General features: G+C 38.0%; 1 protein-coding gene across 1 annotated transcript; it reads left to right on the forward strand.

Annotated features, from left to right (window-relative positions):
* Positions 1–10,591: 10,591 nt before the first annotated feature.
* Positions 10,592–32,113, forward strand: MATN1 (matrilin 1). The gene is made up of 8 exons (XM_053705370.1): positions 10,592–10,748; positions 23,830–24,176; positions 25,599–25,821; positions 26,022–26,147; positions 26,318–26,722; positions 27,687–27,839; positions 28,042–28,122; positions 31,780–32,113. Exons 1-8 carry the CDS (start codon positions 10,592–10,594, stop codon positions 31,830–31,832), a joined length of 1,545 nt encoding a protein of 514 aa, XP_053561345.1. The 3' UTR covers positions 31,833–32,113.
* The last annotated feature ends 39,976 nt before the right edge of the window (positions 32,114–72,089 follow it).

Raw genomic sequence — 72,089 nt, forward strand, 5'->3', positions numbered from 1 at the left:
ATTGCTTGCATGCTAACCAGACAGGAGTTTCACATTCCAATATTCTTCACTTACAGAACAATGCCATTTTTATTGTAAATACATATTTCTATATATATTTGTATACACTTATATCTCTATATCTATTCCTATATATATATTTATGTATAGATATCTATTTTACATTAACATTATCATATATATATATATATATATATATATATATATATATATATATAAAACACTAAAAACCCAGCACTCACTAGCAGATTCACAGCAATGTTTAAAAGCAAAACTGGGGGAAGTCAGTTACATTTGGCGCCAAAGGATCAAGCCCAGGACCACGACAAGGTCTCCCCCTTCCTGGGTCCCTAACCAGCACCCACACAATGCATACTTCCAAACAAACCAACTGGGAACCTCCCAGGGTGACACAGGCTTTTGTAACCTCCCCTATGTAAATACAAAACACAGGAATGGACCGCACTCACAGACTGGACTGGGTACACATCCTAAGCCACTGTTAACTCCACAGCCCTGAACACTGACAGACAGCTGCAAAGTTCCCAGCAACCCAGGCAGTTAATCCCCAAGCAACCTGGGTGTCAGGTCCGCAGGGGAGCATTACAAATATTAACACAAAACACAAAAAACCCAGCACTCACTAGCAGATTCACAGCAATGTTTAAAAGCAAAACTGGGGGAAGTCGCCATTTGGCGCCAAAGGATCAAGCCCAGTCTGTCAGTGTTCAGGGCTGTGGAGTTAACAGTGGCTTAGGATGTGTACCCAGTCCAGTCTGTGAGTGCGGTCCATTCCTGTGTTTTGTATTTACATAGGGGAGGTTACAAAAGCCTGTGTCACCCTGGGAGGTTCCCAGTTGGTTTGTTTGGAAGTATGCATTGTGTGGGTGCTGGTTAGGGTCCCAGGAAGGGGGAGACCTTGTCGTGGTCCTGGGCTTGATCCTTTGGCTCCAAATGTAACTGACTTCCCCCAGTTTTGCTTTTAAACATTGCTGTGAATCTGCTAGTGAGTGCTGGGTTTTTTGTGTTTTGTGTTAATGTTTGTAATGCTACCCTGCGGACCTGACACCCAGGTTGCTCGGGGGTTAACTGCCTGGGTTGCTGGGATCTTTGCAGCTGTCTGTCAGTGTTCAGGGCTGTGGAGTTAACAGTGGCTTAGGATGTGTACCCAGTCCAGTCTGTGAGTGCGGTCCATTCCTGTGTTTTATATATATATATATATATATATATATATTATTTTAAACCATAAAAAATGAAGTGCTTTTATTATAATTACTAAAAACATATACATTTGATGGCTATTTGGCACATGTAGCCAACAATCGGCAAGGGCTATCCAGGGTGTTGTACCAAAACATTCCTGGCTTTTCAAATAAAGATACCACAAGAACAAAGAAAAATTGATAGTAGGAATAAATTAGAAAGTTGCTTAAAATTGCATGCTCTATCTCAGTGTTTCCCAAACCCAGTCCTCAGGACCCTTACTCAGGCCAGATATTTTATTTTTTTTAAATTGATTATTTCACCTGTGCTCTAGTTAAGATATACTGAATATCTGACCTGAGGACTGGGTTAGGGGTCTGCTCTATCTGAATCATTAAAGAAAGAATTTGAGTTTCATATTCCTTTAACAAACACAACGCAAGCAATACACACACTAGACAGACAGTATGCATTATGCAACCTGTAACACATGTATATATATATATATATATATATATATATATATAAATATATATATATATTTTTTACGAGAACAACTTGGCCATTCAATGGCTAACAACTAGCTAATGCCACAGTGTTTGGTTCAGCACCCTGTGTAGTGCCTGCTGATTGGTGGCTACATTTAGCCACCAATCAGCAAGCGCTACCCAGGTGCTGAATCAAAGATGTACCGGCTCATAAGCTTTACATTCCTGCTTTTTCAAATAAAGATACCAAGAGAATGAAGAAAAATGGATAATAGGAGTAAATGAGAAAGTTGCTTAAAATTGCATGCACTATCTGAAGCATGAAACAAAAAAAGTGGGTTCAGTCAGTATCCCTTTAAGTTCTCAATCAAAACTTAAAAACAAGCAATTTAAACACCCCAATGCGACAACATTGAATAATATAATATTGTTTCAAATTTGATGGAGGAGATTAAAGGGACTTAAAAACCAAATTTGTTCTTCATGATTCAGATAGAGAATTCCATTTTGAACAACTTATCAATTATCTTGGTATCTTTTGTTGAGCAGCAATGCACTACTGGGAGCTAGTTGGACACATTGGGCAAGGAACGTGACAAGAAGGATATTTGTGCAGCTACCAATCAGTAACTAGCTACCAGTAATGCATTACTGCTCCTGAGCCTACCTATGTATGCTTTATAACAAAAGATACAAAAGAACAAAGCTAATTACATAAAAGAAGCAAACTGGGAAGTTGAATAAAATTTTGTGCTCTATCTGAATTGTGAAGGTTCTGCTTTGACTTTACTGCTCCTTTAGTTTCTGAATTCCCATGCTTTTTAACATTTGATTGGGCATTTAAATGCTAGCATAAGTAGAATTTTACACCCGAGTAAAAAACCCAAGTATAACAACTCTCTTAACGTACTTAAAACCAATATGGGAGGCACAAGAATTAAGCAGTATAATAAAATAATGTCTATCACTTGAACAAGTATCTCCTGCTAGAGCGCAGAACTGTGATTTAGGCTCAAGAATGAGTCCCTTTGAGAGTACAAATCGGTCAGTTGAAGGTGCGTAAAAGTTTCATGGCTTTGTATATATTCGCAGGTTCTAGTTCAAATTTCAAGTGCAAGTTTTGTTTCAGATTACCTTAGTCCATATGAGGAATCGCGTGCACCCTCTCAGAAGACGGTTTTGGACCCCACTAGGAGGTTTTCATGAGTTATTATTGTAAAAAAAGGACTTACACAACAAGAAGAGACAAATAGGGCATTATATAATATTCTGACAATATCACATTGAGCCCTCCTAACAGTTAGGGATGGGCGAATGTTTCTAAAAATTCGAAATTTAAAACAAATGTTTATACATTAGTTCGTTCGAATCGAATTTCGAATGTTTATATAACATTCTAACATTCTATTTTCGAATTTTCATTTTCAAATTTTTCAATAAAATTCGAAAATATTTGTTCGAATAATAGAATGTTTAGCTATGTATTCATTCAATTTCGAAATGTAATATTCGAATTTGAATGTGACATTGGAATTCGAATGTGACATTCAAATTTGAAATAGTATTTCTAGTCTACAACTGTGTTTAATAAATATAATATTCGAATTTGAATGCTAGATTCAAATTCGAATGTCACATTCGAATTTGAAATAGTATTTCTAGTCTAATAATGTTTTATAAATGTAATATTCGAATTCGAATGTGACATTCAATTCGAATGTGTTATTCGATTCGAATGTGACATTCGAAATAGTGTTTCTAGTCTACAATTGTGTTTTATAAATGTAATAATTGAATTTGAATGTGACATTCGAAAACTGTAAATAACATTCAAAAATCGAATTTTTAAGAATATTCGTTCTTCTCAACATTCTATTATGTAAATCGAATTTCTACAATAACATTCGTTCTAACATTCGAATTCGGATATAAACACATTTGCCCATCCCTACTAACAGTAGAACTTACAGAATACAACCTGTGATTAGTTACTTTACCCAGAGTTGGCTCAAAACATTGTGCTGTCTTGGTCTAGTAATGAATTGACACCCACCAACTCTTTGTCCAATGAAGTCTAAATCTAGCCAATCAGCAGTCAGTAAGATTAATGTTCAGCAGAATAAAGTTTTCTATTTAAAATGAGAGAATGCTGATAACCATCTAATGGATAACCATCTAATGGACTCCATGTATGTTTAATGCTTTAAACAAACACTATTAGCTCAAATTCATCTCCTGATGTGCCACCCCTTTTAAATACCACCTAGCTCTCATGGTCCCACCTGGTCAAAGTATAGAACCAGTGATCTGTCGATTTTTGCTACCTGTCAGAATTTCCTACCTCTATAACATTGCGCATGAATGCATTTACGTTACCGCATTCCACATATGTTGCAAAAACATGTGTGGAATGTCGTGACGGAAGTGCCCACATGCGCAGTGATAGAGCTAGCAAAATTCAACGAGGAAGAAAATTCCTCACTGTATTCCTCATATTTTTTTTGCACACTAACTTTGCAATGGATTTCATGATTCAAGGACCGTTTCTTGTATGAATGTTTATGTGTTGGGCAAAGTGCGCCCCTAATTCCCAGTGTGTGGGCCACAATTTATTGTATGGTATATGTATTCAACAGCATTTGAATTACTACGTCCAAACCATATTATGACATAAAGCAAGTAACCATTATAAAGTAGCCCGTTACTGCAACGGTCTAGCTGTTTTCAGTGCGGTAAATGAAGTGCTGTTGTGCGCGCGCATGCACAGTCAAAACAACTGTCTGGAATGCGGGAAGTAAGTTTTGCTACCTCTTTTACAGCTCATGCGCTTACTTACGTCACCTCATACCACACATGTTTTTACAATGGTGACCAAAGTGCGCGCATGCATAGCGATAGAGGTAGCACATTTCGACAGATAGCAAACATCGACAGAACACTAGTCCTGACGTCACCTTAAAGAATTTTTTTTTTTTCATGGTTCCGATAGAGTGTAAAATAAAAAATAAAAAAAACTCACTAATTAATTTCTATTATCAAATTTATTTTGCTTTCTTTGTTGAAAAGTTAGGCTCAGGAGAGTGCACGTGTGAAGCACTATAATGCAGCAGTTTTGTAAGAATGCTTTTAACAATGTTATATATATGCAAGAGCACTAAAGGCAGCAGCAGTTGCTAACATACTGTGCTTCAGACACATGTGGCTACCTAGGTATGCCCCAACAGAGGATACCATGAAAACAAAGCAAATCGGATAACAGAAATAAATTGGAATCTTTAATTGCAAGCTCTCTTTGAATGATGAAAGGACAATTCATGGTTTTGTGTCTTTTTAACATGACCTATGTTAAGACTGAAAACTAATCGATAGTGAAAATATTTGAAGATTCAGATATGTAGGAAGAAAAAAAAGATCCTCGCAATAATAAATAAACATGGGCTTCTCTACTAAGACATTAAATTATTCAGTAAAAATCCCAGCTATAAAGACTTAATCACCAACAAAGGTGTACACTGTCTGTATTGTGCCAACCTTTATATCCATAAAACCTTATCTCAGCTTGCAGGCAGAACTATCAGTCTAGTGAAGGAATTGCTAACTAGCAATCAGAATATATTGATTTCTAACTAAAACCCAGGATGAAAACAAATCATCGTATCTCAGGGATAGTAAAGATTTCAAAACCAGCTTCACACATCAAAAAAGAACAAAGGATGCTGAAGAATTACTTGATCTGCAACAACTAAATAACCAAAATATCTGGAACTCATAAGCGCAGAACGCACTGAGAATCACAAGCACTTTCAATTTGAGTATTTTTTTTAAAATACCTTTTAAATGTACCGACATTGCACTATTTCATGTACAATGTAATTATAACAGAGCTTCATTTGTACATCAGAATGCCTTTAACAAAGGGACCTCAGTGTCATGAAATCTTGCAGTTGTATTAACTATTAATTAGATATTAAAGGGACATTGTACACTAGATTTTTCTTTGCATAAATGTTTTGTAGATTATTATATAGCCCATCTGGTAGTGTTTTTGTAACAATGTATAGGTTTGCTTATTTTTTAAGAACAGTGTGATGATTTTCAAACTCCTAACCAAGCCCCATAGTGTCTGATGTAGACTCAGGTCTACAGACTACTGTTTATGTTATCTATCTTTTCACATGCAGGGAGGGGGGAGGGGGAGAGTCTGCTCTTATTGTTTTCTCAGCTCCTTTCACTGGGTGTCCCAGCCTAACCTCATCAACAGTGCTAAACTGGGAGCTTCTAAGTAAGTTTTTAAAAAGGTTTTATACTGTTTATATCTGTTCATATTCTTTTTTATAGTAATGTCTATTACATGCAGTTATATGAAAATTGCTGTATACTGTCCCTTTAATGTTTTTTTTTACTTTTTTGGTATACACTGGCTAACACGGTAATGCCCTTTTTCAGCAGCATCATGGCCAATGAAATGTAATGGCACTGCGGCTGTCATGTTAGTGGGACCTTATTAAACACCTTATTGTACTTGATTAAAGTTTAGTGCTTTATGGTTTCATTTTGAATCTAGTAGATGCATATTTATGTTACACCTGCATCATTTTAGAAATAAAAATTCAAAAATGGATCTAAATGAAATGAGTTTGTATAAAATTACGTATGCTGCCTTCCTATTTGCAAACCATTTTAGCCAATGGTTGGACTGTACTAAAAGTTAATTAAAATACAAAGTTAATGAGTTAATTAAAACTGGTAATTTAGCTTTTTTCGTCCTAGTGTTTGGTTGCCTTTTCTTTATACTGTGCAGGCTGCTATTAGTTATTCAGCAATGCACATATAAAATGAAGAATTATGCACTGTAATTAAACATTGGTTTACATCTTTTACATTTAATATAAAGCAGCATGATATTATTTTTATGCATGTATTAATTAAAGACAGAATTACATTTTTTTCTATCACATATTTAAATATCATAGGGTTTTATTGAGTGAAAATGAACATCTAAAAATTGATATATTCACTGTAATTTCAGTGGGATTTAAATGCGAAAGTATACTTGTGATTTTGATGTTAAGAATCTTGCTTACTAGTAGCTTTTTACTTGAAATTAAAATTTGATTAGAAGTATGTCTTCATTAAGATTGGAAGTTATTAAATATTAAAACGGACAGTCCGGTGTTTAAGCAGGCTGCCCAGTAACACTTTGAAAGAAAAAATAGCGTGGATGCTTAAAAGGACAGTAAATGTTAAAAAATCATTCAGATCTTAATCAATTTTTCATGAAAACAGTTTATATACTGTTAAATTAAAAGATGAAATAAACTTTTATCATTACTTTCTGAGGGCCCTCCAAGACGTCCCCAAGGCCAGAGCCTTTTTTTTTACCATTTACTGTTTCTGTAAAAGTCAATTTTCCTTAAAGGGACACTAAGGCCTCCATGTATCTTCGCTAACGGGCAACGGTTCTGTTGATCCTCTTGACTGTATGTATTATTACACACTCATCGGAGTGTTTTCAATCCCCTCCTATATTATAGGGTCGCTTTCGGAAATTGTAAACCATATAGGATAAGTGCAAGTCGATGTGTGACACACTGTATGAATTAAATTATAAAATGATAAAATGAATGGCATATTATTATGGCTAACTTGTATCACACTCCTGGAGCACTGTCACACATCGACTTGCACTTATCCTATATGGTTTACAATTTCAGAAAGTGACCCTATAATATGGGAGAGGATTGAAAACACTAGCTCCAGATTATACCATTCTTTAACCGTATTTGCACTTGCATAAATATTGCAAGAATAGAATTAGTGATACGGGTGACAGTGACTTGCGCTTTACATATGTTTGTATAGACGTGTAACTGCCTCTTTATATATGTATTAATAGCACAGATGCACAAGAACTGCACTAATAAAGCTATAGCACAATACAGTAACAAGTGATATGGGTGACAGTGACTTGCGCTTTACATGTTTGTACATTAGTGTAACTGCCTATTTATCTATGTATTAATAGCACTGATGCACAAGAACTGCACTAATAAAGCTATAGCACAATACAGTAACAAGTGATACGGGTGACAGTGACTTGCGCTTTACATATGTTTGTACATTAGTGTAACTGCCTATTTATCTATGTATTAATAGCACTGATGCACAAGAACTGCACTAATAAAGCTATAGCACAATACAGTAACAAGTGATACGGGTGACAGTGACTTGCGCTTTACATATGTTTGTATAGACGTGTAACTGCCTCTTTATATATGTATTAATAGCACTGATGCACAAGAACTGCACTAATAAAGCTATAGCACAATACATTAACAAGTGATACGGGTGACAGTGACTTGCGCTTTACATATGTTTGTACATTAGTGTAACTGCCTCTTTATATATGTAATTATAGCACCGATGCACCAGAACTGCACTAATAAAGCTATAGCACAATACAGTAACAAGTGATACGGGTGACAGTGACTTGCGCTTTACATATGTTTGTAGATTAGTGTAACTGCCTCTTTATCTATGTATTAATAGCACCGATGCACAAGAACTGCACTAATAAAGCTATAGCACAATATAGTAACAAGTGATACAGGTGACAGTGACATGTTACACTCTTGGAGCACAGGAGTTTGTCTGATGGGCTGCGTGGCCAGCTTGATGTGCTGGTTCAGAATGCGATTTTACAAAGTCCGAGACTACGAATTGAGGCACTAATGGACAGTTCCATATACCCTGTCCCATCTCAAAATAGCCTACAGAAGTGTGAGTTAATCTTGGCATATATACAGAAGTGAATAGGCTGCTATTTTCGGTATAAGTTTCCTTGACAGAAGTGCCGGTGCCTGCTTGCATAATAGTGCTGGTATCTTGCTCTATATAGCTGTACCGTGGAGGGTATATGCATACACCTGAGGGGGTGATAGGGGTACAGACCCAGATCACATCGCCGCCTGCCCGGCACTCACTGCCTCTCATTCTCTGTAACACACAGCGCACAGCATGGATGAGAGGCAGTGAGTGCCGGATACGAACAGCTAGAGAGCTGAAATTGCGGCCGTGGGGATGAATGAGGGAGATAGTGAAGTGAGGGGGGTGCCATACGAGTGTCTCACTGAATGAAGGGAGACACAGGAGCGCGCAGGGACAAAAGGAAAGGATCCTGTACTAGTGCAAGCTTTTGGCAGACGTCAGAGAAGGAGGGGTCAGGCGGACATTTCAAAACGGCCAGATGAGATATAGTAAGTGTATTTTCTGCCAAAGTTTATTTAGATGAAAATTGGGCTACAGTTTACTGTAAAGATCGTTAATTAACTAATCTAAATAAATTACAGTAATTTTTGGGTTGACTGTCCCTTTAAATCAATAGCGCTCTTATTCTTGCTCTCATATTACAAGTTGAAGTTAAATGTTGTTGCTTCAGCAAAAGCCTCAGGCTCACTTACATCAGCCTCAGGCTTCCCCATAGACTTCTATGGGGTGCACTACAAAACACTGTTCTGGCTTTAGCTCAAGCTTTAATGCGAAGGTCCACTAAGCTAAGTGTTCTGAAGCAGAAGGTTTGTTAAGAAATAGTTTAAAGGGACACTGAACCCAACATTTTTATTTTGTGATTCAGATAGAGCATGAATTTTTAAGCAACTTTCTAATTTACTCCTATTATCAAATTTTCTTTATTCTCTTGGTATCTTTATTTGAAATGCAAGAATCTAAGTTTAGATGCCGGCCCATTTTGGTGAACAACCTGGGTTGTCCTTGCTGATTGGTGGAAAAAATCCATCCACCAATCAAAAAGTGCTGTCCAGAGTTCTTAACCCAAAAAAGCTTAGATGGCTTTTATTTCAAATAAAGATAGCAAGAGAACAAAGAAAAATTGATAATAGGAGTCAATTAGAAAGTTGCTTAAAATCGCATGCTCTATCTGAATCACAAAATAAAAAAAATTGGGTTCAGTGTCCCTTTAAACAGCATTGTTCTTCACTCAAAACTAGTGTAGGATATGTGTAGGATATGTGTGTATTCTTTTTCAACAAGGGGTATCAAGAGAAGAAGCAGTTTTGAAAATAGAAGTTAATTTAAAAATGTCTTAATATAACATGCTCTATCTGATTCTTGCAAGTTTAATTTTGACTTTCCTATCTCTTTATATATATATATATACAACCCCAATTCCTAAAAAGTTGGGACAGTATGGAAAATGCACACAAAAAAAAGAGTAATTTGAAAGTTCAATTCACCCTGTACTATATTAAAAACACATTAACTCATTATTTGATGTTTTACTTTGGGAATTTAATGTACAGTATTTTTGAAAATATACACTCATTTCAAATCTGAAGACTGCAACACGCTCCAAAAAAATTAGGACAGGGGCATTAATAGCGATGTGACAAGTTGAAATAAGAAGGCGATGTGAAACAGGTGACGCAATCGTGTAATCATGGTATATAAGGAGCCTCCAAAAAAGGCCTAGACCTTCAAGAGCAAGAGTGGGTCGAGGCTCGCCAATCTGTCAACAGATGTGTTAGCAAATAATCCAAGAGAACAACATTCACCAAAGACAAATTGGTAGGATTTGGGGCGTTTCACCTTCTAGAGTGGACAATATTAATTAAAAGATTCAAGCAATCCAGTCAAATCTAGGTGCGTAAAGTCAAGGCCGAAAACCACCTCTGAATGTGCGTGATCTCCGATCCCTCAGATGTCAATGTCTAAAAAACCGTCTCTAATGGATATCCTGACATGGGCTCGGTAATACTTTGGTAAACCTTTGTCAGTCAACACCATTTGCTGCTACATCCACAGATACAAGTTAAGGCTTTACTATGCAAAGCAGAAGCTATACATCAGCACTGTCCAGAAGCGCCGCCAAGTTCTCATCTGAAATGGACAGTAGCACAGTGGACTTGTGTTTTGTAGTCCGACAAGTCAACATTTCAAATACGTTTTGTAAAAAACAGCCGTCGTGTTCTCCAGACCAAAGAGGAAAAGGACCTTCCAAGCTGTTATCTGCGTCAGGTCAAAAAGTCAGCATCTGTCATGGTATGGGGGTGCTTTATTGGCACCAAAATTACAGCATGTGACGTTTCGTGGATATCAACCCTTCATCAGACAAAGTAAAAGTGTACAAAACAAATAATTTAACAGGTGCTAAATCCCACCCTTCATCAGAGAAGAACCGTCTCACATTTCTATATTATATCACAACAGAGTAGATCTATGACATCATAGAATTAAACTAAACAACATATTAATTGTGCAGTATATGTGCATGTGTGAAGATCAATAAATATATATATATATATATATATATATATATATATATATGTGTGAACTAGTAAGAGAGTCTGCATTAAAAACTACAATTACTTATATGGATAGATAGAAATACAAACATAGATCGAATCATCAAAACATAAAATCTGAGTTCTGCAACAATCCTATGATATTAAAAAATTTATATCATACTGCATCAAATGTTAATCTTAAGGGTAATATAGTATATACTGTGTCTCCAAGGTGTACTTATGTAACATCACATCTGTTACAATTCGTAATAAACCTTACTTACTTTCAGACCCCATCAAACGCTAGCCTTCAGAGGACCGCGAGTCTGTGTGTTCGCCAATCAGGCTTGCGTGTGTCATAATAGGCGGGGCTATGTTATAAATCACAAGTATATGTAACAAACATACTTAACACTTTGGGGCTGATTTATCATGGCCCGTATGGCTCGCCGGAAACAGGAGTTAAAAAGCAGCGGTTTTAAGAGCGCTGCTCCTTAACTCGTCTGCCGCCTCTGAGGCAGCGGACATCAATCCACCCGATCGCATATGATCCGGTTGATTGACACCCCTTGCTAGCGGCGGATTGGCCGCAATCTGCATGGGGCGGCATTGCACAAGCAGTTCACCAGAACTGCTTGTGCAATGATAAATGCCAACAGCGTATGCTAATGGTATTTATCGATGTCTGACGGACATGATTTCTACAGCGGATCATATCCGCCAGACTCATGATAAATTGGCCCCTATGTCTATATGTCTATGGGAATACATAACCAACTGTCCATCAGTATTACATGGTTAAAGCATACTTCAATATCCAATCTAATATAGTTAGATGTACAGCAAGGCTGGTTGATCTATTACCCAGTGGCCACATCCAGCACCACAGAGAAGAATGCATTAATAATTTCACATCAAAAAGCAATAATATTCTTCTTATTTACTTAAATTGCATTTTCCAATTTGTTTCTATAATCTAATTTGTTTCATTCTCTTTGTATCCTTTGTTAAAAAGTGCACTTAGGTATGCTCAGAAGCTGTTGATTGGTGGCTGTACATATATGCCTCTTGCTATTGGCTTTAAGCTAGCTCCCAGTAATGAATTATTATTCCTTTAACAAAGGATATCAAGAGAATGAAGCTAATTAGATAACAGAAGTAATCGGAAAGTGGTTTAAAATTGCATGATCTATCTGGATTATGAGAGAAAAAAAATGGGTTTCATGTCCTTTTAAGCATGTGTATTTGTACAAAATACGAAATGTTATAAATCTGACTAATATATGCAGTTCAATTTGATTTTGCTTTGAAAAAAAATGTGATTATAATTTAAATTATTTTGAGATGCGAGAATAATGTAATGTGGCACAAAGCCAATCGTGATATTAGTGACTGGTTCTCCAAAAAAAATATTTTGAGCAGCCCTGAAATAATAGAAGTGGATATATGCAGCAATTTACAGGGAGGTGATAGTGACACATAAAATACATAGGGAGCTGGTATATAGAGAAATATGGTGAGATTTGGGGGAATTTATATTGAAACATTTGATAGAGTTGCATAGATCAGTAGGCTGTGTTATATGGAGGTGTTACATGCAGTGATAGGCTAATGTGGAGTTCATACATTAAATGAAAAGGTAATATGGATAGGTGAGTTAACCAAAAGGAGAGGTTGTACAGAGATACAGAAGGATGCAATATTAGGAGTCTGGAAGTATTGTAACGAGATTTTATAAAAAAAGACAGCAGTTATACTAAATAAGGAAAAATAAAACGTTAATGATAAAATTACATAAATGTGATTATTTTCAGATAAAAACAAATGAAAAACAGAACACAGTTAATAAATAAAAACACACCTTTGTCTTGATAGAATGTTTAGTAAAACTTTTTATAAATTTATCCCCTTTTAGTGCCATGGTAAATAGATAAAATCTTTATGTTTCTAATATTGAACATTGTACTGTTTTTATACCCTTTGGCTGAAAGCTGCGGTGTAGAGTGGTATGGAGATCCTGTTTGTGCACTGCCTGAAATTAGTGCTTGAGCTGAACAGAGACTTCTATGTCCTCCCACTAAATACAGAACTCCTTTATAACACAAGCTCTGAAAAGGTCTCATTTAAGGCCTCACTACCTGATTAACTCCTGGCAGGTTGCACCCATGCCTAAAGTTAACATCCAGTGCATTCCTGTCCCCATCCCTCTAAATCTAGCAGTTATAAAGGATGCACTATTTTTTGTCCTAGAGGTTTTTGCTTCTATATAATATGTTCAGTGTTACAACCAAAATGCCTGTGTATTGTGTGTATTGTTATAGAAAGTCATGACCCATGTTATCAAAGACAGATATCCTCCTGATTTGTCAGGGAGTATCTGTCCCACCAGGTAAAAGAGTTAACACTAATGTTTTGACAGCCAGACTTATAAATTTGACACCTATGCCTTCCTTACCCCTCCCTTTCCTCCCTGTACCACACAGCCACCCTACCCACTCCCCACGCCTCCATTCATTCGTCACTTGATTGGGAGGCACCCCTTAGGGGGTATAGGTAAGATATCTCCAACACACACTGCCCACTCCACTATCCTCTCATTGCCTTCTGATCCTATCAGGAACATCATGAAGACCTCTCTATTCCTCCTCTCCACCCTTCTCCTCTGCTACAATCATATCATTTTGGGGGCTATCCCAGCACAGCAAAGGGGTGAGTATTTTCTGTTTTGGAACCTCACAATTTAGCATCAGCCTTACCTAGCATAGCTTTTTACCCAGAATTCCACTGTGCCCCCGTTATAGTTTATATTATGCCATGTGGCAACTTAGCAGGTTCATCTGCTAATGCTACATTTTATAACAAGATAACGTATTCCAGGTTGGTTTATTAACTATAATAAAGACTTTTCAAAAGTATATTTTGTGAATTTTAGCTTAGATATTGGTAAAGTACCTTAATGACTTTAAAACCAGTAAGAGTTTAATCTTAAAAAGACATATCAATGCCTAGTTAAAAGAGGGTATTTTAAAATGTATTACAGTATTTTGTTTGTAGGGAAAAAAAATATATTCCTATAATGAGTAAACAAGGCATTTCACTTTTGATGAGGCTTGTTCTTCTTCACCAATAGATGTGCAGAATATTTTCTGTCAGTCAGTGAGCAATAAAAAAACAGTGTGCAACATTCATTTCCTTTTAGTTTCAACCAAAGTTTAAACTTGACACTTTTCATGCAAACTTTGGATTAATTGTGTTACCACAGGATTTATACAGAATGTTGTGGATTTGAGACATAAAAATATCATATTTAATTTATGTAGCTTCTATTAGGCGTTTCCTCTCAGAAAGTATTGCTTGGTAATAATATACATACATTTCTATACATGTAAAGTTATTTCAAGTGTATTTATTATTTGAATAGATCTATATCTAACGTATAAAGTTTCATTTGCACCAGTACATTTTTAGTAATATGACAAATATTGGCTTCATAATCTTTAATTTGATGAAAATGCCAATATCTCATGCAACATTTGCCTTGCGTGAAATAAGCAAGTTATTTTTAAAGTGACATAAAGTAATATTTGAGTTGGGTATTTTGTACAAATTTACAATTAGTTTGAAGAATACTTGTGTATGCAAATTTGCTTCAGTTTTTACCGGCAGAATGATAGCTGTTAACATGCATGTGATCTGTAGCCATTACATCAGTATGCAGCATTCGTGTGCATTTAAACAAATGCTCAAAAATGCATTTTACAGCCATATCTGCAAAGGGTTATGTGGGCATTAAACATAATGGACCAGATTACAAGTGGAGCAGTATTTACCGTTTCTGCTAGGGCACTAATTGCGCTAGAAGTAATCTTTTTGCGTGCGTTGGGTTGCGCTGGTATTATGAGTTGAAAGTAAAAATTTATTGCGTTTGTGCTAACCCAACTCACGCAAATAGGTTATTTGCAATTAAACTGTCATGCAAAAAATAACCTCTTCCCCCATAGAAGTCTACGTAGAAAAAAAAATAGAAAAAAACCCTGAAACCTGACTCGGACACAAACCCAAATATTTTACATTCACATAGCAGAATATGTACTATTTATTCATAAATACAAATATTTAAAAATACATAGAACATATTCTGCTATGTGCAGAACATTGGGACGTGAAATATTTACAGTAAATACACAGTATAAAACTTTATTAAATATGAATATTGCATAAATATGCTTTTTCATATTTTCATCTACTTAACTGCAAAGTGCTCTAATGCAATTCTATATATGTGTATATATGTCTTCATATGTATTTATGTGTTTATATGTGTATATATCTGTAAATACATATATACACATATAAATATATAAATACATATGTACAAATATACACACACATATATATACACATATTAATATATAAATACATATATACACATATATATACACACATATATATACCTACATATACATCTTTAGACATGTTTAATGTTTGTATCTCAATGTAAAAGCCCTTTGCAGCTTTTTTTGCCTAACAATGGAGATCTCATATCTTTGAACCCTTATAACTTTTGTGTACAATATTTTTTGGAAATCATTTTTATTAGATGGTGTTATGAGTGTAAGTGTACTTTGTAATGTATTTTTGATGTGCTTTGTGACACTTTTTAATTTCGCAAAACAGTTAACCAGAGCGCTGAGATCGAGGTAATGATTCTAGCGTAAATCGCGATTGCCCTCATGCAATCGCAATTGCGTTTAACTTGTAATATAAGTGCAATTTAACCTGCGCACAAACTATCGCGAAAACCTTTGTGCAAACATTTGTGCGCCACTTGTAATCTAGCCCAAACAGGGTTTACTTTGAATGGGAACAAATGGAAAATCAAAGATGCAGCATAAGAATAATATAATAACTGTGATTTTGAATTAGCAGTTTTACTTGAAACAAAATATAGAAAAAAAAGACATAATTTATTGTCAGGTGTACATCTAATGCAGCAGATAAAAAGGCAGGGTGTTGCCAAGCCCTCATTTTAATAAACAGCTGATTGTGTTTGTCTCTTAAGGTTCAATCAAACCATTAGGTACCCTGAAATCTCATGACTTAAAAGGGAGGTCTCATAGATAAGATGGACATCAGTTACTTGTTAGGTGACAGGTTTAGATGAGTCTTAGAAACAAGGTAATCACAGAGGTAAAAAGTGTATTTATAAAACCATGTTGGTTATGCAAAACGAGGGAATCGGTAATAAAGGGTTTAAACAATAAAAATTCTGGAGTAGATTCTCTCTTTAATAAGAGATGATAATGCCACAAGTGTAGGATATAATTGGTGGACAAGTTTGTTTGTAGCACATACAATTTTAATTTTAAAAAAGTGAATTTTAAAGGATTTTCAGTGTCCAAATACCACTGTGACCACAATGTGGTCACAGCAGTATCTCAAATGCAGGAATGTCACAGAAGACAACATCAGTACAAGCCAACTCCCAATAACCCTTTGAATGCCGAGCACGTACATAATGCAGTGCTTCTTAATGTGGTACAGCCCACTTAGGAATGCAAAGGGCTTGACTTTAAGTTTCCCTAACACTAAACCCTAGTCATAGCCCTAAAAACCATCATTAACCCTTCCTCTAAGCTCTATTACAGCGCCCTAACTCTAGTTCTTTCCTGTAGATCTATTTGCCTTAATACAAGATGTCAGAGTTTCTAATATTCCATAAAAACCAGCCTGTATATATCTACATATTTCTCATATTTTATATCCTAGACCCCTCCCCTTTGCTCTCAACAGTTCCACCTGTACTTAATTGAATGCAAGCTCACCTATCCTCTAGATAACCTAGTGCAGAGATGGTGATTAGTATTATAATAATGATAATAATAGTCAGCGATGGCTTTAATAAAGGGCAAACTCACGTGTGGTGAAGTTTAAGTAGCTATATGTGGCTAGTGATTTCGGCAATGGACCAGCCAAGCTCTGAGTGATAATATTCATTCTGGGTTTACACAGATCTCAGTGTGCTGCACTTTCACAAGAATAATTGAGCCTCCTTCTTCTTGATTCATTATGAAAAGATGTACACGAATGCGCATATCTAATAGACAGCTACCTACTTTGCCTAATGGAAAATCTTAGGTATTCAGAATATAAGATCTATCATTAGCTACCTATGACATTTGTAGATTTGGCCTGAGGATTACTCACTAAACACAAAAGAGTTGTTGTTTGCAACAGCTTGAATGGGTAGTTCTGTGTGTGCTATTTTATTAAAGAGGCACTGTACTATACTGTATTATACTGTACTATACCATTTGTTTCCCCTTAATGTGTACCAAATGACTTGGTATATCTACTACAAAGTATTAAATATATTGGAAATTGTTATTTCATGTTTATTTTTGTATTTTAAATAGCTGGTTTTGCTCATCAAAACTATCACCTGTTGTTTTTAAGAATATGTCCATAAAAATAGGTTGAGCCTGCAGGTAAAGCAGATCTGTTAATATTATCTATGTCTTAATTCTAATTATTGCTGGACACAACCATCTATTTTAGATACAAAATTGATCTTTCTCTCCTACCCCCACTGTGAGATTAATCAGTGTTATTGTCTCCTGTTTACATAGCTTTTTGATTGTGTAGATGGTGGTGTCTATGAGCAAAAATACCCTATTCAAATATCATAATAAAGGCAAAGGAGTAGTTTGCAAGCAATTAAATACACTCCAGCAGAAAAAACGGACCAATGGGAACACATTAAAGAGGATAACATTTTACAATGTACCTTTAATGTTTAAAAAAAAAAATTATTGTGGCATTACTTAGGGTGAAAACATCAAACACCCATCTCTAGTTTAAAGCCTCTTTAAGTGTTAGACTTTTATTGTTCACACAATTCTTGGGTGCATAGAGTGACCATGTGACGACAGACTACATCAGATAGATAGAATGGAAGCATTTAGGTTTACCTTGGTATTGCAGATTATAGGGGCTGGTTCAGACAGTCCTGAGGTATATATTGTAACTATAGGCTTGGTGATCAGAAACTAATAGCATGGAGGGAAATTGCTCTACATTTATTTATTTTTTGTAATATAGGTGTCTCTCTTTCACACCCAGAACCCTGCAAGATAAAACAGCTCTCAAGCTACAATTTGCCTTTCTAAAATGATTTGAGGGAGCTAACAGTACTGATGATATGTCTTAGATAATCTCTCCAGAACAGAGAGCTTAAGATCACTGGACTCTACATAAATCTATATAAAGACAAATATTTTTGTATCTGAAATAGTTGGTTGTGCCCTGTCATAATTAGCATTTCTATACCTATATATGTTTAAAAATAGATATCATTAGCAGGTCTACTTTACCTGCAGGCTCTGCTGCTTTTATAGGCATGTCCTTAAGAACAACAGGTGATGATTTTAATGAGCCAAATCAGCTGTTTAAAATACAATATATATTTAATATTCTGCAGTAGGTATAGCAAGTCATTTTTAAACAAATTAAGAGGGGGGGGGTTATAGTACAGTGTACCTTTAATTTTCTCATTTTTCAGCAGCCATATATATGCAAGTCAATCTCTAATGTCCTTTGTAGTGTTCATGTAAGAAGAAAGGTAAATGCAGGGAAGGGGGGAATGCATTAGCAGAAAATGAACCCCCCCTACACACACACCAGTCACCACTGTTAATAGGTAGCTCTGTGGAAATCTATAACCACCACAGGCAATCAGTGTTGTATCTCCTGGTACACTGCCAACTACTTTAGGGGTATCTAGTTTGGTTTCCGGAATAAAGGAGTAGAGACAAACTTTTCTGGGGTATTTAGTGTGACCTTTGACAGAATATTTTAGGGACAGGTTCAGTCAATCCTGGAGAATATTAAGTGATCTGAGTGCAGCTTATACTGACAATTTCAGACATCCTGTATAACCATATAACTGATATCTCTAGTAACAATTAAGCCCTCAGGAATATTAAGTGACCTCCTAAATGCAGATGATAGGGACAGGCTTAGATAGTAATATGGAAGAATATAGGAACATGAAAATCAAAATTAAACTTTCACAATTCAGTGTGGAATTTTAATAAAACTATCCAATTGATTTACATGTTCACATTTACTTTGTTCATTTGGTATCCTTTGTTGAAGATCATCTAGATATGCTCAGGAATGTGCACGTGTCTTTAGCACTATATCGGAGCAGGGTCGGCAACAGTGTAGAACGTTGACTCTAGTAACAGATTCTTATCCTATTTGGAGTATATGGTGCTCTCTTAACTACATATTAATGTGGCACACTCGCCCTGTACTGTGGTATATAGGATAAACTGCAGATTATTGTGACTCAGACAGTTCTTAGGTGTTTAGGGTGAATTTTATGCTACATATAATAGGGGCAAGCTTAGAATGTTCTGACATTTACATAGGGACCTGGGGGTCGATCCGATATAAATCGTCGCCCGCAAAAGCCGGCGACGCCAATATTTACGCTGATTTGGTATCCTATATACGGCGTAACCTAGAAGTTACGCGCGTATATTTCTGCCGTCGCCCGTAGTTTTTTGGGCCATAGGCAGGTATACCAAACCAGCGCAGTTTGGTATCCAATATGCAGCGTAAGGACTTACGTGGCGAAAATGGAGAAAACTTACTCCATTTTCACCTCGCCACAAAAAGCAGCCGTAAGAAGCCTTACGCTGACTATTGGAGCCCCGTAACTCCCTAAACTAACTAGAAAATAAACCTAACACCTAACGCATGCGCAATGTCTATCTCCCTGTCAACCGCGATCTGCTAAATAAAATCTAACACCTAACGCATGCGCAATGTCTATCTACCTGTCAACCGCGATCCCCCCCCCCCCGAAATCCCTAATAAAGTTATTAACCCCTAAACCGCCGCTCCCGGACCCCGCCGCAACCTAATAAAGTTATTAACCCCTAAACCGCCGCTCCCGTACCCCGCCGCCAGCTATATTATATCTATAACCCCCTAAAGTGAGCCCCTAACACCGCCGCCATCTATATTAAAATTATTAACCCCTAATGTAAGCCCCTTACACCGCCGCCATCTCTATTAAAATGATTAACCCCTAATTTAATCTACCTACCCCGCCGCCAGCTATATTATCTATATTAACCCTAAGTATATTATAGTTAATATAGTTATTACATTATATATATTAACTATATTAACCCTAATTATATTAGGGTTAATATAGTTAATATAGTTACTATAGTATTTATATTAACTATATTAACTCTATCTAACCCTAACACCCCTAACTAAATTTATATTAAATTAATCTAATTCATTTATAAACTAAAATATTCCTATTTAAATCTAAATACTTACCTATAAAATAAACCCTAAGATAGCTACAATATAATTAATAATTACACTGTAGCTATGTTAGGGTTAATATTTATTTTACAGGTAAATTGTTAATTATTTTAACTAGGTATAATAGATATTAAATAGTTATTAACTATTTAATATCTACCTAGTTAAAATAATTACCCAATTACCTGTAAAATAAATCCTAACCTAAGTTATAAATACACCTACACTATCAATAAATTTAATAAACTACAAACATCTATCTAAAAATACAATTAAATTAACTAAACTAAATTACAAAAAAAAAAAAAACACTAAATTACAAAAAATAAAAAAAAGATTACAAGATTTTTAAGCTAATTACACCTATTCTAAGCCCCCTATTAAAATAATAAACCCCCAAAATAAAAAAAATTCCCTGCCCTATTCTAAATTAAACAAATTTCAAAGCTCTTTACCTTACCAGCCCTTAAAAGGGCCTTTTGTGGGGCATGCCCCAAAGAATTCAGCTCTTTTGCATACAACAAATACAATCCCCCCCCCCATTACAACCCACCACCCACATACCCCTATTCTAAAACCACCCAAACCCCCCTTAAAAAAGCCTAACACTACCCCCTGAAGATCTCCCTACCTTGTCTTCACCACACCGGGCCGAACTCCTGATCCAATCCGGGCGATGTCTTCCTCCAAGCGGCAAAGAAGAATTCTTCCTCCGGCGACGTCTTCCTCCAAGCGGCAGCAAAGTCTTCATTCTTCCGGCGGCATCTTCAATCTTCTTTCTTCGCTCCACCGCCGCGGAGCATCCATCCCGGCCGACTGCTGTACTACGAATGAGGTACCTTTAAATGACGTCATCCAAGATGGCGTCCGCCGAATTCCGATTGGCTGATAGGATTCTATCAGCCAATCGGAATTAAGTTAGAAAAATCTGATTGGCTGATTGAATCAGCCAATCAGATTCAAGTTCAATCCGATTGGCTGATCCAATCAGCCAATCAGATTGAGCTCGCATTCTATTGGCTGTTCCGATCAGCCAATAGAATGCGAGCTCAATCTGATTGGCTGTTCGGATCAGCCAATCGGATTGAACTTGAATCTGATTGGCTGATTCAATCAGCCAATCAGATTTTTCTAACTTAATTCCGATTGGCTGATAGAATCCTATCAGCCAATCGGAATTCGGCGGACGCCATCTTGGATGACGTCATTTAAAGGTACCTCATTCGTAGTACAGCAGTCGGCCGGGATGGATGCTCCGCGGCGGCGGAGCGAAGAAAGAAGATTGAAGATGCCGCCGGAAGAATGAAGACTTTGCTGCCGCTTGGAGGAAGACGTCGCCGGAGGAAGAATTCTTCTTTGCCGCTTGGAGGAAGACATCGCCCGGATCGGATCAGGAGTTCGGCCCGGTGTGGTGAAGACAAGGTAGGGAGATCTTCAGGGGGGTAGTGTTAGGCTTTTTTAAGGGGGGTTTGGGTGGTTTTAGAATAGGGGTATGTGGGTGGTGGGTTGTAATGGGGGGGGGGATTGTATTTGTTGTATGCAAAAGAGCTGAATTCTTTGGGGCATGCCCCACAAAAGGCCCTTTTAAGGGCTGGTAAGGTAAAGAGCTTTGAAATTTGTTTAATTTAGAATAGGGCAGGGAATTTTTTTTATTTTGGGGGTTTATTATTTTATTAGGGGGCTTAGAATAGGTGTAATTAGCTTAAAAATCTTGTAATCTTTTTTTTTATTTTTTGTAATTTAGTGTTTGTTTTTTTTTGTAATTTAGTTTAGTTAATTTAATTGTATTTTTAGATAGATGTTTGTAGTTTATTAAATTTATTGATAGTGTAGGTGTATTTATAACTTAGGTTAGGATTTATTTTACAGGTAATTGGGTAATTATTTTAACTAGGTAGATATTAAATAGTTAATAACTATTTAATATCTATTATACCTAGTTAAAATAATTAACAATTTACCTGTAAAATAAATATTAACCCTAACATAGCTACAGTGTAATTATTAATTATATTGTAGCTATCTTAGGGTTTATTTTATAGGTAAGTATTTAGATTTAAATAGGAATATTTTAGTTTATAAATGAATTAGATTAATTTAATATAAATTTAGTTAGGGGTGTTAGGGCTAGATAGAGTTAATATAGTTAATATAAATACTATAGTAACTATATTAACTATATTAACCCTAATATAATTAGGGTTAATATAGTTAATATATATAATGTAATAACTATATTAACTATAATATACTTAGGGTTAATATAGATAATATAGCTGGCGGCGGGGTAGGTAGATTAAATTAGGGGTTAATCATTTTAATAGAGATGGCGGCGGTGTAAGGGGCTTACATTAGGGGTTAATAATTTTAATATAGATGGCGGCGGTGTTAGGGGCTCACTTTAGGGGGTTATAGATATAATATAGCTGGCGGCGGGGTACGGGAGCGGCGGTTTAGGGGTTAATAACTTTATTAGGTTGCGGCGGGGTACGGGAGCGGCGGTTTAGGGGTTAATAGCTTTTTTATTGTTAGGCTAGTGAGGGGGGATAGCGGATAGAGGGTTAGACGTGTCGGGCTATGTTAGGGAGGCGTGTTAGACAGTGCGGGCTATGTTAGGGAGGCGTGTTAGACAGTGCGGGTGTTTTAGACTTTAGTCAGGTTTTATAGGCGCCGGCAGTTTCTAACGTGCCGCAAGTCACTGGCGACGCCAGAAATTTGTACTTGCGCAGATTTCTGGACATCGCTGGTTTGTCAGACTTACGGCACGTTAGCATCTGACGGCGACTTATATGGGATAGCTCGAGTTGCGAGCTGAAACTGCGGGCGACGCCGGTTCCCTCGCTTGCGCCGCAAACTGCAATCTATATCGGATCGCGCCCCTTATAACTGCAGTCTGAAGCAACAGGTTCTCTGTAAGTTAGAAGAGAAGTTACAGGCAATGTTTTCAAACTTTCAGACAGATTTCAAATACTTAGGAATACCATATAATTGCAGAGTATAGTTGTAGTGTCAAAAAAGCCTTGGGTATGTATAATGACTTCTTTACTACAGGCATTAGGGACAGGCTCAGACTGATTTGCATTGATATATAGCCTGTTCTCCTGACTACAGATAATTGCAAAAGGGGTATCTGTCTTGTGTTTTCATAGGGTACAGCTAATAAATGACTGCAGTAGCGGACCTACTCAACAGAGGGCCCTGGTGCAAGATTTTTGTTGGGGCCCCCCAAATGCAACTCATCAGAAAGCAATGTATTAATATACATTCTGCTCTGTATAATGATTTTGAGGATAGATAGAACATTTTGCACACCTATCTATAGACTGGCTATTATGGGCCCCCTCCAACTCTTGGGCCCTGGTGTGACTGCACCTGCTGCACCAATGGTAGTTCCACCCCTGAATGAGTGCACGTGTTTAATTTAACATCTCTGTTTTATACATTTTCTTATTGACTCTTTTTTTTTTATGTCTCTGCCATACAAGGACCCAATTGTAGGACGCGTCCCACTGATGTTGTGTTCATCATAGACAGCTCACGTAGTGTACGGCCATCTGAATTTGAGCAGGCTAAAGTCTTCCTGTCCCAAGTCATCGAGTCTCTGGATGTTGGGGTCAATGCCACTCATGTTGGCATTATTAACTATGCCAGCTCAGTCAAGAATGAGTTCTCCCTCAAAACTCATAAAACCAAGGCTGCACTACTTCAGGCAGTAAAAAAAATCCAGCCTCTGTCCACTGGAACAATGACTGGCCTCGCCATACAATATGCCATTAACCATGCGTTTACAGAGGCTGAAGGGGCCAGAGTAAAATCTCCAGATATCAGCAAGGTGAGATATAAATATTAATTCAATTATTGATCTTGTAATACAAACATAAAACAAAGTGGTTTAACAATATTTTAGTCCTAAAATAGACTGATACATTTTAACTGCACATTATACAATTTCTCACAAGAAAGGAACAAGACTCTAAAGAATCCTAAAATTCTAAAATGTTAAAGCTTTTTAATAATCTTTTAGCTCTTAAAGGGACACTGAACCCAATTGTTTTTCTTTTGTGATTCAGATTTGAAAAGCAAGAATGTAAGTTTAGATGCCAGCCCATTTTTGGTGAACAACCTGGGTTGTTCTTGCTGATTGGTGGATAAATTCAACAACCAATAAACAAGTGCTATCCAGTGTTCTTAGCCAAAAAAAACTGCTCTGATGCCTTCTTTTTCAAATAAAGATAGCAAGAGAACAAAGAAAAATTGATAATAGGAGTAAATTAGAAAGTTGCTTAAAATTGCATGCTCTATCCGAATCACAAAAGAAAAATTTTGGGTTTAGTGTCCCTTTAAATATGTCTCTGTGTGAATTATTGGCAGCAGTGTGCTAAGTTGTATGTCTGCCACATCTAAGACATTTAGCTAAGGAATGCAGCTATGATAAAGGTAGAACAGAGACTTGCCAAATATATAAACTGAAAGGATTTCCAAAGGATTTTGAAGTGGCCCATCTTGGGTATTGGGTATGTATCAAGGGAAACTTTTAACACGTAAAGCATTGTCAGGTACCAAGTGACACAGAGAAGCAACAAAATGTCACATGCTAAGTTTTCCTGTATCAAAAGAACCAGTCACAGTATGATGTTATAAAGGAGAGTTATAAGTATGCGCTCCTGTGCAACAAAGCTCACCTCTTGTGGGAAGAATTACGTTGTCGTAATTCAGCATTGCACAAGAGCGCTATCTTGTGCTCTTGTGCAACACCGCCCCCTGCATGAGCACATCCAATCACTCGTGGGCAGAAGCTGTCAATCTCCCCGGTTGGACGGGACCGGGGAGATTAAAATTCTCCACCTAAGAGGTGGAGAAGTGACAAGGAAGCAGCGGTCTTATGACCACTGCTTGATAAATCGTGACTGCAGGCTCTCTCGTTAGAACCTGCAGTCTCAGAGAGGCAAAGGGCTTGATAAACTGAGCCCAAAATAATATAGAGAAACAGGATGAGTTATAGAGAGAGGTTATACTAATAAACCAAATGATTCATAAAAGGAGACAATTTGGAGAAACAATCTGAGCTATAGTTAGGGGATTCAAGAAAGTTTTATGAAGAGATGAAAGAAGTTATAGAGTGATATGGGGGAGAACTATAGTGAAATATTATTATACATGGAGGGATAGGAAAACCTAAGGAGATATTACTGAGCAAGGATAATGACAGAAATTTCCATATTAATCTTTTCATATATTGTTCTTTTTTCTCCAGGTTGCTATTGTGGTGACTGATGGTCGCCCACAGGATGGTGTGAAAGACATTTCTGCCAGAGCACGAGAAAGTGGATTGGAGATATATGCCATAGGAGTGGGACGTGTTGACCTAAACACCCTGCGTCAAATTGCCAGTGAACCCTTAGATGAACATGTGGATTATGTGGAAAGCTACAGTTTGATTGAGAAGCTCAGCAAAAAATTCCAGGAGGCCTTTTGTGGTGAGACACATTTACTGCATGTGCAAATAATCCATTGGTGAAACTTTCTCATAATGTGTGCATGTTTACTATGCAGTTCCATTGTTAGTAGTGTTGCAGTGTAGTGTATGTGTAGTATACTCATGATACATATATCATACAAAGGGAAATTATTCACTATAACTTACATTATTAAACCCTTTCCTCCTGATTTTTCTCAGCAATTACTGATCTCTGCTCTACTGGAGACCATGACTGCCAACAGATCTGTGTCAGCGCACCAGGATCCTACTCCTGTGCCTGCAGAGAGGGCTTCACCCTCAATGAGGATGGGAAGACCTGCAATGGTAAGAAGGGGGAGAAGAGCATCAGGTTGGAAAAACAAATATACTTGTAGAGTGGGTAGGACTCTAAGCTAAATGCCAATTTGCGGGACTAAAAAGTCAGCATGCTAGTTCTTCTGTTCATCATAACCAATAATAGTGCTTTTTGTTTTTCATTTATTTTCTTATCCTAGCATGTGGAGCTTCTGCCATTGACCTGGTGTTCCTGATTGATGGGTCCAAGAGTGTACGCCCAGAAAACTTTGAGCTAGTTAAGCAGTTTGTCAACCAAATTGTTGAGTCTGTAGATGTGGGAGAGAAAAGGGCCCATGTAGGTCTGGTACAATACTCCAGCTCTGTCAGGCAAGAGTTCCCACTTGGCAGATACAATTCCAAGAAGGATATTAAGTCAGCTGTGAAAAAGATTTCCTACATGGAAAAAGGCACCATGACTGGGCAGGCCATCCAGTACCTCATTGACAACAGTTTTGCAATTTCTAACGGAGGCAGACCAGGGGTGTCCAAGGTCGGCATTGTCTTCACAGATGGTCGATCCCAGGATTATATAAATGAAGCTGCCATCAAGGCCAAGGAATTAGGCGAGTCTGTTTAATGATTTGATCTTGGTATCTTATACTTTGACTACTTTAATATTAAAGGGATAGGAAAGTCAAAATTAAACTTGCATGATTCAGATAGAGCATGTAATTTTAAGACACTTTTAAATTCACTTCTATTTTCAAATGTGCTTGGTTCTCTTAGTATCTCATATCCTACACTAGTGGGAGTTAGCTGCTGATTGGTGCCTACACACATTTGTCTCTTGTCTAGTGGCTAACTAGATGTATTCAGCTAGCTGCTAATGTCCCTTCAGCAAAGGATAACAAGAGAATGAAGCAAATTTGATAATAGAAGTGAGTTGAAAAGTTGAATAAAATTGTATGTTCTATCTGAATCATGGAAGACAATTTTGGGGTTTCCTGTCCTTTTAAATATTTTCTTATAATGGGTAACAAATTATAATTATTCAATTATAGACAATATCATTTAAAATATGATATATAAGTTAAACCACTACTGTTATGTGGGATGACTCAGTCTGGTTCTTGCCAAAATAAAAAAAGTTTGTAATGTCATAAAAATGGCCCTTTGATTAGTACACAGAGACATACGTTAGCAAGGTTACATGTTGTCACAGTTTAATAGCGTAAGAAATGAGAAAAAAACCCTCTGCTCCTAAAATCACAAAACTTTATTGTAAGATCCTTTAAAATATGGATAGCAATCCAAAGCAAAAACAAAAGTGGAGAGAATAGCGCAGCACACAGGCTTACGCGTTTCGGCAATCAGCCGTAGTCTTAGCCTGTCACAGTTTAATGTCATAGTTAAAATAAAATATTGTCTACAGTTTGTGTGTTGATGTTTTAGAAACAGTTTTTTTAGGCTAAATCTGTCCATTCAATTCCATATATTTATGTATACATTTATTTAGTTCAGAGCTTCTCAAGCGCTTTTAAACTCAACAATTGATTTGCTAATGTTGTTTCTCCTTCTGTTAAACAGGGTATAAGATGTATGCAGTGGGTGTGGGTAATGCTGTTGAGGATGAACTCAGGATGATTGCTTCAGAGCCAGTGGCTGAACATTCATTCTACACAGCTGACTTCAAGGCCATAAAGGAGATAGGCAAAAAGCTACAAGTGAAGATTTGTGTTGGTAAGTACCAGGTCATGGGGGATAGGATAGCAAAGAATATTGGTTTGAAAAGTCTGTTGTATTCACAAAAGTAAAGTGAAGGGATAGTTTTTTTTTAAACTAAAGCACATTTCCTATGTCACTGTTAACTTTCTCATGTCACCATGACCTACAATTTCATGAACCACAGCTAACTTGGGTTTTATTCTGCTTTATCCTTCAGAGGAAAACCCATGTGAATGTGAAGCCATTGTAAAGTTCCAGACCAAGGTTGAAGAGCTCATCCAGTCGCTAACAAAGAAAAATATCCTTTACATATAGAAAAATGGTATAATATAACTCAGTGAAACACATATAGGTTTGTAAAATACTAAGCAAACAGAACAGGTCAGGTATCAAATGCAAAGAAAAGAAAAAGCAGTTACTTTTAACCTCAGTTTTTTATCTCTGAGATCCAAACAATGTAAGTGGTATATATATTTTGTTGAAGTGGCTTTGCCAATACCATCAAACATGGTTATATTGATATTACTCTTATATAAATATATATTTAAAGTTGCTTATGATTTTCCTTGAAGAAAAATATTGTTTGAACATGTAGACTTGTCCTTAAATGAGGTTACAAGTTGGATAAACTGTGGAAGAATCCATACTGATTACTATTTATTGATAAAGTCCATTATATATTGCAGCAATATTTATGAGTATTTAAAAGTATCAAACAGATACACTTGTAGAAGATTCTACTCAAGAGATCTAAAAGACGATGGGGGATATTTATCAAGCCGTCCACCGCAAATACGCTGGAATTCTGCAGCGTAATTGTGGTGAGCTTGATCCGACCTAGTTATCAAAGCCTACAGACCAGCAAATGTCGAAATCTGTGACGTAACATACGATCTGCCAGTCTTAAACTTACCTGTAGAATTAAAAGAAACTAATAGCCCTATCAAAATAAAAAAGCCCCCCAAAATAAAAAAAAAACTTAGCCTACAATAAACTACCAATGTCCCTTAAAAGGGCCTTTTGCGGGGCATTGCCCCAAAGAAATGAGCTCTTTCACCTGTAAAAAAAAAATACAAACACCCCCCAACAATAAAACCCACCACCCAACCAACTAACCCCCCAAATAAAAAGCCTATCTAAAATAACTTAAGCTCCCCATAGCCCTGAAAAGGGCATTTGTATGGGCATTGCCCTTAAAAGGGCATTTAGATCTTTTACCTGCCCAGACCCTACTCTAAAAATAAAACTCACCCAAAGAAACCTTAAATAAACCTAACACTAACCCCAGACGATCCACTTACAGTTATTGAAGTTCCGCTTGAAGGATACATCCAGCCGGCAAGAAATCTTCATCCGGCAGCCTCTTCCATCTTCATCCATCTGGCAAAGTCTTCATCCTTTCAGCTCAATCCTATTGGCTGAAAGGTTCCAATCAGCCAATAGGATGAGAGCTCAATCCTATTAGCTGTTCCAATCAGCCAATAGGATGAGAGCTCAATCCTATTGGCTGTTCCAATCAGCCAATAGGATTGAGCTCTCATCCTATTGGCTGATTGAAACAGCCAATAGAATTTTAGCAGCTCTAATCCTATTGGCTGATTGGAACCTTTCAGCCAATAGGAATGCAAGGGATGCCATCTTGGATGATGTCACTTGCATTCAAGTTCCAGTTTATGGCGGCGACCGTATTGAAGAGAAGCTCCGCGCCGGACGTCTTCAGGATGGAACCGCTCTGCGTCAGATGGATGAAGATAGAAGAGGCCGCATGGATGAAGGCTTCGCCGGATGGATGAAGATGGAAGAGGCCGCCCGGATGAAGACTTCTTGCCGGCTGGATGGATTCTTCAAGTGGAACTTCAATAACTGTAAGTGTATCGTCAGGGGTTAGTGTTAGGTTTATTTAAGGGTTTTTTGGGTGAGTTTTATTTTTAGAGTAGGGTCTGGGCAGGTAAAAGAGCTAAATGCCCTTTTAATGGCAATGCCCATACAAATACCCTTTTCAGGGCAATGGGGAGCTTAGATTATTTTAGATAGGCTTTTTATTTGGGGGGTTGGTTGGTTGAGTGGTGGGTTTTATTGTTGGGGGGTGTTTGTATTTTTTTTTACAGGTGAAAGAGCTGATTTTTGGGGGGCAATGCCCCGCAAAAGACCCTTTTAAGGGCCATTGGTAGTTTATTGTAGGCTAGGGGGGTTTTATTTTGGGGGGGCTTTTTTATTTTGATAGGGCTATTAGATTAGGTGTAATTTGTTTTTATTTTTGATACTGTGGGTTTTTTTCCGTAATTTAGTGTTTTTTTATTTTTGTAACTTAGTCATTTTTAATAGACGATTTAAATAATTTGAGTAGGGTTATGGTTTTTTAATATGTAATATAGTTAATTTAATTGCTAGTTTAATGTAATTGTAGTATAATAGTTAGGGTAGGTTAATTAATAGTTTAGAATTCGTTTCTTTTAATTCTACAGGTAAGTTTAAATTTATTTTAAGATAGGGATGTTGTAATTTTAATATAAAGTTAGCGGGTTGTTAGGTTTAGGGGTTAATAGCTTAATTTAGTTTATTGCGATGTGGGGGGCTGGCAGTTTAGGGGTAATAGGTTTAGATAATGGTAGTGATGTGGGAGGCCAGAGGTTTAGGGGTTAATACGTTTATTTAGTGGCGGTGGGGTCCGGGAGCGGCGGGATAGGGGTTAATAAATTTTCTTTAGGTTGCGGCGGTGTCGGCGAGAGGCGGGATAGGGGTTAATAACTATATTTAGGTTGTGGATTGGTCCGTGAGCGGCGGGATAGGGGTTAATAAATTTTATTTAGGTTGCGGCGGTGTCGGCGAGAGGCGGGATAGGGGTTAATAACTTTATTAAAGTTACGGCGGGATAGGGGTTAAACATTTTAGTATAGTGGCAGTGTTTAGTGACAGGGTATAAATAAAGTTGGTAAAAAGCCGAATAGCAGCGAGATCAATGACTGTTATTTAACAACAGTCCGATGCTCATCGCCCCGTTCTTGGTGCGCGGCTTTCTGCCGGCTTTTTTTATAAATATGGAGATCGTATTCAGGTCCGCGGCCTCGATGTAAGGCGAAGTTAGGAGAGTGTAATGGTACCGGCGAATGCAGCACAGCTGAGGCTTTGCTAAATATCCCTCGATGACTTATAAGAATGAATAGTTTAATCGTTATCCTAAAATTGATTGAAACTAGAAAGATGGTGGCGATGATAAGTGCAACCGGAGAGATTTGTAAGAAAATGAATGGGTTTTTTTTGCAGCATTTAAAGCTATTGAGGGTACATGAGAGATATGATGGTCTGGCTCATGACAAAGTGGAGGTGAATTAGCAATAGCTCTTCAGCAGGGTGGACTCATGGGAAGAGTGGAAGAGGTGGTTTGGCTAATCAGCAAACTGGAGGTGATGTTCATGGGCACAACAAGGAGGATAATTTGGCTCATGGACAAAGTAGAGGCAGGGGCGGAACTACCATTGGTGCAGCAGGTGCAGTGGCACCAGGGCCCAAGAGCTGGAGAGGCCCATAATATGCCTATACATTGGCATATGCAGAATGTGTACAATCCTAATGCAGGGAAGTCTTTTATTAAGGCAGGTTGTAGGTCCATCTATCTATCCTCAAAATCATTGTATTAAGCAGAATCTATTTTTACTTTTGCTTTTTATTTAGTTACCTTTGGGGGCCCCAAAAAATCTTGCACCAGGGCCCTCTGCTGAGTAGGTCCGATACTGAGTAGAGGGGGGGGTTTGACTCTTGGGATGGTCTTCCACTGGAGGTGAGTAATAGTTTTCAGCAATTCTTGTTGAATGCATAAGGATATACAGCAGAATACATGTAAACATTAGACAGGACATTGTGCAGACTAGAAAGCCCTGCTAGCTTTTAGTTAATTCTAATAGAAATATGGGTTTAATATCTAGCTTGATATTGTTTTCTTTAATTATTTCCTTACTTGAAGCAGTGTCTAAGAGAATCACAGCCTTGGAGAACAAAATCACTGTGTGAGCCCCTCTCCCCTTGTACTCCAGTCCTTCGTCTCCCTCACGGAGTCCATCTACTCTTCATTACCCTGGTTGCTAGGCCTCTGTCTCATGGCCCAAGGACCCTTACATCCCTCTCACAACAACACAGGGACAATGTGAGCCACGATTGGATGCCAGCTTTTTAGCTCTTTCATCAAAGAGAGGGGACATACTACATTCTGTGAAATATACTGAACAAACAATTACCATGTACTGAGGGGAAAATGTAATACTTTATATAAAGTAAACACATATAAATCTATATATTTTCATTACACATTGACATTTTCACGTATATGAACATTTTGTGGGAGTGTTTATTATGTATAAATATATATTTAATACAAATTGTAGATGTCAAAATATATATGCATATACATATGCACACATTCACACACAATGTATATATATATATATATATATATATATATATATATATATATATATAGTATATATATATATATATATATATATATATATATATAGTAGGCAAATAGATAAGTGCACTCACACAAAGTCAAATTCCAGGGTGCTATGAAGATGTAGATAATAATGCAGCAGAACAAAGCACTCACTGTTCTTATCAAGTGTCCAAACTTAACAGTTTATTCCATAGTGACGTTTCGGGGTGTTAACCCCTTTGGTCTGATAAAGGGGTGATCACCCCAAAACGTCACTATGGAATAAACTGTTAAGTTTGGACACTTGATAAGACCAGTGAGTGCTTTGTTCTACTTTATTATACATATATATATATATATATATATATATATATATATATATATATATACACACACACACACATATAGATATATATATACTGTATATGTATACACACATATAGATATATATATATATATGTATACACACACACATACTGCGTACCTGTACATAAGAAAACACACATACATAATTATTATTAGCAGCAGTAATACATTTGGTGTATAAGACATGCAGTATATAGTTTTGCATCTGTGTATGATCCTATGTCAAAAAGCACTAGGAACATCAATAGTAGATTACATTTCTAAACATATTATACACTAATATATGTATATTATTGATCTTACATATAATATTTTTGCAACCATACTATCTCTGGTCCCTTGCATATGTACATGTAAGACAAATGTATTTAAGATAAAATTGACAGCACCATGAGTGTTCCTATTAACAAACTTAAAGGCCAAAAGAATGCACCAACTACATAGAGAGATGAATTAGCAGTGTACATACTGACATGATGAAAGTAAAATATAAGCTATTTATATACTTCCAGGATACATATTTCACATTTCTCTTATGCAGTGTCTTACATGAAATATTTTTCTTCCTAATTAAATACATTTTCTCACTGAACATACTATATATTTAGGCAGGAAAAGGGAATATTTAACCATTAGATCTGTTATCATTTAGATTTTTGAATTGACAGCTATTAGTTTTTATTCAATTTGCCTGCATTTATATCTTTACCATCAATAAAAAAACTATATCTATATATACAACAAATGTATTTTTACATATGTATGTTTCTATGTCAAAAAAGAATGTTTTTTATCTTAAAAGCTTAATATATTAAATGTATATATAAATATTTTTTTTTATTTTTTTTTTGTTACCCATTTTTCTGTATCAGTCTGTGAATCACGCACTCTGCTTTTTTTTTTTCTTCAAATAATTTAATTTAAATGTTCAACTGAATTCATTCTGGAAATAAAAAAATAAATTAACCTTGGTGTGATTATCCTATTATATAAAAGGCCAAGTGTGTTTGTCCGAAGCTGTCATGCACAGTAAAGACAGCACGAGGACAAACACACCTGGCCTTTGAGTCCTGCTCCAGTCCCTAGCTGATCTGCCGCCTGTGGTAGAAGTAGGCATGGCCGGCGTGACCGGGCGTGAGGGGGCATGGTCGGTGGAAATTTACGTGAAGGAGCGTGGTCGAGTGTGAATGGGGCGTGGTCAAGCGTGAAGGGGCATGGCCAGGCGCGGTCGGGAGATAGAGAGGGGAGAGAGATAGAGGAGGGGAGAGAGGAGAGGAGAGGGGGGAGAGAGAGAGGAGAGGGACGAGAGAGAGAGGAGAGGGGGACAGAGAGAGGAGAGGGGAACAGAGAAGAGGGTAGAGAGAGAGGATAGGGGGAGAGAGAAAGGATAGGGGTAGAGAGAGAGGGGGAGAGAGAGAGGGGGGGAGAGAGATAGCTCAAAAGAGAGCGGGAGAGAGAGCCCAAAAGAGATAGGAAGGAGAGAGTGAGCTCAAAAGAGAGGGGGATAGAGAGCACAAAAGAGATGGGAGAGAGAGAGCGCAAAAGAGAGGGGGAGAGAGAGAGCTAAAAATAGAGGGGGGAGAGAGAAAGAGAGAGAGGAGGGGGAGAGAGAGAGGGGGGAGAGAGAGGAGGGGGGGAGAGAGAGAGAGAGAGAGAGAGAGAGGAGGGGGGAGAGAGAGAGGAGGGGGGGGGGGAGAGAGAGGAGGGGGAGAGAGAGAAAGGAGGGGAGGGAGAGAGAGAGGAGAGGGGAGAGAGAGAGGGGAGGGAGAGAGAGGGGGGGGAGAGAGAGAGGGGGGGAGAGAGAGAGGGGGGGGAGCTCAAAAGAGAGGGGGAGAGAGAGCGCAAAAGAGATGGGGGAGAGAGAGCTCAAAAGAGAGGGGGAGAGAGAGCGCAAAAGAGATGGGGGGAGAGAGAGCAAAAGAGAGGGGGGAGAGAGTGCGAAGAGAGGGGGAGAGAGCGCAAAAGAGAGGGGGAGAGAGAGCGCAAAAGAGAGGGGGAGAGAGCGCAAAAGAGAGTCGGAGAGAGAGAGCAAAATTGGGGGAGAGAGAGCACAAAAGAGAGGGGAGAGAGAGCAAACGAGAGGGGGTGATAGAGCGCAAATAAGAGGGGGGAGTGAGCGCAAAAGAGAGGGGGAGAGAGAGAGAGCAAAAGAGAGGGGGAGAGAGCGCAAAAGAGAGGGGGAGAGAGAGAGAGCAAAAGAGAGGGGGAGAGAGTGCAAAAGAGAGAGGGGAGAGAGAGTGCAAAAGAGGGGTAGAGAGAGAGAGCACAAAAGAGAGGGGGAGAGAGAGGGGAGAGAAAGAGGGGGAGAGAGAGAGAGAGAGAAGAGGGGAGAGAGAGAGAGAGAGAGAGAGAGAGGAGAGGGGGGGAGAGAGAGAGGGGAAGAGAGAGAGAGTTTAAAAGAGAGGGGGAAAGAGAGCGCAAAAGAGATGGTGGAGAGAGAGAGCTCAAAAGAGAGGGGGGAGTGAGAGCACAAAAGAGATGGGGGAGATAGAGAGCTCAAAAGAGAAGGGGAGAGAGAGCGCAAAAGAGATGGGTGAAAGAGAGAGAGAGCAAGGGGTGGGACCTGGAATCCTGGATAGTATGATCTGTTAGTCTTCAGCTGCCTCTTGGAATAAGATGGGATGTAGATCCCCTTTGTGCTGGTCTCTTTAGGAAACTTCCTGTGCTTGTTGCCTCTTGGAGCCTGGTTTTCTTGTCTTGGTATGAACTTTCTTGTCCAGATGTATACCCAAAAAGACAGAAAACAGCAAATATAGTGTAATACCGTTTTATTCAATAAAAGTATAAAAAAATGACATATATCACACTCACATTTTATGTCCTCACTGATATGAGGTATAATAACAGCACATAGGTTTAGAGGTGAATTCACAGGTAGTTGTGTCCAAAGCCAGTCAGAGAATAAAATCAGTATTCCTTAGATGTCACAAGCAATAATTTCAGCCAAGTGAATATGTAGCAAATGATTAATCCGGTTAGTATCGCTTGTTTGGTCAGTGACTATAGTGGGCTGGTCTGTTCATATATTCAGATATATCCAGTATATTTATGTTAGTCACACCATTAGCAGATAGCCAGATAAAAGCTGTGAAAGCAGTTGGTAATAATGCTGAATATGCAAATAGGTTAGTATAGCAGCAGACTGGCAGGTCAGGCAGTGGATATAATCAATAACAAATCATACGCTCAGTTCATGCATAAAAAGCAAGTATGAAAAGCCAAACAGTTTAAAAATAGTTAAAAGATAGTAAAAAGGTAAATTGTGATACCCTGACGCGTTTCAAAGGTTTATATATCCTTCTTCCTCAGAGGGGTTTGTACAAATATATAAACCTTTGAAACGCGTCAGGAATATCTATAAGCGCTGTTTATCCTTTGATACATATTCTCCTATATTGTATAGACTTAGTCTATTACACAATATTTGTACCTTAATAGCTACTCTATGAGATTTTCAGACTTCTGACTAGCGCATTTATCTGAGTAACGCTTGTTTCTACTCACTGACACTGAGCGTTAACATTCTACTTAATCCTATATATATATATATATATATATATATATATATATATATATATATAAATGAAATATATGAAAGCATTACATTGCTAAGGGGGGGGCAATAATGGACTTTCTATTGATGTGAGTGTTTAAAACACACACACACACTCATGATGAACGAACACAAAGTACAGACACACTACAGAAACATGCACACACAACACCATACACACACACAAACAATCTATACACGCCACACCAAACGTCATGCAAATACACACACTAACTACACAGATACACATACATCTCAGCACACCACAGCACACTATACACATACACACAAACTATACACATACAATACACGTTGTCCTAGCTGTAGTTATCTTGTATGAACTTGTGTGTATTTTGCTTTACAATTGTGCTGCACAAACATACTTCAGCACACCATACATACACACAAACTATACACCCTAAACACATATACACAAACTATAAACACTAAATACATACACACAAAAACTATATACTCTACAAAAACAAACAGCATATATGCACACACACATACACAAACTATACACACTACACAAATATAAAGACTATATGCACACACATACACAAACTATACACACTACACAAATATAAAGACTATATGCACACACATACACACAAACTATACACACTACATAAATATACAAACTATATGCACACACACAAACTATACAAACGACACAAAGATATAGACTATTTGCACACACATATACACAAACTATACACACTACACAAACATACAGACTATATGCACACACATACACACAAACTATACACACTATACAAACATACAGACTATATGCACACACATATACTCACAAACTATACACATAACACAAATATACAAACTATATGCACACCCACAAACTAAACACACTGCACAAAGATACAGGCTATATGCATGCACACACATACACACAAACTATACACACTACACAAACATACAGCCTATATGCACACACATACACACAAACTATACACACTATACAAACATACAGACTATATGCATGCACACACATATACACACAAACTATACAGACTACACAAACATACAGCCTATATGCATGCACACACATAAACACAAACTATACACACTACACAAACATACCGACTATATGCACACACATATACACACAAACTAAACACACTGCACAAACATACAGGATATATGCACACACATACACACAAACTATATACATTACACAAACATACAGACTATATACACACAAACTATACACACAACACAAACATACAGACTATACACACACACACATATCCACAAACTATACAAACAACACAAACATACAGACTATATGCACACATATACGCACAAACTATACATACTACACAAAAATGCAGACTATATGCACACACATATACACAAACTATACACACTACACAAAGATAAAGACTATATGCACACACATACAAACTATACACACTACACAAACATACAGACTATATGCACACACATATACACAAACTATAAACACTACACAAACATACAGACTATATGCACACACATATACACAAACTATACACACTACACAAACATACAGACTATATGCATACACATACAAACTATACACACTACACAAACATACAGACTATATGCACACACACATAGACAAACTATACACACTACACAAAAATACAGACTATATGCACACACATACAAACTATACACACTACACAATCATACAGACTATATGCACACACATACAAACTATACACACTACACAAACATACAGACTATATGCACACACACATACACAAACTATATACACTACACAAACATACCGACTATATGCATACACATACAAACTATACACACTACACAAACATACAGACTATATGCACACACATACAAACTATACACACTACACAAACATACAGACTATATGCACACACACATAGACAAACTATACACACTACACAAAAATACAGACTATATGCACACACATACAAACTATACACACTACACAATCATACAGACTATATGCACACACATACAAACTATACACACTACACAAACATACAGACTATATGCACACACACATACACAAACTATATACACTACACAAACATACCGACTATATGCATACACATACAAACTATACACACTACACAAACATACAGACTATATGCACACACATACAAACTATACACACTACACAAACATACAGACTATATGCACACACACATAGACAAACTATACACACTACACAAAAATACAGACTATATGCACACACATACAAACTATACACACTACACAAACATACAGACTATATGCACACACATACAAACTATACACACTACACAAACATACAGACTATACACACACACACACACATATCCACAAACTATACAAACAACACAAACATACAGACTATATGCACACATATACGCACAAACTATACATACTACACAAAAATACAGACTATATGCACACACATATACACAAACTATACACACTACACAAACATACAGACTATATGCACACACATACAAACTATACACACTAAACAAACATACAGACTATATGCACACACATACAAACTATACACACTACACAAACACACAGACTATATGCACACACATACCCACATACTATACACACTACACAAACTATACACACTTTATGCACACACATACACACAAACTATCACAACACAAACATACAGACTATATGCACACACATATACACACAAACTATACACACTAAACAAACATACAAACTATGGGGCATATTTATCAAAGCGGCAACTGAAAATACGCTTGAATTCCACGTCGTATTTGTCGCGAGATTGATCCGCCATAGTTATCAAAGCGTCAAGATCGACAAATGTTGAAATATGCGACGTGATATACGATCCTGCAATCTCAATCCGATGCAGATCAATGCTTGCATCATTACAGATGTTTCAAATTCAGATTCAACTCTATTTGACCCTTTTCAAAATGTATCAAACATTTAACAGGTACGCTCGCGTGTATTCCAACGCAGCGTACCTAGTTTTCAATCCGCCACCCTTGAGGTCGCGGATGCCATAGAACTCAATGGGTGTCTGAAAACACAGAAAGCTTATGTTCGATGCTGCAAGAGAAGGAAGTATATTACATAATAAAAGTAAATTAGAAACTCTATTAAAATTGTATACCCTTTCTAAATCAAACAATATTATTGCTCCACATTTGGTGCACTAGTAGATATAGGGATAAAAATGAAAGACATTACTACTTAAAGATTATGCTACAAATTTGTCTCTCATTACAAAGCAAGGGGACAATATTTCTACAATTTGTTGAAACGTTTTGAACCAAACTTGTCGCACTAATAGATAGAGATAAAAATCAAATAAATATACAACATAATATAGCTAACTTCCTTTTCATTTTTTGGGGAAAAATCTATGTGCACCATGTTTGAGCCATGTAATACAAGTCACACTCTCCACTTCGCACCAATTTTGACGCAACACTTTTCGCACCAATTATGACGCAAACTCCTAAACAACCCACACACTAGTGAATTTTTCAACCAAATTTGATTGGAATATGCATAATCACATGATTTATGACATCAGCAAATCTGATTCAAATATACATTTTAAATTATCACTAACGAATCAAATTGCTCGATACTTGTGTTATTGATCACTCATCAGAACTTGTAAAGGCAATTTGTTACATTGTTTAGTATACTTTGAAAGTATGTATATGCGAAATTAGTATTAAAGATAACTATTGATGCTGACATTAGGACACACAGTGTAATATTTTAGACAAGGATTTAAAAATTCAAATTTATATTTGATTCAATATAATCGTAAGCTGATAGCTCAAAGGGATAGCCCACCTAACATTAAACTGTCATGATACAGATATAGCAGAAATTAAAATCACCTCTTTACTGTCATGCTATTTTCATTGTATTTCTTCCTTCTCTTGAATTTCTTTTTCAGTAAGAAATATCATCTTATATGCCAGTTCATTTTATAACACCTGTGAAGGGGTGGTTTTTAGAACTAGATTGGAATCAGGAGGGGTTACACAGGTACAGAGGGAAAACTGGCCCAGCTCTTAAAATATCCACGATTACAAATACATACATATGATACCCTGATTACATGTTGTATTCGCAATTATTCCTGCTCAGAATAATAATACATTTACAATATATACATATTGTGGTATAAATAAACTAAGATATGACAGACAACATTGTTTAGAGCAAAAAAAGGAACTTAGGGACATGTAAATATGTTTGCAAAAGATTTCTGACATAAAACACACACACACATATAAATATATAAATATATATATATATATATATAAATAGCAGGTGTTTCAGCACTCCAACCTTGGTTCTGTAACAAACACCTGGGTGCAGTCCTTAAAGATCATATACAGTAATACTTTTTGAGTGAAGGGCACTCTCAGGATTTTTGAAGTCACAAAAAGTTTTTATTTCGGGTAACAACAAATCTTCAGAGTCGACGTTTCGGCTTTCTTAGAAGCCTTCTTCAAGACAAACAACATCTCTTTTCGGCATGTAGCCGTGCTCCACAAACAGGTAATTGCGTTATACATATACAAGTATGTGCAAAGATATATGTACAAATTCTAGCATTAATAATCATTTCGAAAAAAAAAAAAAAAGATAAACGCATATCATGACTTCTAGAAAAACAAATACACATTAATTTATGTGAAAGTATATAACAAATAAATATAAAACTAACTTTCTATGAGATATTGTTTGTTGAGGTATAAATCTATCTATTTTTTGGACATTAACATGAAAAACAAAAGATTAGCTTTAGAGAAATGTGCTTGTTCATGGACAGTAATGAAATGGTATAAATAAAGTTGGGGAAAACCCGAATAACCGCGACATCGATAACTGTTAGTTAACAACAGTCCGATGCTCATCGTGCCGTACTTCACGCACGTGTTTTTGACGTGTTTTTTTTTATAAATAAGGGGATCGTAAGTGGATCCGCGTCAGCGATGTCTGCCAATGTCTGGCAAATGCATTGACGGCGAATGCACTGAGATTGACGCTTTGAAAAATATGCCCCTATATGCACACACATACACATGCTTTTATGTCCTAGCTGTAGTTATTGTGATGTGAATATGTTCATGTGTGTTTTTCATTATAATTGTGCTTTACCTTTGAAATCATTGACACTCAGCGAACAAAAGCTGTGCAGTGTCCCAGCTGGTGCACTAACACTCGCCTAGATTTAGAGTTTTGTCGGTAACGACCTGCATAGCTAATGCATGCTTTTTTTCTCCCGCACCTTTTAAATACCGCTGGTATTTAGAGTTCACAGAATGGCTGCGTTAGGCTCCAAAAAGGGAGCGTACAGGCATATTTACCGCCATTGCAACTCTCAATACCAGCGGTGCTTACGGACGCGGCCAGCTTCAAAAACGTGCTCGTGCATGATTCCCCCATAGAAAACAATGGGGCATTTTGAGCTGAAAAAAACCCAAACACCTGCAAAAAAGCAGCGTTCAGCTCCTAACGCAGCCCCATTGTTTCCTATGGGGAAACACTTCCTATGTCTGCACCCTAACATGTACCCCGAGTCTAAACACCCCTAACCTTACACTTATTAACCCCTAATCTTCCGCCCCCGCTATCGCTGACAACTGCATATTTTTTTTAACCCCTAATCTGCCGCTCCGTACACCGCCGCAACCTACATTATACCTATGTACCCCTAATCTGCTGCCCCTAACACCACCGACCCCTATATTATATTTATTAACCCCTAATCTGCCCCCCACAACGTCGCCGCCAGCTACCTACAATTATTAACCCCTAATCTGCCGACCGGACCTCACCGCTACTCTAATAAATGTATTAACCCCTTAAGCTAAGTCTAACCCTAACACCCCCCTAAGTTAAATATAATTTAAATCTAACAAAATAAATTAACTATTATTAAATAAATTAATCCTATTTAAAGCTAAATACTTACCTGTAAAATAAATCCTAATATAGCTACAATATAAATTATAATTATATTGTAGCTATTTTAGGATTTATATTTATTTTACAGGAAACTTTGTAATTAATTTAACTAGGTACAATAGCTATTAAATAGTTAATAACTATTTAATAGTTACCTAGTTAAAATAATTACAAAATTACCTGTAAAATAAATCCTAACCTAAGTTACAATTAAACCTAACACTACACTATCAATAAATAAATTAAATAAAATACCTACAAGTATCTACAATTAAACTTAACACTACACTATCAATAAATTAATTAAATACAATACCTACAAAAAAATACAATTAAATAAACTAACTAAAGTACAAAAAAAAAAAGAACTAAGTTACAAAAAATAAAAAAATATTTACAAACATTAGAAAAATATTACAACAATTTTAAACTAATTACACCTACTCTAAACCCCCTAATAAAATAACAAAGACCCCCAAAATAAAAAAATGCCCTACCCTATTCTAAAATTAAAATAGAAAAGCTCTTTTACCTTACCAGCCCTGAAAAGGGCCTTTTGCGGGGCATGCCCCAAAGAATTCAGCTCTTTTGCCTGTAAAAAAAAAAACATACAACACTCCCCCCAACATTACAACCCACCACCCACATACCCCTAATCTAACCCAAACCCCCCCTTAAATAAACCTAACACTAAGCCCCTGAAGATCTCCCTACCTTGTCTTCACCACACCGGGTTCACCAATCGGTCCTGAGGAGCCTCCGAAGTCTTCATCCAAGCCCAAGCGGGGGGCTGAAGATGTCCATGATCCGGCTGAAGTCTTGATCCAAGCGGGAGCTGAAGAGGTCCATGATCCGACTGAAGTCTTCATCCAAGCGGGAGCTGAAGAAGTCCATGATCCGGCTGAAGTCTTCTATCAAGCGACATCTTCAATCTTCTTTCTTCCGGATCCATGTTCATCCCGCCGATGCGGAACATCCATCTTCACCGACGACTTCCCGACGAATGACGGTTCCTTTAAGGGACGTCATCCAAGATGGTAGGAAAATTCTGATTGGCTGATGGAATCAGCCAATCAGATTCAAGTTCAATCCGATTGGCTGATCCAATCAGCCAATCAGATTGAGCTCGCATTCTATTGGCTGATTGGAACAGCCAATAGAAGGCGAGCTCAATCTGATTGGCTGATTGGATCAGCCAATCGGATTGAGCTTGAATCTGATTGGCTGATTCCATCAGCCAATCAGAATTTTCCTACCTTAATTCCGATTGGCTGATAGAATCCTTTCAGCCAATCGGAATTCGAGGGACGCCATCTTGGATGACGTCCCTTAAAGGAACCGTCATTCATCGGGAAGTCGTCGGTGAAGATGGATGTTCCGCGTCGGCGGGATGAACATGGATCTGGAAGAAAGAAGATTGAAGATGCCGCTTGATAGAAGACTTCAGCCGGATCATGGACCTCTTCAGCTCCCGCTTGGATCAAGACTTCAGCCGGATCATGGACATCTTCAGCCCCCCGCTTGGACTTGGATGAAGACTTGGGAGGCTCCTCAGGACCGAACAGTGAACCCGGTGTGGTGAAGACAAGGTAGGGAGATCTTCAGGGGCTTAGTGTTAGGTTTATTTAAGGGGGGTTTGGGTTAGATTAGGGGTATGTGGGTGGTGGGTTGTAATGTTGGGGGGGGTATTGTATGTTTTTTTTTTACAGGCAAAAGAGCTGCCCCGCAAAAGGCCCTTTTCAGGGCTGGTAAGGTAAAAGAGCTTTACTATTTTAAATTTAGAATAGGGTAGGGCATTTTTTTGGGGGGGGGGTCTTTGTTATTTTATTAGGGGGCTTAGAGTAGGTGTAATTAGTTTAAAATTGTTGTAATATTTTTCTAATGTTTGTAAATATTCTTTTATTTTTTGTAACTTTAGTTAGTTTATTTAATTGTATTTATTTGTAGGTATTGTATTTAATTAATTTATTGATAGTGTAGTGTTAGGTTTAATTGTAGATACTTGTAGGTATTTTATTTAATTAATTTATTGATAGTGTAGTGTTAGGTTTAATTGTAACTTAGGTTAGGATTTATTTTACAGGTAATTTTGTAATTATTTTAACTAGGTAACTATTAAATAGTTATTAACTATTTAATAGCTATTGTACCTGGTTAAAATAAATACAAAGTTGCCTGTAAAATAAATATTAATCCTAAAATAGCTACAATATAATTATAATTTATATTGTAGATATATTAGGGTTTATTTTACAGGTAAGTATTTAGCTTTAAATAGGAATAATTTATTTAATAAGAGTTAATTTATTTCGTTAGATTTAAATTATATTTAACTTAAGGGGGTGTTAGGGTTAAGGTTAGACTTAGCTTTAGGGGTTAATAAATGTATTAGAGTAGCGGTGAGGTCCGGTCAGCAGATTAGGGGTTAATAATTGTAGGTAGGTGGAGGCGACGTTGGGGGCGGCAGATTAGGGGTTAATAAATATAATATAGGGGTCGGCGGTGTTAGGGGCAGCAGATTAGAGGTTCATAGGGATAACGTAGGTTGCGGCGGTGTACGGAGCTGCAGATTAGGGGTTAAAAAATTTTAATAGAGTGGCGGCGATGTGGGGGGGCCTCGGTTTAGGGGTGCATAGGTAGTTTATGGGTGTTAGTGTACTTTAGAGTACAGTAGTTAAGAGCTTTATGAACCGGCGTTAGCCCAAAAAGCTCTTAACTACTGACTTTTTTCTGCGGCTGGAGTTTTGTAGTTAGATTTCTAACGCTCACTTCAGCCAAGACTCTAAATACCAGCATTAGAAAGATCCCATTGAAAAGATAGGATACGCAAATGGCGTAGGGAGATCTGCTGTATGGAAAAGTCACGGCTGGAAAGTGAGCGTTAGACCCTTTCCTGACTGACTCTAAATACCAGCGGTAGCCCAAAACCAGCGTTAGGAGCCTCTAACGCTGGTTTTGACGGCTAACGCCAAACTCTAAATCTAGCCGTATATCTAGCCGACTGTGTTTCAGAGACAAGAGAGCAACATTGCTCTAATTTGAATTTATATAGAGAGCAAGGTAAAAAAAAAAACCTGTACTGAATGTACTTACTGTTAACAGCTTTCTAAGAAGAATTATAAATGGGAGACTGGATGTGTAATTGTGAAAACATGACCTTTTGAAATTTTTTAGAAATTCTATTAATCCAAGCTACAAAATATACACTTCATTATGAAGCAATAATATTTTATAAAACATACAGATTCACATACACACATATTAAATCCTCCCAAAAAAAAATAATTAGTCAGTAACCGGAAAGAGGAATTTCCTATTGCCAGTCCCAGCCCTATGCATCAGATACTTGTGTATGCTCTTGCTTGTTGCAAATGGAGGAAGATAGAGGAGGTATTCATGTGGGGATTATAATCAAATCTGTCTCTAGAAGATCACAAAATCCCCTAGAGGTAGGGTTGCTCCACAGCCAATATTTTAATGACAATTTTTAATTTTTAAAGGGATAGTAAACACCAAAAATGTTATTGTTTAAAAAGATAGATAATCCCATTATTTAACATTCCCCAGTTTTGCAAAACTAACACTGTTATAGACACTACTACTTAGAATAGTATCAATAGGACTTCCTGTGGGAGGGGCGTGCAAACAGACGTGCACGCCATCGCTCTGTGAGAGAGAGCCGAATCCAACTAGCCCCGCCACTATTCTCCTATTGCCGGAGGGTGAATCCTGCCTGGGGAGAAGCGAACATCGGAGACTCGGAAGTCTGCAAGACCAAATTTGGCCGCCTGGTATCGGCCACCAGCTTAACACCATTACTAAAGGAAGTACGGCTGAGAAAAGCTGCAGAGGATTACTCTTACACCCCTAACAAGTCTTAAGTGCTTCCTCTCGCGATACAGTAGCGAGGATTGCGGACGGCAAGTGGTACCAACTATCCAGCTGGCCCGGGGAACAGATGGGAGGTGTCTCGGCTGAAGCCGGCAAATGGTGGGATAGTGACAACGCGCAATGTGCTTGTCTGTGTGCCTGTGCGAAGGATGAACTGTGCTGAAATGAAAAGCGCTTTGGAAGGTGTGTGAAGACGGTTGACCCGGAATAGCGGTGTGATGGTCTGCGGGCCTGTTTAGTGGTGGGGCAGGTAAAGGAGCAAACAAGAACTGTTATTTAAAAATTTACAGCTCCAGGTATAAAGTGCTACGCTGTTGGAAACACTGCACATGAACATATGTATACAGAGGCAAAGTGAATGATGAACACTAAATGCCAAAATATGGGAAACTGAGTGGCATAAACGTGCAGCTGGGATTATAACTGAGATTGCAAACTACCATAGTGCTGGGACATAGATAGAAGTTCAGCAACTGACAGTGGTTTAAAGTGCTTGTTTCCTTCTTTGCTGTCTTCCCCGCTTTCAGGATAAATTCCCCCTTCGTGGGAACTCTAATACAGGTGTTGGAGGCTGCTATAGTAAGAACTGCAGCCCTCAACAGGAGGCCATTAGCCCTGTGCTTTTCCTTGATTGCATGAGATAGGGCTTTTGAATAAAGAGTCGGCACAGCCAGTTGGGGCAATTGGATAAAGTTTTTTTACCTTCACGACTAAAACTGTTAAGAGGCAAAGGATATGAGAGGGCAGAATTGAACACGATAAAATACCGGTGCCTCTCTCACTGAAACAGCTAGCAGCATAGAAGACTTTATTAAGTAAAAATCTATACATTGTTGCATAATCTTTGATAAGCTCAAATTGCTAAGGTCTTATAAATACTCTATATTGGTTGCATTAATAATAGAATTGTTTGTACGTTAAATTTGTTGGGAAGCAGAGAACGTTGCTCCAATATTTGTGTTGTGGGATTAAGCGGTGTAGATAATATTGAAGTAGTATAAACTCTTTTTGTCTAGATATACATCTCCCATTGATAAAATTGAATAATATCTACTAGGCACCAGGTCCAGACAAAATCTGCCGCAAAAGGGAACAGTAAGGATGGAAAGCAGTTGATATCACAGAATAGCAGTTAGAGTTCCATGCTATAAGACTTAGAGACACTAAACACTAGTAGTTTAATCAGGTTCCCAGTTGGAACCTATACTTCTGCATTTCTTCACAGTTTTTTTCTTTTTTTTTCCCTCTTTTTTTTCCTTCTTTACACTGTTGCAATTTAGATATAGCACTTAGTCAAATTTTGGGTTATAATAGCGTACAAACACTTGCTACTTCACAAGGACTCCATATTGGGGGATATATCACTGCAGGTGATCACATGCTGCAGCTATTACTGCAAATATATAATCAAACTAGTATCACTATTATAAAAAGTTTTTTTTATTCACAACACTACACTTTCATATTTCATGGAAAGGTATATTCCTAACCTTAAAGTTAAGTCCCCTGTGATGCCCCCAAAGAAAGATAAAAAGTAAAAATCAACACACGAGTCAGGTTTAGAAGAAGGTATGGATCTGCAAATATCAGGCATAGAGAAACAGCTGACACTTAACCAGCTCGCAGAAATGATGTTGCCCCAATTTGATTCAGTCAAAAGGGAGATAGCCACCCTATCCTCAGAGATCAGAGCCTTTTCAAACAGAATACTAGAAGTAGAAGAAAGGATCTCAGGGGTAGAAGATAGACAAAATATACATGATACAAAATGGACCAATTATGAGAATAAAATAAAAATGATGCAAGCTAAAATAGAGGACCTGGAAGACAGGTCCCGTAGGAATAATATCCGTATTATCGGACTACTAGAGACAAGCGAGTATAGAGATCTAGTCACTTTTGCTGCAGTAACTTTACCACAACTGTTTGGAATGCAGCAAACAGAGGCAATAAAGGTTGAGAGAGCACACAGAACAGGTCCGGTGAGGGAGCCCCAAGATGGTAGCATTCGCCCAAGGATGGTCATAATCAAGTACTTAAACTTCCAACATAAAACACAGATTATGAGCCATTATAGAAAAATCCAGGGGTTTAAGATAGATATGAAGCCGATCTATTTGTTCCAGGACTTCTCAGTTGAGACGTCCTCTAAAAGAAAGGCAATGGCACCATACTGCTGAGGGCTAATTAAAGCTGGGTTTCAGGCGAATATGCGGTATCCAGCAAAAATTGTTATTTTTTTTAGAAGGCAAGATGTCCATATTAAACACAGTTATGGAAGCAAAGAAATATTGTACTGAAAAGGGTGTAGAGTTATGACAGAATGAATATGTTATGGGTTTTTTTCTATAGATAGTATTTTGGATCAACAATGATGTGGTTACATGGCTATAACCGTGATTTACTTTTTCTTTTTTCTTTTCTTCTTTTTTTTTTTCTCTTTCAATCCTCCCTTTTTTTTTCTTCTCTTTTTCTCCCATTTCTTCTTTTTACTCGTTATTTACATGTTTGCTGAGTTGTGGTTTTATTTATACGCTACAGGACTCCGCCAGTGGCCTTGAACACCCGATCCCGCATGATCTCGGAAGTGGAACAGGGCCGAGTTTGGTCAGTACCGGGATGGGCAACCGCCGGGGAACACCAAGAGCGGCAGTCATGATTGCGCAAATGGATAGGTTAAATCTATTCCTTGACAGAGAGGTAGGAAAAGTTTTTATGCTCTATATATATCCTTGATTATGGTTTTTAATATAAATATTAAAATTAAATGTTGAATTTTGTATCTTGGAATGTGGGTGGTATTACCTCTCCCATTAAAAGAAAGAATGTGTTAAAATTGTTAAAACAGCATACGCCAGATGTCATATTTTTACAAGAGCTACACCTGAAAGCAGTAGAGATACAAAAATTGCAAACTAATTGGATTACCGAAAATTATGGCAACTCCCTGCAACAGCAGGAAGCGGGGCGTTGCCATAATGTTCAGTAGAAAGCTGACATATGTGGTTAAGAGTCAAATTATAGACCCTAAAGGGAGGTTTCTGTTTGTAGAAGTTGAAATTAATAATCGAACGTGGATACTTTGTAATATATACGGTCCAAATGAAACTGAGCCAGAATTCTGGGTGACAATTACAAATAAATTGAGGAAGTACTTCGGTCAAAATATAGTAATGGCGGGTGATTTTAATGCCATAATGTGTCCTGAGATCAATAGACTACGATCCAGAGCTATAAGAAAACACAACAGAGAGGCTAAGCTTTTGAGGAATATGGCCAAGATGTTAAAGCTGCGGGACATCTGGCGCATACAGCATCCGGATGAGCGTGAATTTTCATGCGAATCAAAAGCATTTAATAATTTTTCACGTATAGACATGTTCTTGGTAAATGAAGGATTACTGACATTAGAAATTGCGTCGCATATAAAAAAAATACTTATTTCAGATCATGCGATAATCACATTGCAGATTGAGGATGCTAATATAAAAGGTAGCAATAGGAATACGTTTTCTTTCCCTAAATATATGTATTCAGACGAAAAGTTTAGAAACTTTTTGTCAGAAAAATGGAAAGAATATTACAGACTGAACAGATTAGTCACGTGCCGTCTAGAAGTATTGTGGGAAGCAGGAAAGGCAGTTCTGCGTGGCGAAATTAAAAATTATATGGTTAAGAGGAAGAGGAAGCTAAAAGCTAGGGAAACTCAATTGGCTAGTCAACTTAACAACGCATATAGAAGGTACGTAAACACTCCAAATAGTTATGCATGGAATAGATATAAAACTGCTAAAGCTAAGCGTGAGTCTTTTCTCAGAGAGAAATGGGCAAGAGAGGAGATCCGCACAAGAGCATTTTGTCAGGGATATCAGGGGATCGCCACAAAACAGCTCACCAAATTAATAAAACATAGGAAAAGTAACAACCTGATACCATTTATCAAAGAAGGGAACAAAGCGTTGACTTCAACAACTGAGATAAGAAAGGCCTTCCATAGATATTATCAGAAACTATATTCCAAGGAGGAAATAGACCAGACAAGAATGGCAGAATTCTGGCAAAAAATTCAAGTCCCCTTAATTGATTCAGCTGAGTTAGAACAGCTAAATGCCCCGATAACAGAGAGTGAGGTTAAAAGCATGATCAATAGAACCAAAACTAATAAAGCTCCGGGGCCTGACGGACTTCCGTCAGAATTTTATAAAATTATTAAAGATGATATTGCAGGTACATTAACAGAATTATACAACGATTATTTTATTCATGGCAATTTAAATTCACTGTATTTCACTGATTCAATAGTGACATAATACATAAGAAAGGGAAAGCACCAAACAAAATGGGATCATATCGTCCAATTTCACTCCTGAATCAAGATTATAAAATTCTAACATCAATCATTGCAGATAGGTTGAAGAATGGGGGTGAGTAAATTAATTTATCAGGACCAATCCGGATTTATTCCGGGGAGAAACCCTGTACGGAATATGCAGAGGGTATTAGTCATTCTAGATCATTGTTTCAACACGATACAAAGACCTAACAATAAATCACAGGCAGATATGGCGATGCTCATGATAGACGCAGAAAAGCGTTTGATTCTATAATTTGGGAACACTTATTTACGACGCTTAAGAAATTCGGTCTCAACTGTAATTTGGTGCAGTTAATTAAAAAGATCTATACTGCTCCTCGGTCTCAACTACTAGTCAATGGTTAATTATCCCAATATCTAACCTTACAAAGAAGGTACCAGGCAGGGTGCCCTTTGTCGCCCCATGCTTTTTGATCTAGCATTAGAGCCTCTGGCTGTACAAATTAGGCAAGAACTCAAAGGTATAGAACTTGGGGGGCATAATGTCGTAATTTCATTATACGCGGATGACATCATGTTATTATTACAGAATACAAAAAAAAGCATCCCCAAATGTTTGGCAATTATCAACAACTTCACAACTTTTTCAGGATACAAAATTAACAAAGAAAAGTCAGAATTGCTATGGATAAATCAAACAAGAGTGAGCCTTTTACAACATGGGTTTATAGTTGTAAAATCGTTAAATTATCTAGGCATTAAAATAAGCAAAAATCCTAACGATTGGTATAGTTTAAATTACTCAGATTTCTTTGACAAATTAGAGGACAGACTAAGTAAGTGGAATGTAAGATACTTATCGCTCTCCGATAAAAGTACTGATAAAAACAATTATCTTTCCCAAGTTATTATTTTTAATGCAAAATTTACCCATATTAATACAGGGAGTGCAGAATTATTAGGCAAATGAGTATTTTGACCACATCATCCTCTTTATGCATGTTGTCTTACTCCAAGCTGTATAGGCTCGAAAGCCTACTACCAATTAAGCATATTAGGTGATGTGCATCTCTGTAGTGAGAAGGGGTGAGGTCTAATGACATCAACACCCTATATCAGGGGTGCATAATTATTAGGCAACTTCCTTTCCTTTGGCAAAATGGATGAAAAGAAGGACTTGACAGGCTCAGAAAAGTAAAAAATAGTGAGATATCTTGCAGAGGGATGCAGCACTCTTAAAATTGCAAAGCTTCTGAAGCGTGATCATCGAACAATCAAGCGTTTCATTCAAAGTAGTCAACAGGGTCGCAAGAAGCGTGTGGAAAAACCAAGGCGCAAAATAACTGCCCATGAACTGAGAAAAGTCAAGCGTGCAGCTGCCAAGATGCCACTTGCCACCAGTTTGGCCAAATTTCAGAGCTGCAACATCACTGGAGTGCCCAAAAGCACAAGGTGTGCAATACTCAGAGACATGGCCAAGGTAAGAAAGGCTGAAAGACGACCACCACTGAACAAGACACACAAGCTGAAACGTCAAGACTGGGCCAAGAAATATCTCAAGACTGATTTTTCTAAGGTTTTATGGACTGATGAAATGAGAGTGAGTCTTGATGGGCCAGATGGATGGGCCCGTGGCTGGATTGGTAAAGGGCAGAGAGCTCCAGTCCGACTCAGACGCCAGCAAGGTGAAGGTGGAGTACTGGTATGGGCTGGTATCATCAAAGATGAGCTTGTGGGGCCTTTTCGGGTTGAGGATGGAGTCAAGCTCAACTCCCAGTCCTACTGCCAGTTTCTGGAAGACACCTTCTTCAAGCAGTGGTACAGGATGAAGTCTGCATCCTTCAAGAAAAACATGATTTTCATGCAGGACAATGCTCCATCACACGCGTCCAAGTACTCCACAGCGTGGCTGGCAAGAAAGGGTATAAAAGAAGAAAATCTAATGACATGGCCTCCTTGTTCACCTGATCTGAACCCCATTGAGAACCTGTGGTCCATCATCAAATGTGAGATTTACAAGGAGGGAAAACAGTACACCTCTCTGAACAGTGTCTGGGAGGCTGTGGTTGCTGCTGCACGCAATGTTGATGGTGAACAGATCAAAACACTGACAGAATCCATGGATGGCAGGCTTTTGAGTGTCCTTGCAAAGAAAGGTGGCTATATTGGTCACTGATTTGTTTTTTGTTTTGTTTTTGAATGTCAGAAATGTATATTTGTGAATGTTGAGATGTTATATTGGTTTCACTGGTAAAAATAAATAATTGAAATGGGTATATATTTGTTTTTTGTTAAGTTGCCTAATAATTATGCACAGTAATAGTCACCTGCACACACAGATATCCCCCTAAAATAGCTATAACTAAAAACAAACTAAAAACTACTTCCAAAACTATTCAGCTTTGATATTAATGAGTTTTTTGGGTTCATTGAGAACATGGTTGTTGTTCAATAATAAAATTATTCCTCAAAAATACAACTTGCCTAATAATTCTGCACTCCCTGTAAATAAACGGGATATAGCAAGGTATAATAGAATATGTGCGTATTTTATTCTGGGGGAAAAAAGAGAATCCGTAGCAATCGAGAAACTGGTTCAAAGCAAAAGATGGGCGGGCTTGGCCTTGCCGGACATTGTGAGATATAACATAGTTTCTCTCTTGAAATTCGGAGTAGACTGGCTAACGGAAGCCAATTAGGTTACTTATTATGACTTAGAAACTACATTAATAGAACCTTTTGATCTCAAGGCCATTTTACATTACCCATTTAGGAGTTTGCCTAGTAATGTTTGCAACCATTTAACCTTTGTCAATGTGGTACGGGCATGGCAGATATTTTGTGGATTAGTCGGGCAGGAATTTCATCTTTCAAAATATTTACCGTTTATTGGTTCCCCGGATTTCACACCGGGATTTTATGATAATATGGCATTTAAAATCTGGCACAAGAAAGGGCTGAGATATTTTTTTCAGTTAGTCCAGGGTGAAGGGCAAGTCGTGCAAACATTTGAAGCATTGGCTAATCAATATCAGCTACCGATAAAAACCTTCTATGCTTACTTGCAAGCCAGAAGCTATTTATCTAAACCTCTGCAAATATACCGATTTTTGTGGGATCCTGGGATTGAGGCAGGAGTGAAATTGTACGTGAGCGGGAAAAGATCAATATCATACTGGTATACACTATTAATAAATATAACAGGGCAAGCACACGTCAATAAAAGGAACCAAGTATATTAATCACTTTCAAGTTGAGGATATTGGTAGGAGTATAAGACTGGCAAATGCAGCCACGAGTGTAACTAGTTGGAAAGAATCACAATTTAAGCTCCTAAACAACTTTTATCTCACCCCCATGAGGATCAGCAAATGGGGACAAACATGTCATAAGGGGAAATGCTTTAAATGTCAGAGAGAGGGAGCAGACTTACTACATTGTATATGGGAGTGCCCTAAAATACGTCAATTCTGGAGCAAAATCCAATTTTGGGTGAATAGGTTTTTAAGTGTGGAGTGGGTCCCCCAATTACGACATATTTTTCTTTTAAAAGAATATGGGCGGTACAAAGGCTAGGGTCAACTAATTAATATGGCCATTCTGGCGGCGAGGCACATGATATTTTTGAAATGGGGAGCTCCAGAGGTTCCGACGAAAGCCAAATTTGTTCATATCATTAAGCTACAAATGATTATGGAAAGACAGTATTTGGCTGGAGGATCAGAAAAGGTAATAAGGCACTTCTTTGATAAATGGAAGAGGGTAATTCTAGCATGGCCACAACAGGCCCAGATCCAATTTGTTTCACCACTTAAGCAGAATGTTAATTTTCTGGCACTGGTAGTCGGTGAGGTCCTTCCGACATACTGGCTTTAGTGCCTCTCTGTCAGGGATGGGTTAGCAATTGACTATAAACTGTGATAATAAATAGTGTAAATAACGAGGGTTTTTTTGGGGGGGGGTTTTCCCCACTTTCTTCCTCTTTTTTTCCTTTTTCTCTTTTTTTCTGCCAAATAGGCAATATATACTTATCACCCAGAGCTGTAATATCTGGAATGGACATTAGGACAGAAAGACATGTTAGTTAGTAATAAGCGGAAATTTATGTTTTGTATCGTATGTTTTTTTGTGAATATGATGATTTCGGCTGTTATGATATATGAAGCTCAATAAAAATATCTAATAGAATAGTATCAATACTGTAACAGGAACAAGAATAAATGTGCATACTACAATAAAAGTGATACAAGGAGGAAAGTTACGTTATTAAAAAAAAACACTGTTATAGAAATATACTTTTTACCTCTGTAATTACCTTGTATCTAAGCTTCTGCAGACTACCTCCTTATCTGAGATCTTTTGACAGACATGCATTACAGGCAATTAGTGCTGACTCTTAAATAACTTCACGTGCATGAGCACAATGTTATCTATATGAAGCACATGAACTCAAATACATTTAGATAAGAGGCAGTCTTCAAGGGTTTAGGAAATTAGCATATGAGCCTACCTAGGTTTAGCTTTCAACTAAGAATAACAAGAGAACAAAGCAAATTTGATGATAAAAGTAAATTAGAAAGTTGTTTGAAGTTACTTGCCCTATCTAAATCATGAAAGTTTAATTTGGACTTTACTTTCCCTTTAAGGTTCATTAAAATAGATAATAATGAATAAATATACAAGTAAAAGGATCGGTCACGCTGAAACGTCTTATGTGTAGTATAATGCAATGCCAAACAAATAAACCCGTTAAAACCAGTTCTAGGAACATTAGTTTCTGAGTTATGTTCTGTAAAAATGTATGCAAAGTTATGCTAATTAACACAGACGGTATTTTATTTCCAGAAGAGGTAGCAACCCTACCTGGGAGTGTCACACTCACCCAGTAAAAGTGTGTGAAGAATAGTAATATTATTTAGACACACATTTTGTGTCAATATGCAGTTAAAAACTATGTATCTTTCTACAATTTTGCATGTTTATCTGCACATTAAAAGGACATTAAATGTAAAGTAAAGTCAAAATTAAACTCATGGTTCAGAAAGAGCTCATCATTTTAAACAACTTTCCAATGTGTTTGTATTATTTAAAGGGGCAGTCTAGTCAAAATTAAACTTTCATGATTCGGATAGGGCATGTAATTTTAAACAACTTTCCAATTTACTTCTATTATCTAATTTGCTCAGTTCTTTAGATATCCTTTGTTGAAGAAATAGCAATGCACATGTGCGAGCCAATCACACAAGGCCTCTATGTGCAGCAACCAATCAGCAGCTACTGAGCATATCTAGATATGCTTTTCAGCAAGTGATATCAAGAGAATGGAGCAAATGAGATAATGGAAGTAAATTAGAAAGTTGTTTAAAATGACATGCTCTTTCTAAATCACAAAAGAACAAATTTGGGTTTCATGTCCCTTTAATTTGCTTTGATCTCCTGGTATCCTATTGAAAAGCATTACATAGGTAGGCTCTGGAGCAACAATGCATAACTGGGAGCTAGCTTCGATTGGTGGCTGCACATATATACTTCTAGGTATTTGCTCATCAGATGTGTTCAGCTAGACCCAGTAGTTCATTGCTGCTCCTTCAACAAAGCATAACAAGAGAATGAAGGAAATTTGGTAACAGAAGTACATTTGAAAGTTCTTCAACATTGTGTGCTCTATCTAAATCATAAAAGACACATTTTGTGTTTCGTGTCACTTTAAGCTTAAAATTTGCTCCCATATAAAATATTTAATCATATTCTTTTTTTAAAAATATGAGTGTATTGTAATTTAATTCTGGTATTTAACTCTAACAGTTGTGGGTTTTCCACAGCCCACAGAGAGGCTGTAGCGCACCCTGCATGATTCAGAACTCTGACCCTGCAACACTGTACACAGTTTTGTTTTTTTAATCTTTCCCTAACAGCAAAGGATATAAAATAAATAGATTTAATCCGCTTTTTTAATGAGCATATATATGGCCTTCATAACAATGCAAAATTTGCTGTTAAAAAATTTAGTTTTATACTATTTTTTTACAAATCATCTATTGTGTATGCATATAAAATATAAAAAGTGGCCCTAATGCTCCTTTAACTAGTTTATAAGTGTATGATTTGAAAAGCATGAGATTTTAAAAAAAGCGGCCTCTGTTTGCTGACTACTTCTAAATATTCAGCGTGATGGGTAACAAACAATTGCTCAATTTATTAAGTCATGATGTCCAGGAAATAGCCAACCCCTCACATAACTAAATTTAATTGGAAATGTAAATTTTTCCTATTTAACTCTCACTTGAGGCTGCCTGTAATCTTCCTGTTAAACTGAATCTGATAGTTTAGGCATTAGTTATACTGTCAATTCAATGAAAACATTTTCTTTTTCCTATGTATCCTTAAAGCCTTTAAGTCTTGGGGCCTTTACTGTGTTACTTACAAAGGACTTTGTCTACAGTAGAGAAATTGACTTCATATGCGTTTTCAATATTTCTACTGTATACATATGAAGTCAGTTACTTCACATGCAATTAGTTGCAGTGGCTTAGGTGAAAGAAAGTCTACTTGTTCTGCATGTCCGGCCTCACTGAGTGTAATAGAAAGAGGGATAAAACGTGATCTAACTGTGAGGTGCTTTTCTTAGAAGATAATGGGGCTACAAGGAAAACAACCTAAGGCATAACACCTTCTATACAATATTCTGTTTCCTGCTACCCACTAACCATATACTCCCACCCAGGTTTTCACCTTCTTAATATCTAAGAAAATATTTTATCTAAACCCAAGAGTGCTACAAGTTTATTAGTTTCAAGAGTTGGTCCTCTCTTAAAGGGATAGTAAACCCCAAAATTTTCTTTTATAATTCAGATAGAACATACAATTTTAACTCTGTACAATGTTGATCGTTATGCCCTTAAGGACCTATACGTCACTGCAGTCCTGGGCTTCTCTGCCGCGATCTCACCCAAAAGATCGTTGGTGGGTGGAAGTAATTGCAGGGAGGCGGGTGGGCAGTACATCGCTGGGGAACTTACGTCCAGCTATGTGGAAACCCTCGCCGGTGTGCGCAGGAGCATGCGGTGGGTGGGGGGCGTGTGCGTGCACATGTGTGCCCGCACGCACTTGCGATCTCCACATATGTGCATAAAAATGTAATGGGAGAGAGTGATGGGAGAGGGAGGGGGAAATAATGTTGGGAAATGGATCTGGGAGGGGGGGGTAGGGTATTGAGCGGGGGGCAGCTACACTACAGATAAAAAATATATAGATAAAAAAATTGGGCACAATTTATTGAAAAGCAGGTACTGGCAGACAGCTGCCAGTACAGAATGTTATATATATATATATATATATATATATATATATATATATATATGAAGAAGCTAGCACTCACTGGGTTTTGAAAAAGGTTTTTTTGTGCTGAATAAAGCACCTTTTTAAAAAAACCAGTGAGTCCTAGCTTCTTCTTTTCTGTACTATTTTTTGCCTGCACCCTGGTGGATGCCATTTAAGTGAGAGTGCGCTTTTCTTGTTTTATATATATATATATATATATATATATATATATATATATATATATATATATATGTATATGTATATATATATGTATATGTATATATATATATATATATATATATATATATATATATATATATATTATAGCATTTTATTTTAGTACTGGCAGACTTTCTGCCAGTACTTAAGATGGCAGGGACAATTGTGGGGTGGGGGGGAGGGAAGAGAGCTGTTTGGAAGGGATCAGGGGGTGGGATGTGTCAGGTTGGAGGCTGATCTCTACACTAAAGCTACAATTAACCCCACAAGCTCCCTACAAGCTCCCTAATTAACCCCTTCACTGCTGGGCATAATTACCAAAAAGCAACGCCAAAGCCATATACAATATGTCTGCTATTTCTGAACAAAGGAGATCCCAGAAAAGGATTTACAACCATCTGTGCCATGATTGCACTAACTCGCCTAGATTTAGAGTTCTGCGTTAGCCGTCAAAACCAGCGTTAGGGGGTCCTAACGCCTGGTATTTAGAGTCAGTCAGGAAATGGTCTAACGCTCACTTTCCAGCCGCGACTTTTCCATACCGCAGATCCCCTTACGTCAATTGTGTATCCTATCTTTTCAATGGGATCTTTCTAACAACAAGACTCCAGCCGCAGAAAAAGTCAGTAGTTAAGAGCTTTCTGGGCTAACGCCAGTTCATAAAGCTCCTAACTACTGTTAAAGTACAGTAAAGTACACTAACACCCATAAGCTACCTATGTACCCCTAAACCGAGGTCCCCCCACATCGCTGCCACTCTAATAAAAAAATTTAACCCCTAATCTGCCGACCGCACACCGCCGCCACCTACATTATCCCTATGTACCCCTAATCTACTGCCCCTAACATCGCCGACCCCTATATTATATTTATTACCCCCTAATCTGCCCCCCCCAATGTTGCCGCTACCTACTTACACTTATTAACCCCTAATCCGCCTCACTCCCGACTCAAAAAGCCTATAATAAATAGTTTTAACCCCTAATCTGCCCTCCCTAACATCGCTGACACCTAACTTCAAGTATTAACGCCTAATCTGCCGACCGGACCTCGCCGCTACTCTAATAAATGTATTAACCCCTAAAGCTAAGTCTAACCCTAACACTAACACCCCCCTAAGTTAAATATAATTTAAATCTAACGAAATAAAATAAATCTTATTAAATAAATTAATTCCTATTTAAAGCTGAATACTTACCTGTAAAATAAACCCTAATATAGCTACAATATAAATAATAATTATATTGTAGCTATTTTAGGATTAATATTTATTTTACAGGCAACTTTGTATTTATTTTTAACTAGGTACAACAGCTATTAAATAGTTACTAACTATTTAATAGCTACCTAGTTAAAATAATTACAAAATTACCTGTAAAATAAATCCTAACCTAAGTTACAATTAAACCTAACACTACACTATCAATAAAGTAATTAAATAAACTACCTACAATTATCTACAATTAAATCAACTAAACTAAATTACCAAAAAAACAACACTAAATTATAAAAAAAAAAAAACACTAAATTACAAAAAATAAAAAAAGATTACAAGAATTTTTAAACTAATTACACCTACTCTAAGCCCCCTAAAAAAATAACAAAGCCCCCCCAAAATAAAAAAATGCCCCTACCCTATTCTAAAATAAAATTTTTACAGCTCTTTTACCCTTACCAGCCCTTAAAAGGGCCTTTTGCGGGGCATGCCCCAAAGAAAACAGCTCTTTTGCCTGTAAAAAAAAACATACAATACCCCCCCACACATTACAACCCACCACCCATATACCCCTAATCTAACCCAAATCCCCCTTAAAAAACCTAACACTAAGGCCCTGAAGATCTTCCTACCTTATCTTAACCACGCCGGGTATCACCGATCCGTCCAGAAGAGGGTCCGAAGTCTTCATCCTATCCGGCAAGAAGAGGTCCAGAAGAGGCTCCGAAGTCTTCATCCTATCCGGCAAGAAGAGGAGATCCGGACCGGCAAACATCTTCATCCAAGCGGCAATCTTCTATCTTCATCCATCCGACAAGGTGCGGCTCCATCTTCAAGACCTCCGGCGCGGAACATCCTCTTCTCCTGACGACTAGACGACGAATGAAGGTTCCTTTAAGGGACGTCATCCAAGATGGCGTCCCTCGAATTCCGATTGGCTGATAGGATTCTATCAGCCAATCGGAATTAAGGTAGGAAAAATCTGATTGGCTGATTGAATCAGCCAATCAGATTCAAGTTCAATCGGATTGGCTGATCCAATCAGCCAATCAGATTGAGCTTGCATTCTATTGGCTGTTCCGATCAGCCAATAGCTTTAAATAGGATTAATTTATTTAATAAGATTTATTTTATTTTGTTAGATTAAAAATTATATTTAATTTAGGGGGGGTGTTAGTGTTAGGGTTAGACTTAGCTTTAGGGGTTAATACATTTATTAGAGTAGCGGCGAGGTCCCGGTCGGCAGATTAGGGGTTAATACTTGAAGTTAGGTGTCGGCGATGTTAGGGAGGGCAGATTAAGGGTTAATACTATTTATTATAGGCTTTTTGAGTCGGGAGTGAGGCGGATTAGGGGTTAATACATTTATATAGTAGTGGTGACGGTCCGGTCGGCAGATTAGGGGTTAATAAGTGAAGGTAGGTAGCGGCGACGTTGGGGGGGGCAGATTAGGGGTAATAAATATAACACAGCGGTTGTTAGGGGCAGCAGATTAGGGGTACATAGGGATAACGTAGGTTGCAGCGGTGTGATTAGGGGTTAAAAATAATATGCAAGGGGTCCAGCGATAGCAGGGAGGGCAGATTAGGGGTTAATAAGTGTAAGGTTAGGGGTGTTTAGACTCGGGGGTACATGTTAGGGTGTTAGGTGCAGACTTAGAAACTGTTTCCCCATAGGAAACAATGGGGCTGCGTTAGGAGCTGAACGCTGCTTTTTTGGAGGTGTTAGGTTTTTTTTCAGCTCAAACTGCCCCATTGTTTCCTATGGGGAATCGTGCATGAGCACGTTTTTGAAGCTGGCCGCGTCCGTAAGCAACGCTGGTATTGAGAGTTGCAGTGGCGGTAAATTATGCTCTACGCTCCCTTTTTGGAGCCTAACGCCAGCCCTTCTGAGAACTCTAAATACCAGCGTTGTTTAAAAGGTGCGGGGGGGAAAAAAACACGCGTAGCTAACGCACCCCCTTCTAACGCAAAACTCTAAATCTAGGCGACTGTTTGTAAATAATTTCAGTGAGAAACCTAAATATGTGAAAAAGTGTTAACGATTTTTTTTATTTGATCGCAATTGGCGGTGAAATGGTGGCATGAAATATACCAAAATGGGCCTAGATCAATACTTTGGGTTGTCTACTACACTACACCTAAAGCTAAAATTAACCCTACACGTGTGGTGCGCAGCGGCATTTAGCGGCCCTTCTAATTACCAAAAAGCAATGACAAATCCATATATGTCCGCTATTTCTGAACAAAGGGGATCCCAGAGAAGCATTTACAACCCATTTGTGCCATAATTGCACAAGCTGTTTGTAAATAATTTCAGTGAGAAGAACCTAAAGTTGTGAAATTGTTTGTGAAAAAATTAACGATTTTTTTTTATTTTGATCGCATTTGGCAGTGAAATGGTGACATGAAATATACTAAAATGGGCCTAGATTAATACTTTGGGTTGTCTACTAAAACATAATATACATTTGAAGGGCTATTTCAGGGATTCCTGAAAGATATCAGTGTCCCAATGTAACTATAGATATTTTGAAAAAAAAAATGGTTTGGAAATAGCAAAGAGCTACCTTGTACTTATTGCCCTATACTTGCAAAAAAACCAAAGAACACTGTAAACATTGGGTATTTCTAACTCAGGACAAAATTTATAAACTATTTAGCATAGGAAGTTTTTTGGTGGTTGTAGATGTGGAACAGATTTTGGGGGTCAAAGTTAGAAAAAGTGGTTTTTTTTTTTTCATTTTTTCCATCATATTTCTATAACTTTTTTTTATAGTAAATTATAAGATATGATGAAATGATGGTATCTTTAGAAAGTCCAATTTATAGGCGAGAAAAAGGTATATAATATGTGTGGGTACAGTAAATGAGAACGAGGAAAATTACAGCTAAATGCAAACACAGCAGAAATGTAAAACTAAGCCCTGGTCCTTAAGGGAAGGAAATTGAAAAATGGCCCTGGTCCTTAAGGGGTTAAACAACTTTCCAATTTTAATTCTATTATCAAAATTTCTTCATTCTCTTGTTATCCATTGCTGAAGGCACAGTATTGCCACTACTGACAGGAAGCTGAAAATATCTATTTAGCAATCACAAGAAACAAATGTGTGCAGGCACAATTAGCAGCAGCTCCCACTAGTGTATGATATGTGAGTATTCATTTGTTAACAAGGAATACTAAGAGACACGAAGCACCATTTGAAAATAGAAGTGATCTTAAAAGTGTCTAAAAATGACATGCTCTATCTGAATCCTGCAGTTTAATTTTGACTTTATTATCCCTTTAAATACTTTTGTATGATGCAGGTAGAGCCCAGGCCCCAAGAGACTTCCTGTAGTAATGTCACTAATGACTGCAGAGGCAGATGGGCCCCCCTAGATGTGCAGGTCCCGTCTCATTTGAGACCTCTGTAACCCCTGTATGGCTTGTTCATCCCTCTCATCTACACTACTAGACGCTTTCCCATGCCCAACCACTAAGTATACATCACATTGTGTAGCATTAATCCATGTTGTCACATACAACTCTCATAACAGCAATAAAACCCTACAGCTCCACAACCCCCACTGATTATAACCCCCAATTGCACCATGACCCCCTATTGATTATCCATACAAACTCCCTATTTACACCTGCTGGCCTTACTTACCATCATACCCACTACCCAAGATGCAGTACCCTTCACAGCTACTTGCTCCATTGCACCCTTCTTAGCTCCTACTCTACTTCAAGACCTTTTCCATCATGATTAACCTCTCAAATTAAAGACCTCCTTAATAAATTAATAGCAACACTGGAAATATCGTACCAAAAAAAAAAAAAGCCTCTGAAAGATCTCACCCATTTTTTTATCCACAAACCTTTTTTAAAAAGGTTAATTTGCTGTTTAAATAGTGACAACACTAGTCCTAAAGCCCGTGTACACAGGCCATTTTTTGCAGTAGAGCGGTCCCACCCCTTGCTCTCTCTCTATCCCCCCCTCTCTTTTGCTCTCTCTTTCTCCCCTCTCTTTTTGCTCTCCCTTTCTCCCCTCTCTTTTTGCTCTCTCTCTGCTCTCTCTCTCTCCCCCCTCTCTTTTACTCTCTCTCCCCTCTCTTTTGCTCTCTCTCTCCCCCTCTCTTTTACTCTCTCTCTCCCCCTCCTCTTTTGCTCTCTCTCCTCCCCCCTCTCTCTTTTGCTCTCTCTCTCCCCCCTCTCTTATTGCTCTCTCTCCCCCCTCTCTTTTGCTCTCTCTCTTTCCCCTCTCTTTTGCTCTCTCTCTCCCCCCTCTCTTTTGCTCTCTCTCTCCTCCCCCTCTCTTTTGCTCTCTCTCTCCCCCTCTCTTTTGCTCTCTCTCCCCCCACTCTCTCTCCCTCTCTCTTTTGTGTTCTCTCCCCCCTCTCTTTTGTGCTCTCTCTTTCCCCCTCTCTTTTGCTCTCTCTCTCCCCCTCCTCTTTTGCTCTCTCTCTCCTCCCCCCTCTCTTTTGCTCTCTCCTCTCCCCCTCCCTCTCTTTTGCTCTCTCTCCCCCCCCTTCTCTCCTCCCTCTCTCTTTTGTGTTCTCTCCCCACCCTCTCTTTTGTGCTCTCTCCCCCCTTCCTCTATTGTAGATCTCTCCCCCCCTCTCTTTTGTGCTCTCCCCTCTCCTTATGTGCTCTCTCCCCCTCTCTTTTACGCTCTCCCCCCCTCCCTCCTTTTTGTGCTCTCTCCCCCCCCCTCCCTCTCTTTTACGCTCTCTCCCCTCCTCTTTTGTGTTCTCTCCCCCTTCTCCTTTTGCAATCTCTCCCCCCTCTCTTTTGCCACCTCTCTCCCCCCTCCTCTTTTGCTGTCTCTCTCCCTCTCTTTATCCCCCATCTTTTGCTCTCTCTATCCCCCACTCTTTAGAGCTCTCTTTCTCGGCCATCGGCCCCGGCATCTGAACCCGCACCCCGAGTCCATACCCCGCCCCCGGAGTTACGTCCGGCCCCGCACCACTCACGCCCGGCCCCGTCCACGCTGCACCCGCTCGGCCACACCCGCGTCGCACCCACCAGGCCACGCCCACTCACCACACGCTGACGCCAGGATGCCAGGTCAGTTGGTAAGGCCAGGTGTGTTTGTCCTCGTGCGCAGTCTCTACTGGCATTACAGCTTCGGACAAACACACTTGGCCTTTTATTATATTGGATAAGTGTAAGTTTTGATGTCTATAAAACAATGGGAGCTGCCATGTTGTAACTTAGGTCACCTTCTCTGCTGTGGCCAATCAGGGACAGTTATAAATAAGCCACTATAGAGTGTGCAGCCAATGGGTGTGTGAAATATTAATGTTCTGCCACTTCCAATTCTAACAGGAACTGAAAAATCACAATGGAATTACAGGAAAAAGGGACAAAATAAATAATGAAAGTATAATGTAGAGTATATATATATATATATATACACACACACACACAGAGAAATGCACTCACAGGAACGAACAACCAGCTCAATACCATTGTTAGCCTGTTCTATGGCGATTTACCACCTGGGTGCAACTTCTTTTAGCCCAGCAATGCTTTTCACAGAGTAGAACTTTCCTGTAGTATATCAGTCTGATCCCGCCTATTACAGTCAGTCCAGCGCCGAAATACCAGGCAATTCCTCTCTGAACAATGAACACAGCAACCCCAGATGATCGTTTCGGCCTTCATTGGGCCTCGTGAGTGAGGTGCAGCAGTATTCCTCTAAGCACACTGAGCAAGGAGTCCACGTCTGGTTTCCCCTTTTTCCCATAGGGAGACTAAATACACACAGAGAGAAATGCACTCACAGGAACGAACAACCAGCTCAATACCATTGTTAGCATGTTCTATGGCGGATTTACCCACCTGGGTGCAACTTCTTTTAGCCCAGCAATGCTTTTCACAGAGTAGAACTTTCCTGTAGTATCTCAGTCTGATCCCGCCTATTACGGTCAGTCCAGCGCCGAAATACCAGGCAATTCCTCTCTGAACAAGGAACACAGCAACCCCAGACGATTCGTTTCGGCCTTCATTGGGCCTCGTCAGTGAGGTGTAGCCAGTATTCCCTCTAAGCACACTGAGCAAGGAGTCCACAGTCTGGTTTCCCCTTTTTCCCATAGAGGAGACTAAATACACACAGAGATGAAATGCAACTCACAGAACGAACAACCAGCTCAATACCATTGTTAGCCTGTTCTATGGCGATTTACCACCTGGGTGCAACTTCTTTTAGCCCAGCAATGCTATTGAGCTGGTTGTTCGTTCCTGCGAGTGCATTTCTCTCTAGTCTCCCTATGTGAAAAAGGGTAACCCAGACGTGGACCCCTTGCTCAGTGTGCTTAGAGGAAAACTGCTACACCTCACTGACGAGGATATTTTTTCAATATGTTACAGAGAGAAGCAAGAAGGGGGCTAATAAATTCATAATGAGCTGTAATATTGTATGTGATCACTAGGTGTCTCCAAATGATGTAAATATATCACAGAGCTCAATTAACATTGAAACTTCAAGTAAATAAAAGACACGTTTTTGAAGTCAATTTTGCACCAAACTGCAACACACAGAATTTTGGTGATATATGTACACTTACCACATGTTTAGTTCTCCACAAACACACATACTGCAGAACAAACACATTTGTTTTTTCTTATGGACCAAATACATCATAATTGTATTTGTATGGGATAATAGAATTTTCACCAAAAAAAGAGGGTAGTTTGCCATTATAAAGAGGCAAGCATTAAATAAGTTAGTTTGGAAGCATTAAAAAAAGTTATGATAAGGAGTAGACTGCTCATATAATACTGAATCTTGAGTCCTGAATGTGATGAGGTGAGGTACTTGATTGTAAATTAATATAACTGAGATTGTCCACACTCTGATTACTACCAGCCTTCCTCTTTTTATAGTCAGATCTGTATTATCCACAAAGCTACATCAGCACCATCCTAAGGCAGTGACATCTGTGGTCTGTCTGACAAAACTGGATATTGTTGGTGCACAGTAGGAGACTCTCCCCAGCTTTCATATTTTAAAAAAAAGCTGTGTGTCTCCTTGAAGAGACAGTCAGTGAAATGCTAGAGAGGTATCAATGAATGGCACAGCCAAGGACTCATGACCTTTACATATATAAATATTCTTTGCTTCAGTCCTCAACTTTATAATTCCCCCATCTCCCTGCTTCCCCAGACAGTACCATTTGGTAACAAATTGAAGCTCCACCCTCAACCCATTTGTATTATAAAAATACAGAAGGCGATTGAAGGGGGTAGGTGAAAACACAAAATGGCCATTCCCTAGAAATAGATTTTAGGCTCCAAACTAGGCCTCACCTTAACCATATCACTACCATATGATCAGAGAGTATTTTGACCTTGGCCCTCAGTGACAAATGAAGCTGTGATGCACCCCTGGCTGCACAAACAGAGCAGTGATTTTACCCCAATGGCTGCCAGAAATATACACCAGAAATGCTTGTGCAATGATAAATGTATCGATGTCGGGCGGACATGATTTGCTACAGTGATGTCCACCCACTATTTGATAACTGGGCCCCGAAGAGTAAAACAATCCCCTAGACCCCTAGCTCATCTCATGCACACATCAGACCTCAGATCAGACTCCTGGCCCCTCTATAAGTTATATGTCCCCAAGGCCCTGTATTCCTTCCAATGATATTATTTTTCTTATATTCTTACATTTTATGCACTTATTGATTTTGCTTCCTGTTGCCAATCTCAGCCATATGCTTAGATCAGAACCCTGGGCCTTCAACTCTGTCAGTCACAGATGCAAATCTAAACTTGGATTAAGATCCAAGGCCCTGCAGTCACACATCAGACCCCGGGGCTATAGCCCTGCATCCTTTGTCTACCTCATAGCCAAATCAGAACTTAGCTTAGCCATCTGGCCCTGCTACCCCTCTATCAGCCACATACCCACATCCGATAGAACCCTTGGTCCTGCAACCATATATCTATATCTAATCAGACACCTTCCCCTGCAGCTACTTGTCATCTACATACCCACATTATATCAGTCACATTAGATCAGACTGCTGGTCCTGCAGCCTCACTGTAAGCCTCATAGCCATGTTAGATCAGATCCTTATCAAAGCGCAGAATATTAATAAAGCTGTGCCATCCGTCCTATTGAAGGTTGTAGCTCTGTGCTCGCGACCTCTGCAGGTCCTTGATGATCGAAAGTGCCACGAGGTGGCGAGATATTCAATAGGGATGAAAGTACTGTTTACATACTCCAGGTAGGAAGACTGCACACCTGACATATGGGGCATGATAAGAGACTTCCCAAGTCCCAATTATACTTCAAAATTCACACAACTTCCAGCCTCCAAATTTTAAAAAAGACCTTTATTTTCCAACTTGGTCCATAGGTACAAGCAAACAATGTTTCAGGCCTGCAATAGGCCCTTTTACCATACATTTCAGTGGGTGGCAATGATGCTCTATATATTCAAATATATATTAATACATATCCAAGATACATATTAATTGGTACAATGTGATGCAATATTATAAGTAAAACATGATCACGCAATATTATGAAATATTAATACTACAAACATGAAAACGCCAACGCAATATTGTGAAATATGAATACTACAAACGTGAATATGCGACCACAATATTGTGAAATATGAAAACGCGATCACAGTATTGTGAAATATGAAAACGCGATCACAGTATTGTGAAATATGAAAACGCGATCACAATATTGTGAAATATGAAAACGCGATCACAGTATTGTGAAATATGAAAACGCGATCACAATATTGTGAAATATGAATATTGAGAACAATCAATCGCAATCTTAAAATAAGTAAAAATACATGGCTAATTACACAATAGAAGATTTGTACAATCACAGCTCAGTGGCCATTATATCCCATGGGAGACTCATCAGCACAACAAGGTTCAGCCTACTTTTTTAGAAAATATCGACAGTCTGACAATGTTTTGAATATATATAGAGAGGCAAAGAACTTGCAAATTTAAAGGGACAGTCTAAACTAAAATTGTTATTGTTTTAAAAAGATAGATAATGCCTTTACTACCCATTCCCTAGCTTTGCATAACCAACACCAACATTGATATATTAATACACTTTAAAACATTTATACCTTTATATTTCTGCCTGTTTCTAAGCCACTATAGACAGCCTCTTATCACATGCTTTTTTATTAGGTTTTCCCAACAGGAGATTGCTAATTCATGTGGGCCATATAGATAACATTGTGCTAACACCCGTGGAGCACAACACAGCACTAATTGGCTTAAATGAAAGTCAATAGATAATTAATAGTCACAGTCATGTGACCAGGGGCTGTCAGAAGAGGCTTAGATACAAGGTAATCACAGAGGTAAAAGTATATTAATATAACTGTATGGGTTGTGCAAAACTGGGGAATGGGTAATAAAGGGATTATCTATCTAGTAAAACAATAAAAATTATATTTAAACTAGTAACCCCTAAACCTAACGCCCCCCAACTTTATATTAAAATTACAATTTCCCTATCTTAAAAAAATTTACCTGTCAAAAAAAAAAAACTATTAATTAATTAATTAAACTAATATAACTATTAAACTAAAATTAAACTAACTACCAATGAAAGAAAACTAAAATACACATTAAAAAAATCAAAGTATTTAATTACAAATATAAAAAATACTAAATTACAAAAAATTACAAACACTAAATTACGAAAGATAACAAACAAAATTATCAAAAATAAAAAAGAATTACACCTAAGCTAATAGCCCTATAAAAATAAAAAAGCCCACCCAAAATAAAAATACCTAGCCTACAATAAACCACCAATAGCTCTTAAAATGGCCTTTTGTGGGGCATTGCCCCAACGAAATCAGCTATTTTACCTGTAAAAAAAACACAAAGACCCCCCAACAGTAAAACCCACAGTAATTAAACCTAACTCTAACAAAAACCTAAGCTACCCATTGCCCTGAAAAGGGCATTTGAATGGGCATTGCCCTTAAAATGGAATTCAGCTCTTTTGCTTGCCCTGAAAAGGGCATTCATCTCTTTTAAGAAAAGCCCAAACTCTAAACTAAAAAAAAAAAAAAAACACCAAAAAAAGTTTAAAAAATCTTAACACTAACCCCGGAGATCCTACAGTTCCTGAAGTCCGGACATCCAGGCGGCGAGAGGTCTCCATCCAAGCGGCGAGGTCTTCATCCATTCAGGCGGCGCCTTCTATCTTCTTACAGGCTGCATCTTCTATTTTCATCCTGGCAGCGGCTTCTATCTTTATCCTGGCGGCGTAGAGTGTATACTGAATCTTCAATCCAAGGGAGCCTTTTCAAAATGGTGTCCCTTGCATTCCTATTGGCTGATTTGATTTTGGAAAATCAAATCAGCCAATAGAATGAGAGCTACTGAAATTCTATTGACTATTCAAATCAGCCAATTCAATTTCAGTAGCTCTCATCCTATTGGCTGATTTGAATTTCAAAAATCAAATCAGCTAATAGGAATGCAAGGGACGACATTTTGAAAAGGCTCCCTTGCATTGAAGATTCAGTATACGGCGGCGACCGTATGAAGTGGATGCTCCGCACCGGATGTCTTCAGGATGAACCTGCTCCGCGCCGCCGGGATGAAGATAAAAGACGCCGCTGGGATGAAGATAGAAGATGCCGCCTGGATGAAGATAGAAGACGCCGCCTGGATGGATGAAGACCTCATCGCCTGGATGAAGACTTCTCATCGACTGGATGTCCAGACTTCAGGAAATGTAACTGGATCTTCAGGGGTTAGTGTTAGGATTTTTTAAACTTTTTTGGGTGGGTTTTTTTTTTGTTTAGGGTTTGAGCTTTTCTTAAAAGAGCTGAATGCCCCTTTAAGGGCAAGAAAAAGAGCTAACTGCCCTTTTAAGGGCAATGGCCATACAAGTGCCCTTTTCAGGCAATGGGTAGCTTAGGCTTTTGTTAGAGTTAGGTTTATTATTTACTTTTGGGGGATCTTTGTGGGGGTTTTTTTACAGGTAAAAGAGCTGATTTCTTTGGGGCAATGCCCCACAAAAGGCCCTTTTAAGGGCTATTGGTAGTTAATTATAGGCTAGGGATTTTTTATTTTGGGTGGGCTTTTTTATTTTTATAGGGCTATTAGATTAGGTGTAATTCTTTTTATTTTTGATAATTTTGTTTGTTATTTTTTGTAATTTAGTATTTTTTATTTTTTGTAATTAGATACTTTGTAATTTTTATAGTAGAGTTAGAATTTTTTTTAATTTGACAGGAAAGTTTTAATTTAAAGGGACAGTAAACACCAGAATTGTTGTTGTTTAAAAATAAAGACAATCCCTTTATTACTCATTCCCCAGTTTTGCATAACCAACAATGTTATAGAAATACACGTTTTACCTCTGTGATTACCTTTTATGTAAACCTCTGCAAACTGCCCCCTTTTTCAGTTCTTTTGACAGACTTGTATTTTAGCCAATCAGTGCTCACTCCATGGTAACTTCATTTGCATGAGCTCAATGTTATCTATATGAAACACATGAACTAATGCCCTCTAGTGGTCAAAATGCATTCAGATTAGAGGCAGTCTTCAAGGTCTAAGAAATTAGCAAATGAACCTCCTAGGTTTAGCTTTCATCTATGAATACCAAGAGAACAAAGCAAAATTGGTGATAAAAGTAAATTGGAAAGTTGTTTAAAATTACATTACTTATTTAAATCATGAAAGTTTTTTTGGACTTGACTGTCCCTTTAATTTAAGATAGGTAAATTGTAATTTTAATATAAAGTTAAGGGGCGTTAGGTTTAGGGGTTACTAGTTTAAATTAGTTTATTGCGATGTGGGGGGCTTTCAATGTAGGGGTTATTAGTTTAATTTAGTATATTTTGTTGTGGGTTGCTTGTGGTTTAGGGGCTAATAGATTTATTATAGTGGCGGTGGTGTAGGGGACCGGCGGAATAAGGGTTAATGAACTTTCATAGTGGCGGTGATGTCGGGAGCGGCAGATTAGGGGTTAATAGATTTATTTTGGTGGCGTTGATGTCGGGAGCGGCAGATTAGGGGTTAATAACATTATGTAGGTGTTGGCAATGTCGGGGACGGCAGATTAGGGGTGTTATGACTTAGGCTTTATGTTAGGGTGTTAGGTTTATACGTAACTTTTTTTTCCCCATAGACATCAATGGGGCTGCGTTATGGAGCTTTTTATTCCACGATCGCAGGTGTTGTTTTTTTTCTGACACTTTCTCCCCATTTGATGTCTAGGGGGAAAGCGTGCACGAGCATGTCAAAGCAGCGCTTGTATTTTGTGCGGTATGGAGCTTAACGCAACCATATCGCACGCACAAGCCGGCTGTTTGAAAACTTATAATGGCAGCGCTATGGAAGGTAAAATAACACAACTTTTGTTGCGTTCGTTAAATACCCTCTATCGCGCATAACTTGTAATCTACCTGTCTGAAAATTTTGGAATTTTTTTTAACGTGCTAGCATACTTTAAAACATTTAAGGTGTTTCTCTCTCATAAATTGGGATCTGCGGTGTCCGTAATTGGGTATAGGAAATCTGGTCACCTTAAAATTATAAAAACCATTCCAGAAAACCTGTTCCAATTAAATTCAAATAATCTATTGGAAGACTGCAGAAAAAGGTGTTTACTGTCCCTTTAATTGGGTCCTTTCAGATTTTGTTAGTTTCCCTGCAGAATACAAGAGTCATTTTATTGCTAAAGCTTGCTATATAAACATTTGTACAGTAAACCTGACCATAAATCTGAGGGCGACATTGGTGCTTTTTTTTGCTACACAATGGACCACTGCATGAGAGTTCTGTAAAACATCCCAGGATAGGTGTCAGAGAACCTTATAAATATGAGGACACAGGCCAGATATGAGGAATTTGCTTTTGCTGTGCTTATTTTGCCAGTAAGACTGTAATTACTTGGGAGTATATTTGCTGCTCATTGTTGCTGGATCTCTGAGAGACTGATCTGCTGCCTGAATTTACAA

The sequence above is a fragment of the Bombina bombina genome, chromosome 3 (genome assembly GCF_027579735.1).
Source record: "Bombina bombina isolate aBomBom1 chromosome 3, aBomBom1.pri, whole genome shotgun sequence".
Taxonomy (NCBI): Eukaryota; Metazoa; Chordata; class Amphibia; order Anura; family Bombinatoridae; genus Bombina; species Bombina bombina.

Coding starts and splice junctions, on each gene's coding strand:
- MATN1 (XM_053705370.1), top strand. CDS start 10,592: ATGGACAGTAGCACAGTGGACTTGTGTTTTGTAGTCCGACAAGTCAAC. Junction 26,723..27,686: donor CATCAAGGCCAAGGAATTAG/GCGAGTCTGTTT, acceptor TCTGTTAAACAG/GGTATAAGATGTATGCAGTG. Junction 28,123..31,779: donor CCAGTCGCTAACAAAGAAAA/ATATCCTTTACA, acceptor TTATTTCCTTAC/TTGAAGCAGTGTCTAAGAGA.